This window comes from Malus sylvestris, chromosome 10 (genome assembly GCF_916048215.2).
Source record: "Malus sylvestris chromosome 10, drMalSylv7.2, whole genome shotgun sequence".
Classification (NCBI taxonomy): domain Eukaryota; kingdom Viridiplantae; phylum Streptophyta; class Magnoliopsida; order Rosales; family Rosaceae; genus Malus; species Malus sylvestris.
The window spans coordinates 4,021,959-4,083,450 of NC_062269.1; the positions used below are offsets into that span (position 1 = coordinate 4,021,959).

The following is a 61,492-nucleotide window of genomic DNA, read 5'->3' on the forward strand; positions in this document are numbered from 1 at the left end:
CTTTTAAGCATTCAAAATACACATACTTTTTTTTTTATTATACAACATGAAACTTTTTGGTTAAAAATAGAATTATTTAATATAAGAATTTTTTTTTTAATTTTTTTTCTTGAGTTAGATCTGTATACGTCTACCACTTAGTACTACAGTCTAGTGGTATTCCTCTTCACTTGTAAGTGAGAGGTTTTAGGTTCAATTCTCACCAGATGCAAATTTGAACCACATTGTTGCTAGCCCATTGTGAAGCTAAGCTTACCCCTTCCCCTTAGTTTAGATAATATCGTTCGGCTCCATAAAAAAATAAAAAATAAGAAAATAATAAAAAAAAATCCTCTTCGATCCGGACTTGATGCTTATCGAATATGGATCTACAAGTCAAATCAATATCCGAATTCAAATATGAATTAAGGCTTATCCTATTCGAATTAGACCCATTTATAAATATACATGCATGCAATTATGCCAAAATAGCTGTAGAAAAGAAAATAAAACTTTTACTATAAATGAATAAAGAGTATGAAATTTATGAGTTCATTGGCGTGCAAAACTGTGAAAAGACAAATTTTAATATTTAAGCTGTAAACAAACTTATAGAAGAGCCACATTTGTAGAATATATATTGACAATGTTGTGAGAATGCCTTTTCCCCCTATATCGTCGCAGTTTCTTTTTAAGAATTTTACCGGCCGGCGGTCGCATGTAAGAACTTTCGGGTTTCAACAGAGAATGTGCCGTCATTGGCCGTAAAGGACAGAGCATACGCTATATTGGCCGGAATACTAAATCAAGCCCCCTAAACACAAAACCCTAATCACAAATCATTGCATTATACACGAAACCAAAAATTCATGTTGGCAAATATTCAGTAGAGGGGAAAATGACTATAAGAAAAAGATATGGTGCAGCTCTATATGCTCATCAAATGGGGCCTAGTCATCACGAGCATAGAGTTCTAGCTCCCTTGGATTGAACCTTCTGAATTCTCTGTTGGATGCAGACCTGTTAATCTGATTGTCTTTTGTGGCTCGCGCTTTAGACTTGGGTAATGGAGGTAGGTTCTTGACGTTCTTAGTAACACTTGAAAGACCTTCGACTGGGGAGAGGGAGAAGATCGGGCTTTCCTTCCGGCCTTCCTGGTTTGCACTGGACGAGTTGCTACTAGTAGTGCTTCCTGGCTCACCTTCGAAATTTGAATCAACGGTTTTCTCCTGCTCCTGAAGGCCCTGTATACATATTACATAATCTTTAGTAATCACCCTGTAAACATATCTCTAATGTTTCACGATCAGAAAGGTGTGCCAAGCAGTATAGGTGAGAAGGGCTAAACGAGGTTCCTCGTCGATAAGGGCCGTATATTGTTCCTTCTTTTCTTTTTAATTGAACCTTTTCTTTTCCCTTCCTCGTACATGCATGACAGATTGGCTAGCCTAAGTTAATTATGTGATTGTTCATGCGCCATAAGAAAAAAAGGGTACACAACACGAGGGTCCCCTGAACTCCGAAAGCAAGGAATTATATTTACCCGGTTGGAAGATGCAGAAATTTCTTTTACTTTCTCAGCAGATACATCTTGTCTCTGGCGCTCACGTGTTCGAGACCGCCTTACTTTCCTAGACCTGAAAATAGCACAAAAATAATCAGTTACTCAAGCAACGAACTGGACATCAATTAAATCCTCGCATTCGGAAATCATTTTCCAAGAACATTAAAGCAATAATAATCGTTTAGAAAATAATAAGTAGCACCTATAACAAGGTACTACCTGACTCCAGACGGTAAAACTATGCGTAAATGGTTTCAAGGCTTTGATCCATATAGGTTAATACATATTCTTCCTTTGGAACTACCACTTGAATTTGTGCTAATTAGCAAATAGCCTCCTCCGTTCGCTCCAGCCGTCAACCATATAGGTTAGTACATACTGTATTCACATTCCTTCACATTCCACCATTTTCTATCCTTTTGAATGCAACGATCCCTTTACCAAACTAGATCAAAGGCCCTTTTTCTTGACCTTTATTTCCTTTGTGACCTTATCCTCCATGTCGACAGGGTTAAGGCACTCTAAATGAGAGTACTTTAATGTTGGTTGTTTAGGAGTTAGGGTTTTAACCATGGATCAAATAGTTTAAATCTTTAATTACATTTCATGGCATGCTTGTGTGCTTGTGTGTGTGCATTCATGGGTTTAGGACACAGGATCATGCATCCTTTAATCTGGTAACTCCCGAAATCACACACTGCCATACAATTGAAGGATATAGGTAGTGTGATCTCTAGATTCTCTACAGATTTGTGCATGAATACGTTCATGCACCTTCACATTTAATGCAAGCAGAATCCATCAGAGACGTTATTGGACGGAACAGGAAGAAAACCAAATTCACTTAGAAAGACATGGTTAATGACATTGAACCAATTAACAGGGTGTCTATGTCATGCTGTTAAATACCTTCCTAATCGATCTTAAAGAAAAGAAAACATCAACTTACTTTTTATGCTCATTGGCTAGTTTCAATTCATCATCCGCATTGTAGATTACAGGTAGACCAGAAAGTTCACATGCTAAGGGGCTTCTGAAAAAGAACTGTAAACAGAACTCCTTTTTAGTATATAACATTCACAAATTAACTCACGAGTCATACGTGCACTTGCAACACAAATTCAACACCAAAAGCAAGAATTCATACTATATGTCATGGATGCCTAAAAACAAGAATCATAAGGAACAGAAGCTACTGGAAAAACATGTAGTTGGTAAAAAACTTTTCATCTTTCAATTTGTACTGACTTCGTTTTTCAGAGCCGAATATGCAGAGCCACGGTAGGCAGGATCTAAAGCAAGGAGAGTGCTCAACAGACCCAATGAAGAAATAGGGAAATCCTTGAAAGCTTCTTGAAGATTGGGTTTGTACGAACGTGGAGGTCTAAAAGTTGTAGATAGCTTCAGTCTTTTCCAGTAGTCCTCTGATGGTGTGCCACAAAGCCTGAAAATCCTATGAAGTTGCTCAACCTGAAAGCAAGTAGAATGTTGTTGAGCAACTAGCCAGCAATAGTAAGATCATAAACCCGTTCTTCTCACCTGGAAAAACACACACGCACATGCTCAACATTGAATTACCTCTGTTCTACCAGGCAGAAGTGGTCTCCCTGTAAACATTTCAGCCAAGACACAACCAGCACTCCAAAGATCAATGCCAACTCCATAATCTGTAGAACCTAACAGTAGCTCAGGCGCTCTGTACCAAAGTGTCACAACTCGGTTTGTGAGAGAGCGCTTAGGGCTTTGCACATAATAGTTTGCAAGCCCAAAATCTGCAATTTTTAGCATTCCACTTTTATCTAACAATAGGTTTGATCCCTTGATGTCTCGATGTATAATTCCCCTCTCGTGACAGTGCTGCAGGCCTGAAAGCAATTGATGCATATAGCACTTGACCTGTGTCAATAATTCATGTTAGAAACTGAGAGTCCAACCAATCAAAGCATCCAAATTAAGAATCCACGAGTTAGGAGAAAACTTAGACCTGTGGTTCAGTAAGCCCTTCAGGGCTGGAAATAATTCTGGTCAAATCTGACACCATGAAATCAAAAACAAGATAAATGCTGTACTGCATTCTTGAGGTAGCCAATCCTTCAAGCTTGACTACATTGGGATGATCCAGTTTCCGTAAAAACATAATCTCTCGTGCCATAAATTTAACACTCTCGGGTTCCGATGTATCAAACCGGACCTTCTTCAAGGCAACGATTTTTCCAGTGTCCCTGTCTCGAGCCTTATACACATTGCTGTAGGTTCCTTCACCCACCTACAACAGCAAAACATTAGGGGGTAAAAAAAAAAAAAAATCCAAAGTTCGAACGCCAGCCTCTTCTCAACAATAATCCAGCCAACCCATGAATATATCTCCAAACTAAGAATTTATACCATAATTGATAAACTTCTAGTGATTTGTAAAGACGGGTAACCCCAAAATTGAAGTAACGAATATCCAAACGTTTCCAATAGTTCGGCATACTTCACTTTCAAGATTTTGTTTTTATTCATTCTTCTTGACCTCTTCCCCCCCTCTCGCATCACCCTTCTTAATCTTACGTTTTCCCCATGCACTTTTCTCATAGTCTAAGCACAAAAAGTGAAAACTAAAACAAAACGTTTATCAAACGGGACCCTGCACTTTTCGATTGAATCCACAAAACAAAACCACACAAGAATCTAGAAAACTATCAGAACAATACAACTTCCAATCACTAATAAAGGAAGAAACACATGCATATCACAGTTCTAATGAATTCAAGTTGAGAGTGACAGTAACATAACAGAATCAAACCTTATCGAGCTTGTCGTAAGAGTCAGCACTCTTGGGAACCAAGCCAGCCAAAATCTCCCTCGAAATATTATCAGTGAGCCACTTGGGCCATCCATCCACCAACTCCTCATCCACAGAAACTTTATAAGAAACTCTCTGACTCCCATCATCTTTCTCTCCCTTGCTACCACCGGTCAACGCCGCCCCCTCATCCGCCGCCGTCGCCTGTTCATTGCTGCTGCCGCCACTGCCATGCTCGACATTTGAAACTCTGGCCTCACCCCTCTGCTGCTGCTGCGGCTTAAAAGGGTCCCTATGGAACTGTCCAGTTGATCGCCTGTGACCATTAAGCGGCCCTTTTACGACGTGCCCATTATCCAGTTTGAGCTTCTCTAGCCCACCAGGTGCGGAATTGGTGAGAGGCTTGGCCTGAACTATTCCCATCGGCTTGTGGGTCGAGACCAGTCTGGGGTTTCTTTGAGTAAGAGGAGGGAGGAGGAGGAACGAGAGAGATGAGGAGGGAGAAGGAGGAACGAGAGAGATGAGGAGGGGTAGTAGGCGAATATGCGGGAATCTTGGCCGTCCATGGGCGGCAAATTGGAGGCATACTGTGCGGGAGAAAATAGAGGTGTTTTGTCCTTGATTGCTTCCTTTCTTGCCTTTCTCGCTCAATTGCCAAATCCGGAGGGGTAAAAGAGGAGGGAAGGATTAAATCGACATGTGTCAACCATGTGACAATTACATCCTTTCTATTTATTTATTTATTTTATTTTATTTTTTTGGTCAAAGACAATATTTCGTCCTTTTCTATGTATTATTTTACTTTCCTTCTTCTTGACATTTGTTTGCAGACTAGGATTCTTCTATGCAGGGGCGGATGTAGGCCTGGCAAACGGGTCGTGTCAGTCGTGTTCGTGTCGTTTTCGTGTAACACCTGTTATCTTAACGGGTCGTGTCGTGTCACACCCGTTATCTTAACGGGTCCTTAACAGGTCGTGTCACTTTACCCAACGGGTAAAGTGACCCGACCCGTTATGACCCGTTAAGAAAAATATATATTTTTTCTTAAATTTGCACATACCACACATTGCCACATAAATATTACTTCAAAACATTAAAACACATTTGTCGTTTAAGTACTACATCTACACTCGAAAATAAGAGCCTAATAAAAAAATAATACATACACTACTAATTTATTACAAATTTTAAATGTGCAAGGATATGCAAAATGAAACAGTTTTTGTTTTCATGGTTGTGAAATCTTTCTCAAAAGTTTAAACCTCAATTTACAAAATCCTCGATTTACATCGATCATCACGAAATTGCATTGGAACTTTGGCTTGATCTATTGCCTTCAAGAGTTATGTTGATGATGTTTTCAGTAAGGTTTTCCACGTCATAACTATCTTCTGCATAAACTAAGCATAAAAAAACCAAACATTAAAAATCATTCAAATTATGAGAAGTTTACCAAAATAATTATGAAAAAAAATAAAACAATAGTACTATACCATACTTTTATTAAATATAAACATAAGATTTTGTGGTATCCACTAGTGTAAATATTTTAAATTGAAGATCGAATTCAATCATTGTATTCATATAAGGTCAAGGAGTGTAGTTGTAAAAAATCATCAAAATCGGAGTTAAATTAACCGTTAAATCGTGATTTTTCGTTTATAACCGTCGAAAAGTTTTGTCCCGTTACGTGCTCTCTGAATGTTTGTTTTTTGCAATTTTTGGCGTATGCGATCTCGAAATATATACAAACATGTTTGACGGTTGGATCATTGAAACTAGTTTCGTAGAATGAGTATCCCATCAAAACAATAGATTCACTAATACTTAAGAGTTTATTCATACTTTTATTAAGTATAACATAAGATTTTGTGGTTTCCACTAGTGTAAATATTTTAAATTGAAGATCGAATTCAATCATTGTATTCATATAGGGTCAAGGAGTGTAGTTGTAAAAAATCATCAAAATTGGAGTTAAAATGACCGTTAAATCGTGATTTTTCGTTTATAACCGTCGAAAATTTTTGTCCCGTTACTTGATCTCTGAATGTTTGTTTTTTGCAATTTTTGGCGTATGCAATCTCGAAGTATATATAAACATGTTTGATGGTTGGATCATTGAAACTAGTTTCGTAGAATGAGTATCCCATCAAAACAATAGATTCACTAATACTTAATAGTTTATTCATACTTTTATTAAGTATAGTATAAGATTTTGTGGTATCCACTAGTGTCAATATTTTAAATTGAAGATCGAATTCAATCATTGTATTCATATAGGGTCAAGGAGTGTGGTTGTAAAAAAACATCAAAATCGGAGTTAAAATGACCGTTAAATCATGATTTTTCGTTTATAACCGTCAAAAAGTTTTGTCCCGTTACTTGATCTCTGAATGTTTGTTTTTTGTAATTTTTGACGTATGCGATCTTGAAGTATATACAAACATGTTTGACGGTTGGATCTTTGAAACTAGTTTCGTAGAATGAGTATCCCATCAAAACAATAGATTCACTAATACGTAATAGTTTATTCATACTTTTATTAAGTATAATATAAGATTTTGTGGTTTCCACTAGTGTAAATATTTTAAATTGAAGATCGAATTCAATCATTGTATTCATATAAGGTCAAGGAGTGTAGCTGCAAAAAATCATCAAAATCAGAGTTAAAATGACCGTTAAATCGTGATTTTTCTTTTTATAACCGTCGAAAAGTTTTGTCCCGTTAATTGATCTCTGAATGTTTGTTTTTTGTAATTTTTGACGTATGCGATCTCGAAGTATATACAAACATGTTTGATGGTTGGATCTTTGAAACTAGTTTCGTAGAATGAGTATCCCATCAAAACAATAGATTCACTAATACTTAATAGTTTATTCATACTTTTATTAAGTATAACATAAGATTTTGTGGTATCCACTAGTGTAAATATTTTAAATTGAAGATCGAATTCATTGCTTGTATTCATATAGGGTCAAGGAGTGTAGTTGTAAAAAATCATCAAAATCGGAGTTAAAATAACCGTTAAATCGTGATTTTTCGTTTATAACCGTCAAAAACTTTTGTCCCATTACTTGATCTCTGAATGTTTGTTTTTTGCAATTTTTGGCGTATGCGATCTCGAAGTATATACAAACATGTTTGACGGTTGGATCATTGAAACTAGTTTTGTAGAATGAGCATCCCATCAAAACAATAGATTCACTAATACTTAAGAGTTTATTCATACTTTTATTAAGTATAACATAAGATTTTGTGGTATCCACTAGTGTAAATATTTTAAATTGAAGATCGAATTCAATCATTGTATTCATATAGGGTCAAGGAGTGTGGTTGTAAAAAATCATCAAAATCGGAGTTAAAATGACCGTTAAATCGTGATTTTTCGTTTATAACCGTCAAAAAGTTTTGTCCCGTTACTTGCTCTCTGAATGTTTGTTTTTTGCAATTTTTGGCGTATGCGATCTCGAAGTATATACAAACATGTTTGACGGTTGGATCGTTGAAATTAGTTTCGTATAATTCATATCCCATGAAGTTCAATGGTGTGTGTGTGTGTATATATATATTTATTTATTAAGTAGATTTAAATCTATTTATTTTGTATGTATAATTATTATAGTTTTTAGGGGTATAAAATTTAATATATATATAATTATTATAGTTAATATTTTGGGTATAATTATTATAGTATATGTTGATGCACAAAACCGGAGCGGTCTTGGAACAACGTAAATCCGACCGTGAATCTGCACAAACGCTCAAGAACACGAAGAACACAAAGAACACAAGGATTTTATCGTGGTTCACCCCAAGGTTTGGGCTACGTCCACACTGATTGTATTATGTTTCTCTGTTGAAGAGGGAGAGAGAGAGCTTAGAGCTTAGGGGTGTGAGGAAGCTTTGAGAGGGATGAGGAGAGGCTTCAGAAATGGCCTCTGATGGTGAGAATGAGCCTCCCCTAGAATGAGGGTAGGAGTCCCCTTTTATAGAATAAGGGGCTCCTCCTCTTTTACAAAGTATGGGCTTTAGTGTGAGGCCCAAATACAAAGCCCAAGGCCCAAATATACGAGGCCCTAAATATGGTATAAACAGTAGTCCCCCAAGTCTTCAGTCAAGAGAGTCTTTTGGCTGGAGACTTGAAATTCAGTCCATGTGTGGGCCGAAGTAACTAGATGTCGTCTAGAACTGATGCTCGATATGAGGCGGTGCCCAATCTGAAATGATGTTCAACTAGAAGTAGCACATGTTGTGAGGCCGCTTTGCTTGTAGCTTATATTGCCTTGGTTGGCTCGGCTTGTGGTGTTGAAGGTGAGGGAGTCCCTTTTATAGAATAAGGGCTCGTTCCTCAATACATAAATGATGGGCTAGAGTTGATGCTCGCGACGAGGCGGTTGCTCAGCTGGCGGCGTTTCTCTCTAATGAAGGTGAGGGAGTCCCTTTTATAAAATAAGGGTTCACTCCTCAGTACATGAATAATGGGTGCTCTCTAATGAAAGTGAGGGATTCCCTTTTATAGAATAAGGGCTCACTCCTCAATACATAAGTGATGGGCTAGAGTCTCCCAAGTATTTTTCATGAGGCCCAGTTGAGGCCCAATATATGGTACATAATGTAGTCCCCCAAGTCTTCGGTCAATAGAGTCTGTTGGCTGGAGACTTCAAATTGAATCCATGTATGGGCCGAAGTGGTGGTTGTTCGGAGGCGGTGTTTGTATACCCTGCACTGAAGCTTTGTAGGTGAAGCTTTGCAAGTGAAGCTTGGAAGCTAGAGCTCTGTAAATGAAGCTTTCGAAGCTGGAGCTTTTATAAATGAAGCTTTTGAATCTAGAGCTCTGTAAATGAAGCTTTTGAAGCTAAAGCTCTGTAAATGAAGCTTTTTTGAAGCTGATTGACATGAGTGATGCTCATGAATGTTTATGTTGATTGACATGAGTGATGCTCATGGATGTTGTCATGAGTGATGCTCATGAATGTTAACATGAGTGATGCTCATGAATGTTGACATGAGTGATGCTCATGAATGTTGACATGAATGATGGTCATGAATGTTTATGTATGATTGTCATGAATGATGCTCATGAATGTTTATGTATGAATGACATGAGTAGTGCTCAAGTATAATTTGGAGTACTAGGCGTACTTTTGATGACCTGGTTGGTGCCATTTTAGGCCTATGGGCCTTTGCCCTCCACAACATGTCAGCCCATTTGTTTTGGGCTTTTCCTTTTTTTTTTTTTTTTTTTTTTGACCCTCTGATGGGGTTTATACATATTACCCTCTGATGGGGTTGATACAGATGTCTCCGAAAGATAATAAAAATAAATTACATCATTCGGGTGAGGTGTTTATTCCTTGTTTTTTTTTTTTTTTTTTTTTTTATGCTTTTTTTTTTTGCTTTAGCGTTCGCTTTCATGGAGGACCGCTCTTTTTAGGAATAATGGTGCTCGGTATCTTGTCAATCCAACGTCCCAAGGCACCGACACAATGAGATGTTGGGACCTTGTAGTGGGATGGCAACAACTTGGCATCATTAGATGTCTGAATTCCTTTATCATCGACCACTTTCCAGTTGTGTGCTTTTAAAGAAACCTGCTTTACCTTTACTCTTTTTGTTTTTGTTTCTTTTGACAAGCTGATGGATGGACAGGATGGCATGGGTCGGATTTAGCACATGCGTAGAGTTATTCCCTTTGTCCAAGTGGGTTGTTGAAGATAACCCATTACTGCATTATTCTTAGGGCTGTGATGATGATGCAGTTGAAGATTGTGCAGAGATATGGAAGACCATTAGAGAGCATCATTCATGAGGTAGGGCTTTCTGCTTTTCCTTTTTCTATTTTGCTTTGCTTTTGCTGTCTCTGTCTCTGTCCTGTTTGCCTACACCTCGCAGCTGCGTTGAACCCGGCTTGCTGTCATTGGGAACGAGCTCCTGCAGAGCCTTCATCCTCTCTGCAATTCTCTCTCTCCGTAATCTTTCGGCTATGTTGTGCGGGTCAGTGACTTGACCTCTTCTCCCCTTGATTCTGGACCTTGATTGAACTTAGTTGCTTATATCAGCTTCCATCAACATCACTCCCTTGCTCTGGTAATAATCATCTAGCGCTCACTGATATCTTGACTGATTTAATCCAAAATAGCGTGCCAATGGTCGTCCAAACTTGAATGAGCCTTCTGCGCTTTGGTGACCGCATTCTTAGAAAATCCTTGACATCGAGCCATCGGACGAGGAATCTGAAGATACGGCAATGGGCTTCAGCAATTGCTGAGGCGTCTGCTGGACCGGGGGCGGGGCCGCCTTTTTGGGGGACTCAAAGACCGGCGCGATCATTTTCCGGGAAGATTCAAAAACCGGTTCAGGCGGCGTCATAAAGACAGTGTAGGACCCAATCTTGCCAATCATTGGAAAGGAAGTGGAGTCCCTGTTGATGGCCATCTGGGTTGCATTTGGTTCGGAGGAAGATGGGAGAGAAAGTGAGGCTCTGCTGAGCAGCAAGAAGCGGAAACAGGTTTGGAAGACATAACCGGCGACGGGACTCTTTAGTGGGTGATCTCCTCAAACAGGTGTTGGGCGTGGAGATTTTGGCCCCGGAGAGATGAGAGAGTGAATAAACTGGGCAGCTACGGTGGTGTCGGCAACGGCGGAGTCGTGCGGCTGGCCCTGGAGAGACAATAGAATCTGGAAATTGGAAGGGAAGCACGATCTGGAAATTGGCCTGAACCTGGCGATCGAGCGGCTGGGTGGAGAGAGGCGAAGAAGGGTCTCCGAGCCTCCTCCCTCGTCGTTATCTGCCATCTTAAAGGACTTGAAGCTTCAGGAAAGCGTAAAGTGATTCGATCTAGAAGGTCCGATCAGGGATCAGGACAACGCCGTTTTGATATGGTTGAAGGTTGAAGATCGAAAACTGTCAAGAAGTGGGGATCTTGTATGCAGATATTTCATACTGCAAATATGCAAGAGGCCCAAATGCCAAATTCAAAGTCAGAATTGAAGTTGAAGAAACCATGGGGAGAGAGAAAGAGGCAGAGAGAGAGTGGTGTTCTTGGTGACCAACGACACCATCTCTCTCACTTCGTTTCTGCTATCTCTCTCTTTGCTGTTCTCTCGTTCTCGCCGCTTCTCCTGCAGCAGACGGGGTCAGCCACCGCAACAACCCCAAAAACCTTAATTTCCCCCACCAAAATCCCATCAACCCCAAAAACCCTGGCTTCACTCCTCCTCAGGTTTCGAGCTCTGCGGTCTTTTGGCCTCAGTTGTATGGATTTTCCTCCGTCGAGTCTCCGGAAGCAGTGGCAGCGTCTCTGGAGAAATACACTGGACAATGATCTATTTCTGATGTGAAGGTTTTTCCCCCGAAAGACAGAAAATCAAAAGTGTCTGCCATAGTGAGCATGGCGACGATGGATGTGGAGATCGGCGGCGATGGAGTCGGCCGCCACCCTCACTGTTCACGAATCAAGCTCACCCATTTGGAAGAATCAGGGGGCAGGGTCTCCACGAGGATTTTGTGGTGCGGAGCTTTGAGACCTTTTTTGGAATTCTGGGCAGATGGGTTTCTGAGGGATTGTGTTGCGGTTGTGTTGGACATGAGTATGGTACAAAATTGAGAAGAGGTAATTTGCAAATTTCTGCAAAGACCACAGAGATCCAATTTCAGGCTTTAAGCAGATGAATAGAAAGTTGGCCCATCTGAAATTTTGAGCAACAGCTTTGAGCTGCCACAGAGATCTGAAATTTTTATGATTATTGCAGATTCACGGTGGTGAAATTTGATGAAAAAATGAAAGAGAACCGACATAGTTTTTTGTGTCGATTCCCACAGACGGCGCCAAATGTTGATGCACAAAACCGGAGCGGTCTTGGAACAACGTAAATCCGACCGTGAATCTGCACAAACGCTCAAGAACACGAAGAACACAAAGAACACAAGGATTTTATCGTGGTTCACCCCAAGGTTTGGGCTACGTCCACACTGATTGTATTATGTTTCTCTGTTGAAGAGGGAGAGAGAGAGCTTAGAGCTTAGGGGGTGTGAGGAAGCTTTGAGAGGGATGAGGAGAGGCTTCAGAAATGGCCTCTGATGGTGAGAATGAGCCTCCCCTAGAATGAGGGTAGGAGTCCCCTTTTATAAAATAAGGGGCTCCTCCTCTTTTACAAAGTATGGGCTTTAGTGTGAGGCCCAAATACAAAGCCCAAGGCCCAAATATACGAGGCCCTAAATATGGTATAAACAGTATATATAATTATTATAATTATTATAGTTAATTTAATATATATATATATAATTATTATAGTTTTTAGGGGTATAAAATTGTTAAATTAATATATATATATAATTATTATAGTATTTTTTTAGGGTTATAAATTATTAAATTAATATTCTGCTTATCGTGTATCGTGTTACCCACGTGTATACCCGAACAAACCCGTTATCTTAACAGGTGCTTATCGGGTTACCCGATAACGACCCGTTTCGTTATCGTGTCGACCCGAACACCTGTTAATTTCGTGTCGTGTCGTGTCAGGTTATCGGGTCGTGTCAGGAATTGCCAGGCCTAGGCGGATGGAACTAGGACCAAGGCGGTCTTAGGATTATTTGAGTTCGAAAAATATAGGTATAAATGTTTTTTGAGGATCCTTCGATATGATTTGGTATGAATCATTTCTGTGTCTACTAGATATTTATGTAATACATGTTACGTATATCTCGATATGTTGCGTTAACAACACTCGACAAATTATCTTCATATCACTTATCAGATTGCTTCGGCATATGCCGATATTTATTGACATGTACATAACAAGCCCACCAAGTGAATAAACTAGTTTTTTAGAGTTTTGCGAGTTTGCGCTTTGTTCCTATTTAACATTAAGACCTTACATGATTCAAATTCTAAATCTATCACGGCTTTTATCCATTAATATTTTTCTTTTTTATTTAATTGTTGATGTCGTTTGACTTTTATCATCTCCACTGTTTAACATATAATTACATGTTGTACTGATATGCTTACAACAACAAAGATGTCCATCAACTCGACATTGTTGAGGATTCAGCAACATGTATAATCTGAAATCAAAATCAATCCAAACAAGACAAGAAGTCCGAGTCTTGTTTGAATCGATATAGAGATGGATAGTAGCCTAAATAGTAAATACCAATCTTTTGTATGAAAGTTAAATTATTGGATTCATATGAGTTTTCCTAAGGAATTCTAAAGGGTGCATGCATTTCATGATATAACAAGCACTAGCCAGAGAGAGAGAGAGAGTAATCAACCTTAATTGTGTAAGTGATTGAGTCAAAGGAAAAGACAATTCATATCAGATTTTAATTCAAGCAATTCAATTATATAAGCATACAATAATTAATCCTAAAGTAACGACTTTTGAGTTTCAGATGACAAAGTGAGATTGAAATCCAATTTTAGAGAGCAAAATGATGGCTTTTGAGTTTCAAGAAACAAAGTGGGATCAAAATTGAATTTCAGGAAGCAAAGTAATGACTTTTGAATTTTAGAGAATAAAATGAGATCAAAATCGAGTTCTAGAAAGTATAACTAAAAATAAACTGTTTTATACCAATTTAAAGAGAGACCAGTTTAGCTAAGCCATTAAATATATTAGTAATGGCTTAAAATGGTTTAAGGAGGAGCCCTTGAGGACTCGAGTCTTCCAATGCAGTAGACATTTATTTAGTTAGTCTTCTTCAATAATTAGTCACAATGATGTATATAATTATGGCTTAAAAAACTCAAGATTTAACAAGAAAATAAAACACCAAACAACCATGTAATTAAAACAAAAAATTGATACTTGACACGAAGGAAGTAGTCAATCAAATATATATATATATGTAATCATCCAAAGTGAGTCTTGTATAATGCTAATGTGAAAAATACTATGTTCTAGTTTATGGAGTCAAAAACTTTGAATCGTACAATTACTAAACGACAATCGAATTGAATGACTTTTTCTAGAACGGTCTTTAAATCATGATGGAGATAATAAACAATTTTGGTTATGACATTTGTATGGTAAAATAATGATATCACATAAATGGTGAATGAGGGCTTTCTTCTTATTTGGAAGGAGTGAAGTGTTATTTGAATAAATAATTTTGGCCTGATGTTGGCACGTCAACATCTAAGTCTGAATGGAAAGATTTTTCAATATATCCAGAATACGGAACTATATGCCATATATCATTCATTATACAAGCAAAAAAAAAAAATTTCTACTTATACAATAATATATGATATATGTGCTTGTGTTCGTAACAAATTGAAAAATCTTGATGAGTCCATTCTGGTGAGATAAGATGCGAGTGGCCCAGGGAGGGGCCAGGCCCCATGGCCTCAACCAATAACCTTGGTTTGGCTGCCCGACTGATGGGTGATCTCACAAGTCTCCCTCCCCGACCCGAAAAAGTAATAACCTTTCATCTGTGCTGTGTCTTGGGTTCGCCAGTTTCTCCCACGGCCAGACTTGAATCTTGATTGGTAAGAAACCCTCAAAGCCCTCGGCTCAGCCTCAAAACAAGAAAATTCAAGTTTCTCTTAAAAGGTATTTGCTTTAATCCATTTTTTATTTTGTTTTACTTGTATAAAATGTGGGTCTTTCGCAAATAATGGTGAAATTAGACAAAAAATCGAATCGCAGAGGTGAAAATATATGAAACCCAGAACGGAGATACCAGAAAAATGATAGAAAATGCAAACTAAAGTTGATTCGTAGTTTCAATTGTATTTTCTAATTTACATGTAAAATTAAAAACATTCAGATTTTAATGGTGGTTTATCTGCCCTGCACTTTCTGGTGTTGTCTAATTGGAGTTGTAGATTATTTCTATGATGCTCTATGGATATTGTGGAATTTACCAATCATACCACTACCGAAACGTCGTCTTGTAGATGTGAATTAGGCTAGTTGGCTAGGGTAGCGTCAACCTCCTCGCACCCAGTTTGTTCGCTCGTTGGCATATTAAAGTAGTTTAGAATATCGATGAGTGAGAGAAAGTCTTGTCGTGTTTAAGTTTTTTGTCCATTATTTATTGAAATCAAAATACGAATATTTAGTTTCAATCCATCAATAGCTACCTTGATTGCCAGAGACAGCTTTGAAAGTATGTAAATTGGAAAATGTTATGCTGTGATTCAGGAATTTTAGTCTGCTGAGATGTGTAACTATCAAGCTTGGGAAGACGATTCTCTGCAGGGTGAAGATTATGCACAGAGCACGGCAGATGGCGTAGATGTTGGGGAGACAAGGTGGGGAGCACGGCTGGCAATGTTGGAAGCGCGGATAGCTCGAGTGGAGGCCAGGGTGGAAAAACTGGAGGCAAAGATGCTGTATCTGCAAAAGGGAATGCGTGTTGTTTGCGCGCTGTTTCTGGTTACTCTTATCTATGCAGTTGTCAAGTAAATGTTAGGGGTGATTAGCTGGTTAGTTTCAGCTGTGTATTGCTCTTCTTTGTCTGTAAAATATGTAGTTAGGCATCTGAACTGATGATTCTCTCAACTGCATAATTTTCTTGCATCGAATCGCAGGTTTAGGAAAGTGGTGTCTTTGTTCTTATGATGCTTTAGAAGTACTTTTTAGTTTGAAATAGGCGAAAACGAATGGAGTTTAGCCTAGCAAGAAAAAAAACAAATAGGCGTTAACGAGTTCAACTCAAATCATCCTGCCATGATCTGCATAATCAACCTGCTTTTCGAGCTGCATTCATCTTGCGTGCTCCAAACATCACAAATCACTGCCGCGGACTCTCGCTCACCAATGCTAGAAAAAGAGTTATAGATAGTTTGTGGTTTCGGTTTCACCTCTGACCTGCCTCTCAACCTTCCACCCATTTTATTTTGGGAATTTTAACGAAAAGCACCTGGTACTGTTTACTTTAACGAAAAACCACATTTTTACACTAAAAAGTCAATCCTGGTACTATTCACTTTACCCTTTATTTTGTCCTTATCATTAAAACTCAAAGTTTTCAAACATTTTTCATTAGTTTTCCTTTTTATTTTGCCTTTCTTTCTGTTTACTTCAAAAGGAAACAAACCGAATACAAAAATGTTATCAAACGAGCTCTGGGGAACTTCTTCAATCGTTGAAATCCTGGTAAACATTGTAAGTAAAATACAGCAGCGTATGATAGCCGAGTATTTCTTGCAAATGAAATTTAAACAAATTACTCAACAAAGTTACAAGTGAAACAGTGAATGTATCTGCGGTAGCTCCAGAGACAAGAAGGTATTAAGGCTTTCAACATCCCACCGGGCCGGTGTATCATTCCAGATCCAGTATTCCGAAATTCGAAAGAAGTATCTTTACTTGATCAACAAAGTCCGAGCCAGTTGCATACTCCGTTAGCATTCCAACAGCAAAACCAAACATTGCCCATCTGTAAAGCCAAAATCACAAATACAAGAGAAAGAAGATCACAGATCAACAAACTAAACTATGCCACAAGCATACAGACCCAAATGGGAAGCAGAATTCCTTTCTTTCTTGCCGGAAATGCAAGTCGTTTGGTTGAGGGATCCAACAGAACTAACAAAATCGGGCACAGAATGTAACTTGATTCTAATTTTAGATTCTATTTTCTAATTTCTAAGTAGGGGTGTTGGCGCGTAATTAACATTCGGAGTTTAGGCAGAGGTTCCTTAGTAATGATTAAGCAAATCTTCAAAACCAAATTTTCAATTCTTTGGCTTAACTTGTTAAAAACCAAATGACCGAAAACTGATAAATCAAATACGCTTCCCAAACAATATTATCTAGGTAAACGCAAACCTTCCTACTATCCCCGAAAGAGAAGGCAAGAAGGCAAAAACCCCTCTGATATTAAAACTTTTGATGTCACAACGAATAAGTAAAACTATAGAAGTCGGGTGCTTTGAGACGAAGCCTCTCTATCTCATTTGTGAAGAACAAGCTGACTACAACATCAGTACTACAAGTAGAAGAGGCAAAGGCGAGATAGCAGGCTTGCTAATATTTAATCGAAAAACGGTGATTTAATGTCACAGGTTCAATCGAAGGAGGGTAGCCAAAGCTAAAAGAAGTAGGATGCAACTCCTTGAAAGAGCAAAATCCAAAGATATCATCGAAAGCCCGGTGAACTTATCATTTCGTTGGTTTCACACAAGTGAAGCTGCTTTTCTTTAGGTCTGATAGATACATGTGGATGCAGTTCTTAGGGTTTGCTATAAAAAATAAAAATAAAATTACTCATTTGATCAGCCATTTTTCCAGTAAGATTTTAGATTCATTTCAATTTTGATTAATCTTCACCTAATCCAATGATAATCCAGACAAACAAAACTGCATAAACCCAGATAAACAAATTTAAAAGCTTTTACCTGCCATTGCTAATCTCGTTCTTGCCAACAAAGCCAAAGAAAGGACCCTGGTTAGCAGCCTCAAGCTTCTTCTGCTTGAAGTACTCCTGAATCTCCTTAGCCTTCTGCCTCTGAAACTCCAAGGTCACCACATTCTTGTCCTCCACCATCGTCAGCCCGGAAACCTGGGCCGGATTCGAGGGCTGCTGAGGCGGTGGAGAAGGAGACGGAGGAGAAGGAGGCGTTGGTTTGAGAGGGGAAGACGGCTGGGAGGGTTCTCGGAGGGAAGGAGCAGCAGGTCTTCTGATAGGCCCTTCAGTCTGGGAGCTCTTTATGCTAATTTTTACATGGTAAGGCTTTGTTGAAGAGGAAGAAGACAGCATAAAAGAATGATTTGATGAACAAGAAGATGAATGTGAGGAGGAAGATGATGATGCAGGTGAGATTTTCATACAGGGAAAGGAAGATGCCACTGACATTTTTGTGTTCTTTTGCTTTCTGAGTAATTTGGGGTGTGTGATTTGTTTGTGTTATCCATTGAAGCAGATGGAGTTGGGAAGTGCTTTTTGTGGACAAGGTGTGGCCAAGTTTCTGTGTAAAAGGAGATGGCTGGCTTCCTTCGAATTCTAATTCTAGAGTCAGTTGGTCTTGTGCATGCAAGAGAAGTCAGGTTTGTTGGCTGGCTTGAGTTTGGCGCCTTACGGCTTTTCTAATCGAGAGGGACACGTGCCAGTTATCTGTCATTTTTGGAGAAAATAATAAGTGTTAATCTCAGTTTACTATTATGAAGTTTTGTGGTTTTTAACATTTAGTAAATGAAGTTTTTTTCATCCTAGAATCATACCTTAAGTCTTAATTTTGGGATAGTTTCGTACATCCGTTAAGTTGGCTGTTAAGTCATCCGTTAATTGATGATGTGGCACCCATGTGGACAATAACTGAGCGCCACGTGTCAATACAAGCCCACGTAGATATTAAAAAAAATTTTAAATTAAAAACTTAAAAAAAAATTAAAAATTAAAAAAGTTAAAAACTAAACCTAAATCTGAAATAGTGTTACTAGGCCCACACACCCCAATGTCTTATTTCTTCATCCACCTTTTTATAAAAAAAATTTAATGACATATTTACCCTTATTAAAAAGACTTTTAGACCCCTATTTATAAATTCATTATAATGTTCTTGTAGTTATAATAAAAAATAAAAATAAAAAAGTCCAGTAAACTTTTCCCATCCCCCTCCAACAACATGGATAAAAAAACACACACACACACACACACAATTCAACTCATGGAATTAGGGATCCTGGGAATTAGATCTCGGTGTGGCTGCGTCGCAATTTGGGCTGCAGAAAATTGAATTTTGATTTCCTCATCCCCAACGGGGCACTTCAATTTGAGGGCTTGGGGTTTGAAAATCACCAAGTAGAGACTTGGGTTTGTTCCACTAGAAACATTGGGTCATGGTGGTGGTCTGACATCGACGGAGAACAGCGGTGAAGCTGCCATCTGAGTCATCTAGGTGTGTTGGGAAAATCGTCGGAGAAGACAATGAACGGTGACAGCAACCACTGAGTTTAGGGCTGTGCTTCATTGAGATTGAGACTTTTAGAGAGAAAGGAAGGAGGGAGAGAGCGGAGGAAGCACTGAGGAAAGGGACGAAGGGTGGCGATGGTGAGGAAGAAATGGGGGAGAGGAAAGGGATAAAGGGGGATTTCAGATTTAGGTTTAGTTTTTTACTTTTTATTTTTTTATTTTTTTATTTTTATTTTTATTTTTTTTTATTTTTTTAATATCTACATGGGCTCATATTAACACGGGACGTCTAGTCATTGTCCAAATAAGCACCACGTCATCAATTAACGGCTGACTTAACAGCCAACTTAACGAATGTATGAAACTATCCCAAAATTAAGACTTGAGGTATGACTCTAGGATGAAAAAAATTTCATGTACCAAATGTTGAAAACCACGAAACTTTAGAGTAGTAAACTGAGATTAATCCAAATAATAATCATATATCATTTTTCGCTTGCTACACTACAGTGTACAAAATATTAATATAGGCAAAAATATTGATATGAAAATTTATGAAATATTGATTGATCTATCGATATAGATATTGGTTGTCTTAGACAGAAATTGTGACAATTTGTATTATAATGGATATATCAACTCATTCAGATTTAGTCAAAAGTAAAGAAAAATTCTCAAAAAAATTCAGAAGTTTGAAATCTTCGATAGGTTCCAACAAATTTTTTGCAATGAATCGATAAATATCATTAATATTTATTGATTTTCCTATTTATCGCCGATATAAGATAAAGTTTGAACTTCAACCCCTCCCTTCTATATCGATCCTTAATTTTTTGGATATTTTGACATAAATATCTACAGTTTTTTTAATATTTTAAACATTGTTTTTTTGTTTTTTTTTGGTAAACATATTTTAAACATTGTTACACACTTCTCTTCCTTTATGCTCATTAGAGTCAATAAACCAAGTGAAAACAAGAGAGCATGAAACAAGAGTTGCAGAGAGAGAGGAAAATGGTGAGTGATTATCATTTATCTATTTTGGTTTTGGAGTGGCAATGCACAGAGAACCGATAATACTATAAGAATACAGTAACCAGCGCGCATAGACGGTTGTCACCCAACATTTTTCTAATCAGATGCACCCGACACCCGTAGTACCAATAAATCTCTTCCAATTACGCTTCTAGCTCATGATACCCGACAAGGACTAATGCTAGGTTACAATCCGACACAAAAAGGGATCGTGGTGGCATTCGGATCACCTTATCTTGATACCATTGCAATTGTAAAGACTAAACCCAAAAGTTCGTGAGTGCCTTGGATTATTGGGCATGACATCAATCATTCTTCAAAGGTTTTAGGTCTAAAATTTGTATTAAACTCAAACCATAAGGACAAAAAATAATACATTAATTATGGCAAAATAATGAACAATGCAGTCACACAGAAGGAGAATAACAAACAAAAACATGTCCCCATACCTAAAATGGCAAAATTGAAACCCACAGCAACCTGATATACACATGAATGTTCATTCCGACAGGCATAGAGAGAAATAATACTCCTTGCTCCTTGCTACGGTGGTATTCTGCACGTACTCAAAAACCGCTTTCTTCCGGAAATAAGTAAATCAACCAAACAAGCTATGTTAGCGGTAAGTTACCTGATGCAGTATTTGCATCCAAAGAGCAGAAATGCCCAAATCATCATCAGGTAAATGCCAAACTACATAACCACACACGAGCAACTTTTTTCATTCCCATCGTCGAATCCATCATCTGATCCGTCCGTTTCACTGCCAATACAAACATGTTTTCATCTCAGCAAAAATTATATGTGGTACTAAAAAGAGAAATGAAAGAACGCGAATGCAAGAAAAACACCTTGCAGAAGAATATATGACATAAAAACGTATAAATGTGATGCTTTCGTTTTTTAGATCGCGGGAAATAGTAACTTTTTTCAAATGGGAAACCTGAACTTGTATTGGATAAAAGAAGATGTCCATCAAGCTCAGCTAAAAACCAGAAAAAACAACAGGCGAATCAGCTTGTAGCTCGAGAATAGAATGAATTAACAGAACTGAACGGCCCTAAAAAACAGAGATGTTAAAAATCAGCTCGAGAATAGAATGATTTTATTTTCATTCATTCATCTTTCTTCCCTCTATCCCACCACCCTTCATCACTCTCATATCTCAAGCACAAAAAGTGGAATCTTAAAACTAAAACCAAAATGATTATTAAACATACAGGTAAAGACCACCACCATGTACCTTACAAATTGACAAATACAAGGGGATGAAGGATTATGGGCTCTGATCACAGAAGCTCTTACAACAAGAGCTCTGATACCATATTAGGCAACCACTATAACTCAAAAGGTTTAAGTTGTTAAAGAACGGACCTTATCAAACCAACCATTTTTACCTAAATAATCTAAAAATAGACTAAAGCCACAAATCTTCTAAGGGTAACTGCCTTCTCATAAACCTAAACCACTAACATCAAGGAACTGAAATCTCTTGGCAAACTTGCAAAGTAAAAAGACAATGCCAAAAGGATATGATGAATACTCTCACCATCGCCTTTGAGCATAATGCACAAACGGGGTATAATAACAACCATACAACTTTTTCCTTTGGAGAAAATCACATGTACTAAGTTTCGTATGGGCCACCAACCATGCAAAAATCTTCACTTGAATAGGTGCACTAAGACCAACTCCAATGGTGGCTAAAAGCCAAATTACCCCCCAAAATTTCCCCCCAAACCCACTCCAACCCAAGGGGAAATTTTGGGCTAAATGCTAAATGCTAAACCAATGCCAGATTCCTCCCAAAATTTAGCCTAGAAATCTGAATTTAAATTTTTCAATATTTATCGGAATTTAAAATTTTTTAGATTAAAATGTTCATAAAATTAATTTACGATAGTCTACATATTTTTTTTTAAATTTAATTGAACAAAAAAGTTGGGAGCAGCCTCTCCATAAATGGGGGTAAGGCTAGCCGACATTCACCTCTCCCAGACCTTGCGTAAAGCGGGAGCCTTGTGCACTGGGTACGATCTTTTTTTTTTTATTTAATTGAACAAAAAAATAGCCTAAGTTCATTCTTTAATAATCCCGGGCTAAAATTTTAGGCTAGAACAGTTGGAGCAGAAAAGCTGTTTCTGGGCTAAAAGCTAAATTTTTCGGGCTAAAATATTTGACTTTTAGCCCAACCATTGGAGATGGTCTAAGGTTCCAAATTAAAGCTAAAAATGGGTCAGAAAAGTCTCTAACAAAATGAAAAACTAATTCACAAGCATGAAAATACCATCTTTTTTCCAGGATCAACTAGATTCCAAGAAACATACGAGAAGGTGAAAAGGAAGCAACAGAAGACATTAGCACATTATTGTACATATGAAGAAAGTGGAAAAATGATTCACAGTGCTAACTCTCTTCCCAAAACCAAATTTAACACCTACCAACAAAAAGGAGCATTGTGATTCAACAATCTTAACCAAATTAAGAAAACCTATTGTCCTCCCCCAAAGTACATGAGATACATCCACAAACTGTAACAAGATATTTGCATAGACCCCTTCCGATAAAAAAAGTCCCTCAATCCCATTACAAGGAAGTGAGGGAAACAAGCCACTCTACCTACCTAGAAGCTCTAAGTTTACCCTTCAACCTACCATAAAAAGTAAATGAGGAAAGAGCTGAACAAAATCTCAATTTAAACACCTGTGCTGAATTCCTATACAGGTTTGTAACCAACTTATAGGTTGGTAAGCTCTAACTTGCCAAGTTGGAGGTTCGTGGTAATTAAACAAATAGCCTTAGTTCAAACATTAACAACCCAACAAGCAGATAGCTCTAGTCATAAATCGACCTAGACTTCCCAACTATACAACAAAACTATCATTGAAAACCCATCTGACACTAGGGGTGTGTTTGGATGAGAAACTTCCAAATTACAAGGGATTTAGGCATAGTGATGAACAAATGGATCACAAAAAGTTTGAAAGGAGGGATTGGAAATGCACCACATGAGCATTAGAAAAAGCATGATCGAGCAATTTGAAAATTACTACAGGAAGGGTCATTTACAATTCTCTATCACATACCTTTGTAATGCTCATGAAGTGCATTTTCTAATTCTAAATTTTTGTGATCCATTTCTTCATTTTGCCAAAATGCCTTGGAATTTTGGAAGTCCCTCACCCAAACATACCTTGGAGATATATCCCTGCCATAATCAAACACATCTCGTCCATCCTTCTGAAAATCTAACCGTCTATATTTCTCGTCACTAATTGGACACCTACCTTGAATTTCACCATCTCAGATATATGTATCGTTATTTTAATGCATGTGAAAGGTCAACAACTTAAACATTAGACACGTAGAAGTCCATTAAGAGTGATTCTACTATTATATTCCAGTACTTCAGAGAAAACACCCAATTAAAACCCTAGAAATGAGGCTTAGTTTCTGGGAGCCTGCAGTTAGTTTACTCTAAGTTCAACTAATGGACTAAATAAAGAATTAGAGATGCGTTTAATAATATTGTGATATAAACTTTAATATACCTGGGTTCAAACTCCCTGATTTCAACAAGCTCACTCCCACAAACATCTGTCCACTGCACTTTCCTCCTTTCCACATGACCAGGAATATCACTACCTGGTTCACTCAATGCTTCACGTTCATTAGCACTCTCCACAGAAACTGGAGTTCTTTTGGAAGGTCTCTTCAAGCTACTTTTAAGGACAACCTTTCTAGCAATATGGTCATCATCAGCACCAGCAGTATGATCCTTGCCTTTGTCAGAAACAAGAGACCCAGGCAAAATATCCTGCTGTTGGGCAGGGCCCACTTTAAGAGGAGATGGAGTGTCGAGCCCGGCGGAAGCGCGACCAAAGCAGACAAAGGAGGCGCAGCCGCGGGAAAGTCGGTTCTTTGTGGAAGCCAGCTGGAGGTCAGTGTCAGATTCTTGATCCACCAACCGGTACTGATTCCACGGCGAAACTCTCATGGGTTTATCTTCGTTCTTCTGACCCAAGAGAAGAAGGGCCAGGCCCTTGCTATACCCAGCAGCTGAAGATGAGAAGAACCCTCCTCCTTCTACTGCAAATAACATCAGTTCTACTCATTTGATCACCAACATGTGTTTTCTATACAGTTGGCCTCTACTCAGATGAACCAAATCCACCTGACTTCCATCCACCAATAACTCACTGTAAGAATAGTGAAAGATAATCAGCATTTGCATCATTGTAAATCTACCAAGTTATCAACAGAAACTAATCCAGTTCCCCAATTTTTAAATGAAATGTGCATATATTGTAATATCGGGCCAAAGCAGGAGTGGAATTCCGCATTTAATCATGTTCCACATATGCACGTGCCTTTTCAAAGGTCTATTGTATTACACCTTTCCAAAGAAGGGATTCCTGTTTATGGGGATGTCATGTGAGCCTGACATGCAATCTGGTCCAATGATCTATATTACTCGTATTTCAAGTCACTTCAGAAACCATTGAGTTATGTAACTATGACCAGACAAATGGACGAACACTATGTTCTAGGTAAATACTGAAATAATCATGATGGTAATCAAATGGCTAAATGATTACAGGGTTTGAAATTTGGAATCAATAGAGCAGATTGCTACAGACAGTCCTTAATTTTTTCAAAATGAGGACATCCTTGTTAAAGAAAGACCATGTGCACGGTATTGTTGTCATGTAAGACAACTGACTTGTTTTCTTGCCATATTGCAGATCAGGACCATTGATCAAATACACTCATGTCTCAATGTGTCAGTCCAATTGACAATCGGATTAGCATGATTCAACAAAATGCAGACACGCACACACACAGATTGTCAGTTAGAACTGTTGATTGAGTAGAATCGTGCTTGAATTCATGGTCCTGATTTACAATTTGAAAATATAAGATACCAACATCTCAAAGGAGATCATAACTATATATGCAAATATGCATATTCGTAAGCACAAAACTCATTAAAACCGTAGTCTTGTAAGACATTCGAATTCACAACATCAATAGAACGTTAATATAAACCAATCTATCGGAAGGCAGAGAATTACCCAATAATTCTTAGTAAACTAAAATAGTAAAATTAGTGAGTTCTGCAAGAAACAGTTATACATTACCCATCACAGCATTCCAACAGTCACCCGTTAAATTAAACCAACAGTAACTAATTACTCTAATCTTAAACAGTATCATATATTTATGAACAGTCACACAATTTTACATTTTCTATTTTTGAAATTCCAAAAGAAATCAAAAGATTAATAGACCTCTTAATTTGAACTGAAATTCCACTTTTTCTTTCAAGAATCCCAAAGGGAGTAAAGCTTTATTCTTTTCAGTCCCATCATTTTCTCGGGAAACAAACAGAAAACCAGATCAAAGAGAAAGGGAGGAAAGTCAGCAGAAATACCAGAAGAAGTTGAATATCCAAGAAGCAGAGGGATCTCCAGACGTTTGGCGGCCGTCGAATCGGCGGCTATGACTTCTTCGATCGCGGCAAATACTAAAAAACCGGTGATGAATCGGGGGGAGAGAGAGAGAGAGAGAGAGGGGAATAAAAAAGAAAAAGGCAAAAAAAAAGGGAAAAAAGGAAAAGGAGTGGGTTTTCTTATTATGGTTGGTATTATTTAAAGGTGGATAGGATGGTGACTCCCAGGAAGAATGATAGCGACGGGCCCTCATTAATTTGTTTCTCCTTTTTACTTTTATTTATTTATTTATTTATTTTCCTTCTACTTTTGCTTCACCGACTTTTGTCTTTTGGTAAAATATATGAATTATGATCCATTGCTATGATGCTCCCAAAATTTGAAAGTATACGTGACTTACAATTATAGTTTAATGGTGTTTATTTTTATGAGATATTTTAAATTTGATTCTCGTTAAAGATAAATTTAAATCACATTATTGATAGTTTATTGTGAGATTTAGCCCACTTCTTCACTCCCTTAATGTAAATAATATCGTTTATTAAAAAAAATTGAAAATATTCCATTGACAATGTAAATAGAATAAAATATTCAAATTATATGATTGTTGATGCACTAATGTGATACATTATACATAGGCGTAAAATTGTGTGTCAAACAATGGGTCAGGATTAAAAGACACCTATTTTGTAGACCATTCCATAATTTTTTTCAAGGATCTAAACAGTCTATATTTCAATTCATCATTTATTGATCATTCTTATAAAAAAAATTAGACAAATCCAAAATCATTAAGACATTCATTTGAAGTAAAGAAAATAAACGAATACAGTTTTGCAAATAAAAAATACAATGGCTATCATTTAATCCAACGGTTATATAGTTTTAGACTTGAATGATTTTTACTAGACACAATATTTAAGGAAAGACCTAAGACAGTTCAGATTGTTGAAAGAAAATTACAAAGTGAACCTTATATGAAGGTGTCAAAACGTGTGTCACAAAATTGGGTGCCCCCAATCATAACCCTATATATGTATATGTGTGTGTATGTATTTTATTAGATCGTTGAAATATATTACATAGTAGGCTCTACAAAATATGTGTCAAGAAATGGGTGTCCCCCGACGCTAATTCATTAACCATGTTTATTTATAATAAGTAAAGAAAATAGTTATTAACACCAAAAAAATCTAATTATGCACTTCTTGTAAGAGTGTTTTTTTTCTTCTAAATATAGAAAGTTTGAAGAGCTAAAATAGGTATGTGGTCTAATATCTTGGTAGATAAGGTGTGAGGTTTCTACCCATGTATCCTAGGTTCAAAACTCCTCACTTTTCTAAATTAATGTAACAATTTCAAATCCTCCTCCCTCCCCTTAATATTAGCTAACAAGGAGTGCACAACTAAATTTTGAGAACCAATAATAGTTTTCTGAATAAAATACTAAAACATTATCTTTCACAATATTTTGTATCAAACTTATATTCGACGTGCTCCTAGGGCTTAATAATCAAGGTTGATACTAATTCGGCGCACCAATATTTTTACAAATATAGTTAAAGTTGCCGAACCATGTGCAAAAGATCCTGAACTCAGTAGTGAATTGTCTAACCTTATCTTCATGTTCTAGAACCCTAGGCTGAAAGTGTTCATTCCTCGACCAAAGTTGCTCGGTACAAAAGTTAGTAGCACGTTTCGCCACCACACCACCACACTCATCTAATTTGCCCGACCAAACTCAGTTGCAAAGCGGCACGCTTGCACCAACATACAGACGTAATTAGTTCAGTGATTACTTGGCATGGGCGCCACGTAGATCTTGTAATTTCTAAACATGAACATTTATAAATTTCTCCATAAATACTTGTCAGATTCTTTTATTGTTAAAACTCTGAAAGTGACCTTGAAGTTGGTAAAGGCTAGTTAGTAGTTACAAAATTACATACATAAACAACTTTGTTTTCTTGGGAAATTTTGAAATAAGTCTAATTTTATAGACCTACTTTTGAAATAGGTCCAATTTTTAGTGACTTTTGACTTTTGAAATAGATCCAATTTTTAGTTACTTTGGACTCATATCAAAATATCCCTTGTTTCTTTTCTTAAATCGTCTTTCCTGACTATGAGACATTGAGACTAATTCTTTGACTTATTCCTTTATACGTGGATATGGATTGACTCTTTCAGAGGATTGAAGGGCTTTGGTAAGAAAAATTTGCCACTAAAATGGTCATTGGATCAAGAGTTATGAATTTCATTTGGGAAATTTCAAAAAATCTGATGCCTCCTCTTATCTCTCCTCACCTATGAAGTACAGACACGGGTGGGGTACGGATCTCAACAACTTGTTCAGTACAACCAAAAGGCTTTGGTAAAGTCTTACGAGGGGCCGCCGAAGAAGAAGTCAAATCTTGTTAAAGAGAAACCAACTAGTGTATTTGTTAAAGCATCACAGTTGGGAGAGATTTTTCAATGTTCCTGTCACATGAAGTGGTACACCACATGTTTTTATATAAATGGTGGGTTATATGTGTTAAAAGGTTAATAACTTAAAAATTAAAACTTTTCATCACTTGCACAAAAACACGTAGTGTACCATCCGTGTTCCCGTCACAACTAAAAATTTTCCCATAGTTGGGTCGATGGGTCGATTGTATGAATCCTAAGATGCCAATGCGTCTAATACAAGGTTTTTTCATGTGTAGACTAGGAAATGGGTAATTTTGTGAAAAATCAATAATAAGTTACAATATTAACAATATATCAATAATATTTATGTTAATTATAAATAGGTCAATCATGTATTATGATACTTCAATGCATTTAAAATAAACAAAAATTACAAAATCTACCACTACAGCTGACACTCACTTCAACTAACACTCCATTTCTCATAGTTTTATATTTGAAATAAGTCATTATGGATTAGACACTACATTGCAATGTCTATTTCCTGATTCAATTTTTTACATTTGGATTCAAACACTGTGTTGCAGTGTCCATTTACTGATTTCATTTTTCCATTACTCACACGCCTCCTACATGTTCCTAATGCGGTGTCTGTTTTCTAGTTCTGTTTTTTACTTTTGGATTCAGACGCTGCGTTGCAATGTCCAATTCCTGGTTCTATTTTTTCCATCACTCACATGTCTCCTACACTTCACGCCTCACGGGACTCCTAATTTTTACATTTAGATTCAGACACTGTAATGCAGTGTCCGTTTCTAAGTTCTAATTTTTACATTTGGATTTTGACACTGCAATGGAGTGCTCGTTTCCTAGTTCTGTTTTTTACATTTGGATTCGAACACTACAATGCAGTGTCTGTTTCTTGGTTCCTTTTTTTTAGTTGAGCAGACTCCTCCACATAAACGAAGGGCGAGAGAAGGTGATAGAAGTTACATGTTCTAACTATTTATATGATTCAAATCCTCTCGAGACCAGTTCTATAGGAATAGAAATCCAACGGCCAAAACCTTTTCCTCTGCCTCTCTTCCCCCTAAAGTTCTCTTTCTCCCTCGCACCTCCCCACCCCATCGTTGTTAATAAATCCCAAATTCAATTGCAGGTCATCCATGCTCTAAAATCAATTTTTTCGCTATCCCTTACTATTTTAGTTTTTTATTTGTCATCTCTTTCTTCTTGTTCTTCTTCATGTTTGAGATTTCTCTCTCCATAATTCTTCCATAATTATGAAAAAGATCTCTGCAACCAAAAGACATTGGTTTGCACGACCTCTCTCTTTGTTGTTTCGTTAACATCGGCTAAGATTTTAAGGTTCAGGGACTTGTAATTGAGGGATGTAGCGGTGTTGACGCTAATTTTGGAAAGGGTAAGGTGAGTGACATACAATTGGTGGTTTTTGGTTGAGTAGGTTGTGGCGGTGTTGGGGCTAATTTTAAGGTGGGGTTGAATTTAATTTGGAATTTGGGGAGTTGGTGGTTCGAGGTTAAGAGCTTCGAAGTGAGGGAGAAAGAGAAGTTGAGGGGAAAAGAGGAAGGATAAGGGATTTTGGCTGTTGCATTTGAATCAATGGAAGAGATCCATCGGCCCAGAGAATCTCCACAAAATTGATCCGGAGAGGATCTAAATTCGTATTTATAATAGTTTAAGCTCATATGACATTCATAGAGAGAAAGAGAGAGAATGCTTGAAGAGTCAAATTCTAACTATTTATAATGACTTGTAGCCTATATTGAATTCATCATTGACTGAGGCCTAATTAATAAAAATATATCATTGCTCAAGTCCAAAACAAAAATATGTCATTGACATATGGCTTAACAGTAAAGTTTTTATTGACTTTTGGCTAAATTAGCTTTGGGAAATCATGATCTTAATTTATAAATTAATGACTGAAATCTTCAATTGTAATGTAAAGCAGAATCAATACATTTACAGAGATAATCTTTCAACATTAAAAGCAGTGACTAATCGAAACACAACGGTTTTTGTTAAAAACAAAATGAAACGAAAAGCAATACAAAAAAGATGCTTACAGAAGATGGAGAAGACCAAGCTATTCTCAAACAAGACAGCAAAAGTAAATTAAATTGATTGCATTACCGCTTCCATGTTGTGCCGTCTTCCCTTACGGAATTACACCAGAGAGGAGCTTTGTGTTGCCATGGTTCTTCCAAGACTTTTGACCGTCCCATGGGAAAGAATACTTGGATGAAGTAGCTGAGCATTTTCAGTAGGTAGAATCATGACCAGGACTATCTGCATGCATGTCCATCGAGGTATCATTGGAACTCGGAGGATTAGCATCCCGGTTTGGGTGGAGAAAGCTAGGTTCATTGTTTCGGGCTCCATTTCCAGATGGCAGACCTGAGCCTGGGTAATGTCCATCTTGAGAAATGTGATAATGCTGAAGACTTTGGCGAACAGGGCTTGACAGAGCATTTGAGAAGACTGAATTCTTAGATTGATGATCGCACGGCTCAGAACGAATTCCCTGCACAGTATTTGTTGGACCAGATGACCCAGAAGTAACTGGGAAACCTGAGCTTGAGAAATGCACAGTGGGCTGATGTTGGAGTGGCAATCTAGGGGACATTGATGGCTCCTCTCCACAACTGTCCAACTCATTCTGCATGGAGAAGAAAGATATTTGTAAGCTGTATAAAAGAGGTCTAAATTAGAATTTTCAAGATTGTAACAGCACGCTCGTTTTATTTCTTTATCACAGAACAAACATGCATCTATAAGCAAAAGAAATAAACTTATCAGTACGAAACCAAGGTAAAGAAACATTCCTCTATGATTGGTGATGGCAAAAACCACCAAGGAAAACCAGACTCTTAGGGCCCGTTTCATTTTGGTTTTTTTATTTTAGTTTTTACTTTTGTGCTCGAGATATGGAGGAAGTATGTAGTAGAAAGGAGAGATGAAGAAGAGTAGAGGAATGTATACTTTTGTTTCTTACACATTTCTCTACATCTCTCCCACCATCATTCCTCCACCCTTCATCACCCATCCTTCATCCTTTATATTTTCCCCATATCTCAAGCACAAAATGTGAAAACTAAAAACAAAATGGTTACCAAACGCTCCCTTAGTTTCTAGTTAATAAAGGGTATAAAAGTATTCCCTTGAAAAAAAAGAACCACATAGCTGCGCAATGTTTAAAGTTTCAAACAGGTTTGAAAGTTAAATTCTGGATTCAGGCCCAATTCCACAGCATATGCAAACCATAAAATTAATCCCTTCTGTTGGGTGAAAAAAGAAGGTTGGAATTCTTCAACTAAACCCTCACAAAAGTTCAGCTGAACCACAACAATGGTAATATGAAACGAAACCATAGGTCACAATATTGGACTTATAAAAGGTCTTAAATCTAGCCACACCTAACCCTATGCTCCCTGTAAGGCAAATACAATTGTACAAGAGATATATACTTAGCATGTACATTAGGTCTACAAAGAGAAAATGTCAAGTAATTAACATGAGATTCAACTTCAAGTAATGCATTAGAAACGTGTTACATGAGGAATGGATAGAATGCATGGAAGAGAGGAAGTGACATCATCCAAATAAGCTGCAAATTAAAGTTTAAAATATAATAACCCATCAAAAGTCGGAATGTTAGATACAAAGGGTGCATGCTTAATGGACTCTACCAAAATATTAACCCCGTCATTGATATATACTATCTCTGAAAGAAAGGCACACTTAAGTTTGAGAGAACCATTTTGTTTTACACAAACTTTGAGTGCCAAAGGAGTGACTTCATATGTCTGTTTGAGCACAACATCAATGTTTTTTTGTGTACTCTGGATGGTTTACCACACAATGATGGAATAATAGATCCTTTATGAAAATAAACAAAGAAAATAGTAAACAAACCTGAAGATAATCGACTATCTCGACTGTTGTAACTCGTGAGCCTCCTTCTTGCTGTCTGCAGATCCACTGATAAATTTTATCCTGAAAAGGCATTTGACACGGTTTCATCAATGAAATGTAGATAACAGATATGCCGTCCACCTTTAAAGCAATTTTAGATAATAATAGGGCATTTATGTGTGTAAAAAAAATTAAACAAGAATATGCAGGTATATTAAGAAAACTTGTAAACCAATTGCACCATTGGCTACCAGCGACAAAAAGTGCATTAAATTTTGAACAAGGAAGCATAAAGCAGCATGAGAGACCCCGCACCTTCAATCAACTAAAAGAAAACGATATACTTAACAAAATTTTAAATTCAGAAAAACGCCACAGACCACCCCGGCTGGTTTAGCCAGTTCACAAGAACCCTGATCATCACAGGAAGAAAATGTGAAAAGGCAAAACACTGTACCAAAAAGATGGCTATGGGAGAAAGGAAGAAGGAACCCACAAAGCTCTTACTCCAAAAATAATGGAGTCTAAGTCCTCAGAGAGTAGAGACTTGCACCGTCATTTGCAAGAGAACGGCAAATCAATCAGTTGGAGAAAGGAAATGGTACATATGTTTGTGTAACGAGCATTGAATACAAAACCCTTCCAAAATCAATCGTTCAGAAACATATCTCACTCAAAAGATTTATACCAAGCAACATCCAGCAGCAAGAATCATGCAAATTTACTGATTGTAAATCCGATTAACTTGTTCTCTGAGAGTAAAGGAATTATATTTTATTCCACATAGGGACACAAATTATTCATGTTATCTTATGTATAGGGTTTATTAAGATGCAAATATAACATCCAATTAAAACCGAAAATTCCACTCACAATTGATACTCCCCACCAATTTATCTCTCAGCACTTTCGACAAGTTTAACATTGATATTCATTACAATTCCCACAGATACTGAAAAGTTGGTGTCTTTCTCATCCAGCCTTACTGGCAATGGCATGACATGCTCACTCAAAACTACCATTCACCCAATTCACAATCAAACAAAATTAACCAAAATTTATAAGAAACCCCAATTTCTATCAATAATCGGAAACAAAAAAAAAATTGTGACTTTGGTTTGATCCTGATGAAGAATCAAAAACCCAATGAGGGAATCGACGATTAGATAAAAAATCAATAAATAAAGGAGGGAGGGAGAGAGAGAACATACAAGGGCGTGGCGTTCACCGGCCTGAAAGGAGAGTTTTTGGTGGTTCATGGCCTGAGTGTAAAGCTGAGAGAGGGAATTAGCGGCGCTGCAGAAGGAGGTATACATGCTTCGATCCACCTCGTCGAGGCTGGAGGCTATCGACTTCCTCTTCTTCCCCATGGCAGGCAGATTCTCTCTCTAACAATCTCCTTCTTCTACTGATATGATATTATCAGAAGAAACCAAGTTGTGGGTTTTGCGTGTGAGGCCAAACTGCTGCTCTGAAAATCGAAAACGATCGATTGGGAGAAGAAGAAGACGAGTGAATCGAGTTTATATGTAAATTTGGGGGAATTGGGGGAATCAGATGGAAATCCAATTGGGGTGTGGGTGTATTTTGGTTTGGGCCTTGTTTTTTTTGCTTTCCTTTTGCAACAATTATCATGTCGACATGGAGAACAAGAGGGTTTCAGAAGGGGGAGAGGGAAAAGGACACATGCTTTACCATCGTGGCCAATCGCGATTCGTCCCACGTGAACGTTGCTTCCATATCCCAACAGTTACGTGACCTCTAATCCTAGTTTACCCCTATTTCGTCTTCTTTTCTTCTTCTAAATCCACCATTTATAAGAGGTTTCGTAAGGTTTTGTTGAATTGTAAGGGAATCATTCTCGTTGTTCAAAATTGGACCAATAATTGGTCAATTTGTAATGTCTTTGAACAATAACTTTTGTAAGAGATATTTTGTTGAGTTGGTTGATAGTATTCATTTTGTGTGAAAAACACACATAAACTGGTAGATTTAGATAGTTTATTAAAATTTTTAGAAATTCGGATTTTTAATCAAGATTTTTAATGATTCTCTAAAATTCAATGTGTATTCAATTATAATTTTAAGATAATTTATTAAAATCTTTAGAAATCCGGGTGTATTCAATAGGGATTTAAAAAAGTTTAAAACATTTCAGGTGTATTCAATTAGAAATTGAATTTAAAGAATTTGAAAAAGTTGAGGAATTAGAGGAAATTTGAGAGATTTCGTAGTGTATTTTAAGCATCTACAAATCTCACCTCTTCCCATGAGATTTCGAGAGAATTGAATCAAAATTTTATATGGAATCTCTACAAATCAATTAAATTCCATAAAAATCCATGGATTTATAAATCTATTAAAGTTTCTTAAATTCTCAATTGAATACATCCCTCATAAGCCTTGAAAATTCGGTCCAAACCGGACCAAGTTGGTTTGATTTTCTTATTAATTTCTTGGTTTCAAAAATTGAACTGTATATGTCTTTAGTTCGGTTAAATTACTGAAAGTAAACTAGGCCAACTGAACCATGTCCACCCATACTTCATGCACTTAGATCGCGAGTTTAATTTGTTTATCTACAAATTATTGTTTATGACTTTCGCATTCAATTTAAATGCTTAAATAATAAGTCGAAGGGATCATGTAATAGAGAGAATGTAATCTGAAAGGTTACATCACGAGATGTTTCTCTCATACAATGGCATAGCCACACTAAAGACTACGGTGGGCTGTAGCCCAGGGAGGATTTTTAACAATATGTATATATACTTTAGTGTGTAGTCTATATAATAGACAAAAACATGTGTAAGAAGAATTATCTATATATATAAAGTGAGCACCCTAAAATGGTGAAACATTTAAAATACCATAAATTGCTCTTTAAGAATTTCATAAATTACAATTGAACCAAGAGAAGCTAAAGTATTTAACCATATTTTATTTTGAATGAATTTAATATTTTAAATTATAGAAAAAAAAAAAAAAACAAAACCTCCCACGTTAGTGGGTGGTTTCAAGTCATTAATTCATTTTTTTAATAGTTTTTTTAAAATATGTAAATTAATTATTTAAATAAAAAATTATAAAAATGCCAATTGCCACATGCGTATGCATGTGGCAAGAGGCTAGTTTTAATGAAACTAGCCCACTAAGTATTTAGCAGAACTAAAAATATAAAAATTACCACGAAAATTGTGATATCATTTTGTTCAAGATTATTTTGATTTGATATAGTGGGGTTTATATTAGTTTCAACCAATTTTGTTTAAGATTGTCTTTACTTCTACTTTCAGTGTTTTGCTTTGTGCTAGTTGTGTAGTTGTAATTGAGATATCAATTTTTCTATCTTCTTCTTGTGTTTAAATCTAAATATATGTGAAATTTGATGTATGAAACAAAAAAAAAACATTTCATTTTAGGGTAATTTTTTTAGCTAGCCCACCCATAAAATATTTTATGGCTCTGCCCTTGCTCTCATACACATCCTAAATGTTCATAAGCATAGGAATGCTAGCTAGGCTTGACAATCCTTAACGATTAGTACTTGCTATGTTTTCTCGCTTGAGAGAATGATTGGTCGTTAGGTCATTAGTGTGAAGGATATCAAGACAAATATGTAGATGTACAATAGAGAGTGAGTTCATTCAACACGATCAAACGAGAGTTCTTATATAGAAGTTTTTACTTATATGTCAAATAAGAAAATTTATAGTTGTTGGAAAATTAGTTATTATTTTATTATTGTTTATGGTTTTCTTGTGGGCCAATGATATTAGAGTTTCTTGTCCGTCAATGATTAGGATTTTGCTTTAGTTTTCACTATATATAGGAGTGATTGTATTAGTTTATTTCATTAAATCAATTAAGATGTAGTCTCTTCGTTTTCATGTAGCCTTCTTGGCGGTTCTGTTTATTAAAGTTTCATATTCAGTTAGTTCATTTGTTAATTGCGTACTCTGATATTCAACTTGGTATCAGAGCAGATTAGATCCTTCGGGGTTGATATGTTCTTGGTGGTATCAATTTGTTTTTCAGTCGCCGGATATCAGTTCGATTGTAGTTTGTTTTTTCTTTGTACCTAGATTAGGGTTATGTCGTTGAAAAAAAAAACACAAAAATTGAACTCGTTGTTGCACCAAGCCGTTTGAGCCTTAAACCGTTGTTTACTGTTGTATGATCCTATGGTTTCGAACTGTTGCTGCCTTGAACCTATGCATCAGCGTCCGCCCCCGCACCATATCTAACCCACACGTCCGCTGCCTTGTTTGCCTAACCGAATCATCCCTCCTGCATCATCCCGTCTCGAACCTTGCTTGCTTGAACCACCGCGCCACCATCTTCTCGAACCACCTGCATTCATTGTCTTCTACATCCACCACAGCTGCTACTCGACATCCATGAACCCATCACTTGTTTGACGAAGCCAAGACCCGAGAACCACAAACTCGGATTGAGTTCGTCTCCGCCTTGGATCACTGCCACTGTTTCTGACCTACCTGCACCACTGCTGCTGACCGCCTTCGACCCACGACTATCCTCGGACCCACATCAGTGTTGTTTGCTGCTGCGAACCCAGATTCCATGCTGCCACTATTAATGTTGTTTGAAGAAAAAAGAAGGAAAAAGAAATCAAAAAGAAAAAATGGGAATCTCATAAGTTGATGTTGTTGGATTGCAATTTATTAGGCCACTTGTTGGTTTTGAGTTCCACGTGGGTGATAAGAATAGTTGTTGTTGGGCTTGTATTAGGAAGTACGTTGTTTCCCACTTCAACGATTGCTCAAATGTTTGGACTGATGACCACTCGAGTGACGTTGTGTATCTGGTTATTAATTGGATCATCTGCCGAAATCTGGTTGCTTGCCAAATGGTTGAATGATGAAATTACTTGACTGCTTCCGCTTGCTTGTTTCGCTTGGATTGTTCATTTGCTTGCTTGAATTGCTTGTCTTATCGTGTTCGCCTAACGGAGCTTGCCTTGTCGTGCTCGTCTAACAGAGCTTGCATCCACATCTGCTTGTTGGCAAACTCATGACATGTACATCCATGCGTTTGACGGGGGTGTTGGAAAATTAGTTATTATTTTATTATTGTTTATGGTTTTCTTGTGGGCCAAGGATATTAGAGTTTCTTGTCCTTCAAGGATTAGGGTTTTGCTTTAGTTTTCACTATATATAGGAGTGATTGTATTAGTTTATTTCATTAAGTTAGTTAAGATGTAGTCTCTTTGTTTTCATGTAGCCTTTTTGGCAATTCTGTTTATTAAAGTTTCATATTCAGTTTGTTTGTTTGTTCGTTGCGCACTTTGATGTTCAACTATAGTTGCAATAAACAATTGTTTTATTGATACGTCTTTGATCATTTAATGATGCATCAGGACCCCTTGGTTTGTTCCACGCACCATTCAGGTCTTGGATGTATGACAAGAAATTTCTACGTTTAATAAGAAGAAGAGTACTTTAAGATATGTTTTTCTCTAGCCAAAGTGTTGAATATAATTAAGAGAGAGTTCTATATTATATTCAAATGAATCATATGAACATAGGAATTCGCATTAGGGGCCCATGTCCTAATAATGTAACAGTAATACCAAGTATTGAGTTAAAAAATAACTGTATTGCATTGTAATTCCAATTGAATTGGTCTTCCGTCTTTCCTACTTAATTTCGGTAGCCATGGCCCATGACGTAATATTAGTTGTCACTCATGGCTCGTTGAACCCCTAAGGATTAACAACAATTAATCTTCCTTAAAGGGAGAGTTAAAGGAGGGGTTTTTTAAAGAAATTTATTATTATTATTATTATTATCAATGGGTGGCGGAGGGTTTGAAACTATTACATTAACTTTGGAGATGATGAGTTTCAAATCCGGAACGCATGGTTAGGAAGGAACCCAATACTCTAGCTACTAGGATATTGAACCACATACAAAAAAAAATTTAATTCATAATCGATTTGTAAGAGTTATAATCTCTCATTGCCTAGTTAATTAGAACTTAATGGATTGCATACTGATATACTTGAGTTTTGAAAAAAAAAAAAAACTTATGAAGATGATGAGATCAATTAAGTTTGTTTATTGAGTAGGTTAAGATTAATTATACCAACATAGGACACCGTATTGGACTAAAATAAGTTTCGGGTTTGTAGAGACCCATTTGGCTTCTAACTTAAGTTGTGCATAACAACTTGAATGAAAGAGACCAAAAGGCCCAAGGAACCTATAAAGTCAGTTTTAGGGGTTTATTGGCTAGAGTTTCACACTTGTGTGACTCATCTATATGTGGTACTTCATAGCTTCATCCAACCTACAGGTTTTGTGGATCGGAAAGCAAAGGATGGGGAGCAACCATTCTCCTCATCTCTACAAAATCCAACCACCATACAGAGAGTGCTAACACTCCTCTCCCTCCACGGTTATCTCATCTTCTTGCCAACTCAAGCTCGGTGAAGAGAATTACAGGTCACCTCTGTTGGTGCCTTTCATATTAATTATCCCTAGGTTTTTAAGAAAAAGGTGAGTTATAAAGTGCCTTATTACTTTCCTTTTTCTCAAAGTCAACCAATCTGGGCACTTCTGACATTTTTTTATGATAAATCGGCTTTCCAAAGGAGTTTTGAGGCAACGCCAACTGTAGAAGGAATCTAATAGGTTCGTGGATGACGAATTCAGTACCAAATTAGGTTGCTCATTGTATGGCTTCGCCGAACTCCCCCTCCCTTTAGTGTAAAAATATTGATGTACTCCAAAAAAAAGGGATGAATATCATTTTGTATGTTGCAGGATAATTATGTTCGTCCACTAATTGGTGTAACCAATTGGCCCCAATTCCTTAATTCAATACGCCATTTATTGATTCCTCAATTGATTCTCCATATTCAATTAGGGATATTGTATAATTTGCCAGGGTAGTCATATCCCTATATAAGGGTGGCTACGCCTCACATTTTAATATACAATTCTCTAATAAGATCTCTCTCATTCTCTCTCAAATTATTTTTCCTCTACAATAGTGTCCAATTTTCATAATTTTCTATAAAGCCAATTGTTCCAATTTTGCAAGTTAATGCCTCAAAAATTGCATTCCCATAAAAAACTGCGTATCTGTGGGATAATGAAGATTTGGAGACTGTCCTGATTTTTCCTGTAGATGAGCGATATATGCTGAGAAATCTGAGACAGAGATCTACAAGTTTTCGATTTTTCAGAAATTTTCAAAAGGTGGAATGATCCCAAATCAAACGTGCAGATGACGTGTTCCCCAAGCCAAGAAGGATTTATTACTAGTTTGTTTCCATTATTGTTTAGGTCTTTGTTTTGTTTATGGAAAGTTTTATCAGACTTTTTAGGGTTTTTATAATATAAATATAGGGCGTCCTAAACTCTCCGTACCATACCATACACCACCACCTTATATACCCAATTCCGTTCGAGTTAGATTGAGAGCTTGGGATATACCTCGCTATGAATTCCGGATTCTATCTTTCTTTTATTTTTATTTGTAATTAAGATTTTTTTAAGATTTATTTAGAAGTCATGATATGAATATTTGCAAAGCACTTTTTTTAGTTATTATTTGATTACATGCCATGTTAAATTCTTAATCTTCGTTTAAATACAAATCTTGGTTTCAAATGATATTATGACAGGCCATCATGATGAAATGTGTTGTTAGATACTTAGATAAACTTAAGAGGATGACCAATTAATTATGTTTATTGGATCTGAGATTAAGTGGAGTAGACAAACTACTGGGGATGACCAATCAAGCTAGTCCTACAATTGGTTAACATAATTCGTTTATACTTAATGAGTTTTTAAGTGTTTAATTGTATGTCTAACCAATATAATTTTGTCGCAAGTCTAAGCGATGTCATCTTCAAGGATTGGTAAACAGAGGGTAAGTTTTTGTCCATAGGAGGCAAGGTTCAGCTAGTTCGGTCAGATTTTACAGAATTTGTTTATACACGACTTTTTTTAATCAATCAGTATTATGTCATGACTCATGAACGTATTTTGCCTATAAGTTTTTTGTTTTTAGCATTTTGGGACGACTCGAAACATAAAATTCAATCATTTGTAGTTGAAAAAGGTATTAAAATGACTTAATTAATACATAATTAATAATAAGCAGAAGCTGCACCACTTTGTTAAGACAAAGAAGGGTTTTTATATTAATAAAAAATCCCTTAAATTGACATCCCACCTCATTTTAGTCTCTTAAATTCAGAACGGCCAATGTAGTTCTTGAATTTTACTACAACACTTTAATGTATTCATTCTATCTTTTTATTTGTCATATTCATTCTATCTAGATTGGGTCAAATTTTTTGTTTAGTGAACTCACGTGTCATGCATGTGAGTTAGAACTCTCATAATACGATGACACGTGAATTATACAAAAAATAACAGTTTAAAAATAACAAAAGAACAATGTGTCAAATTGAGAAAGAGAATCGGTGCAAGTATGATGCGATCTTCAAATTACTGGTGCAACAGCAAGATGAATGGAGATGGAGGTCGAAATGGTGGTGAGTTTTTCAAACATCTTGAGTACATTCAAGCTTGCAGGCTACTTCGTCAATGACGATATCCGAATTAGCTTGATGAGAAAAATTGGGGATTATGGTAACATACAACCCGCACTTTGTAAACCATTCATCCCGCTTGAGGCACTCGAGGATTATAGCAAGAACCTCAAATGTCATGAAGAAGCTTCTACTTCTTTTTACATTAGCGTAGTTGTGATCGACAAACTTCGCATCTCTTTTCATCAGTATGCGGTCAAATTCCTCGACGTAAACATGGTTATACATGTTCTTCACGTCGTTGCAAGCGGAAGATGCAACTTTTGTGCTCACCTTTTTCAACGTTTTTCTTGATCGGAGCTAGGATTCGATTTTAGGGATTAAGACGTTACGAGAGATGTGTCACCTGAATGAACTCATCTGGATCAAACTCCTCTTGCGTTGGGGTTGGGGCGGGAGAGGTTGAGACGACAGAGCTCTTTCGCGTGACGGAACTGATGTCCACGGGTTCAATGTGCAGTGGGAATGGGATTATCGGGGAGGTCTATAATTTTGTCAAAAGATGTGAAGATGCGCTCATGATCCTATTGGTACATCAGCTTTTTCTCATTGGAAGGCATTGTCGAGGAGCTTCGGTTTCTGCCTTTGCCTTTCGTTTTGTAAATTTTGGAAGGCATTCTTTCTGGGAGAGCATCATTGGAAGGCATTGTCGAGGAGCTTCGGTTTCTGCCTTTGCCTTTCGTTTTGTAAATTTTGTAAGGCATTCTTTCTCGGAGAGCAATTAGGGGGCGTTTGTTTGCCCTCACTAAGTGGGACTGGACCGAACTGGACTATCTGTTAGTCCAATACCGTGTTTGTTCCATGCTGGGACTAACATTAATGAGACTAAAGGGGACTCGTATGGACAAAACCCTTCACTAAGAGGTCTTAGCGAGACCCCCCAATAACCATGGGACTAGCTGAGACTATCCCCTCTTTCTCGTCCTCGTCATGCTCAACGACCACTCCTGACAGACTCCTCATCATCTCCGGTCACCTAGATCTATCATTAACTTTCTGACTTTCTTTCAGATCCATTTCACAACCAACTTTCATATAAAATATACCAAATTGAAGTTGGGAGTGACAAGATTACGATTCTACCTGAATTGAGGCCAAAAGGTGGTCGAATGTGGCCGGAAAATGCCCTGGAGGTCTCGGCCTGTTTGGGCTTCTTCGAATCCATGACAGATTCGAGCATGCAAAGCTAAGATCTTGGTCCACGGATGGTGAGGAATTTTTTGGCGGTGCTAACTTCATCCAATTCAACGAGGATTGGCCGGAAAACACGTTGGGAAAAATGAAGCCGTGAGGTTCCGTTCGAACAACACATAGCTAGAGAGGGAGGGAGGACAGAGAAATAGAGACTGGAATCGATAAGGAGTTTGATCAGGAATGAGAGAGAGACAGGAATCGAGAGGCTGGGAGGAAAAAAAAAGGGAGAGGGTGGGACGAAGAACTAAGATAAGAGGGAGAGAGTGGGATGGAAATGGTAGGAAAAGATGGAGAAAAAGATAAGATCATAATAAAATATTAATAATTTATATATTAAATAATATAATATTTGAATTTGTTATTATCCAGTTTTTTAGTCCAACACTGCACCAAACGCTTCACTAAGTTAGTCCAGCTTAGTATAGTCTAAGCCAGTCCAGCTTAGTCCTTAAAGCTAGTTCAGTCCGAGATAGTCCGGTGCAACAAACGCCCCCTTAGTTTACTCTTCACCTTTTCTTCTTGATGGAGAACGCAACGCTGCAATTGTTGTATTTATAGAAGAAGAGTTTTTGTAGGCAGGCTTGGCCTTTTTGAAAATTGGCTTCTCATGAGGCCCTTTATAAAAAAAAAAAATCAATATAAGATGTTGACGTGATTTAACCGTAACTATTCAAGTAGGAGGGAAAGGAAGAGGAGAGAATCATCTTCCGATTCACATAATGTCATCCCCCGTTGTATTTAATGTTCAACATACAAGGGTTAAATGTTGGCAAAAACGCTATGGTCTTATCAGTTAAGCTCGCTCTAATACATGTGGTGTCCTCTATGAAACTGGTGAAAATTGGTTACCACAATCACCTGACCCTAATCTCTCAACTATTTACACAACCTCATTCCCTCGCTTAACTTGCAACCATTAACACATAGTAGATGTTCAATTTTCAAGGAAAATAATGAAATTTGAATCAAACAAACTAAATTGTATAAGAATGATTAGTCTTACCAAATTAGGTTTTAATTTTTATGCCTTTAACATTTCAGAAATTGATGTATAAATTGTCACCAAAAAATTTGGTGCATCAGGTGGCACCTACAAAATTAATTAGCCAAACACACACAACTAGTAATTGCAAAGCATAAATAAACTAACATTCGTGTTCCACTTATTAGCCTACTCTCTCTCTCTCTCTCTCTCCAAATCTGAGGGACTCGACTGGGTTGCTAAAACACAGAAACCAATCCCATAATCGTATTAAACTTCAAGCATCCAAACGAATACGCATCGCTCTCCCCAATCAAAATCCCAACTTTCTTTTCCATTGCAATTCTACAAGTACGTTTCTTGTTTCTGAACTGCTCGCTTACTTTTCCATGGCTTTTTTTTTTTCTTTTTCTGCTACTGTGTTTCTGTGATCGATGGCTTTTGCGACCAGATCTGCTGAATTGGGCTCAGTTTTTTCTTGGGATTTCTGGGATCTGATTGGGGGTTAGATCTGTCTTGGAATTTGATTGTTTTTTGTGTGTTTGATCTGGAATGTCAGTAGGTCTGTATGTGGTTGATTAGCAATTTTGTTGTGGATTTGAATCAATGTGAGTTCTTTTTGTGCATTTGTGTTTTTGAAAAAATGGGCTTTACCCAAAAGAACTGGTGCAGTGCTGTTATGGAAAGTCCTGGTAATTCCTTAGTTCAGTGAATTGTGAGTCAAAATGGTTTTCAGTTTCTTTCTCTTCCCCTCTCTCTCCCACTGAATTGTTGCACTAGCTGATAAGGAAATGAGGAAAATGTTAATGCACTAGATGATTTGACTGTATTTTCGAAACCGGGCACGAAAAGCAGCAGCACCCATCTCTGTTTTTCCTTTGAATTACTTAACTGCTCAGTCAGTTTTCACTCAAGGAGATGTAGGCAATATCTGATCGAATTACTGACTCCTTATCTTTGTGATCAGATTTTTTGTCTTTTTGCAAGGTGGACAGTGTTATTTTATTAGTTTGGAGCTTTTATACAAGAATGATTGTGATTTGAAGTTATAGTTGTTTTATGAAATTCATATGTATAACGGAATATATTGTTTATTTTTTAATTATTTTTTTAAAGAATCATGGCATCAATGTGTTGAATCATACTTGAGGTTTAAACAGTCTTAATTTATTGCGGAATTTCAGTTTTCTTATTTGTTTCAGTTTTCTCTTTTTAAAGTTTTTGGTTCCGAAAGCAGGTGAAACTGTCCGGCTTCATATGGATGTATATGGATGCCTTTCTGGAGGCTGAGAGGTAAAGACTCTACAGTGGCTGGTTGAACGGAGGAGATAACAAAATGGCTCCCACTAGCAAAGCTGATAAGAAGGCGGCAGATGCAGCCGCATGGATGTTCAATGTCGTAACTTCTGTTGGGATCATAATTGTCAATAAAGCTCTAATGGCTACATACGGCTTCAGTTTTGGTAAATTATTCTTCTTTCTTTTTAATGATTGATTTGATTTGAGTCGAGTTGTTTCTGATATGAGTTCAGGTTTTGGACCCCTATATCGTTTTAAAAAGTAAAGCTTAGGATTAAAGTAACACCTTTCTTGCATTTCTTCTGCAAACTTTATTAAATTTGTTTTTTTTTTTTTTTTTTTTTTTTATCCATTGGTATGGATTTAGAAATCTTCTATAACCTTAAAATTTCTTTATCAATTGGTTGTTTTTCTGTTTACTTGTTTATCGGAGATATGAATCTAGAAAATTTATATAGCCATAAACATGCTATTTATAACTTGTATTTATACACTTCTAAATTGAAACAATTTTCAGCTACAACATTAACCGGATTGCATTTTGCTACGACAACTTTGATGACGGTTGTTCTAAGGTGGCTGGGATACATTCAACCCTCGCATCTACCTGTCTCTGAGCTTCTAAAATTTATGGTCTTTGCTAACTTCTCTATTGTTGGAATGAACGTGAGTCTAATGTGGAACTCAGTGGGATTTTATCAGGTATAGCTGGGGTTTTGATGCATTTGGGTTTAGCTACTGAATAGTGCAATATATTTGGGAGTTACATTTTCTCTAATATAAATGATATAATTGACAGATAGCAAAGCTGAGTATGATCCCCGTGTCATGTTTACTGGAAGTTGTTCTTGATAAGATTCGTTACTCAAGAGACACAAAGTTGAGCATAGGAATTGTTCTCTTGGGAGTTGGTGTTTGCACTGTCACTGATGTGAGTGTCAATGCCAAGGGCTTCATTGCTGCCTTTATAGCTGTATGGAGCACTGCGCTACAACAATATGTAAGTTATCCATTCCTCGGCACATTGAGAGAGAGAGAGAGAGAGAGTAAATCCTCATCAATGGGTCTCCCCAAGCTGCAATTTTGTCAAGCTCTTAAATTTTCATATTGCCTTATCTAAAAGTTAAGTCAAATCTTTAATTGCAGTACGTGCACTTTCTTCAACGGAAATATTCACTTGGTTCTTTCAGTCTGTTGGGACATACTGCTCCGGCCCAGGCTGGATCTCTTCTGTTACTCGGCCCCTTCCTTGACTATTGGTTGACAAACAAGAGAGTTGATGCCTATGACTATAACTATGGATCTCTGGTAAGTATCATTTACACCAGTATGAACAGGATAGGTCCTTTTATAAAACGACGTCATTGTTATGCTAATGATTCACTCATGTTAATGATTTTAATTATTGGTTAGCGTATTATTATCTATTTTTACAGCTGAAATTGAGCATCAAGCTATACATTGACATTAGTAGTGTTTCCCTGTTTTCTTCTGTACCTCAATCATGCTCGGAATATGTGAATTTGTGACATGAAGCTTGAAAAACTTTTAGCGTATGATATTGTTAATATAGAGCTTTGCTACTTTAATCTGTACAATTTCAAAGTGATTAACTTCTTCATTTGTCTTCAAGTTTTATGATATTTTGATTTTACGGAAATGTCATTCAAATTCACTCTGAACCCTTGTGTCTGCAGATGTTTATAATTCTCTCATGCACAATTGCGGTAGGCACCAATCTCAGCCAGTTCATTTGTATTGGAAGATTTACCGCTGTGTCCTTCCAAGTACTGGGGCATATGAAGACAATTCTTGTTTTGATCATGGGGTTCTTTTTCTTTGGGAAGGAGGGTCTGAATCTGCATGTTGTTTTGGGAATGATCATAGCTGTGGTTGGGATGATTTGGTATGGAAATGCCTCGTCTAAGCCCGGTGGAAAGGAGCGTCGGAGCCACTCTCTCCCTACAAGCAGGCAACAAAAACACGGTGGTTTTCCTGAATCTACTGAACATGACGGAAAAGTTTAAATTCGTTCAGTTTAAGTAGAAATGGCTGATATCAGGAAATTCTTAAATGATTTGAGGTTACAAACCTAAAATTTTCTGATTATTTAGCCTCCGAATTTCGATTTCTTGTCCTGCTATTCAGTCCCTTTGGGGGAATGGATACATCAAAGATAGGGAAAACTCTTTATACCAATTTCAATTTTTTTTGTTTACATCATCATAATCGTAGTAATTATTTTTGTGTTTTTTTTGAGCTCTTGTATTTTTCAGCTTTCTTTTGAATCAGAAGTTACCTTGAGAGCGTATCGGATTTTTGTTTAATTCTTTACTATGTCATTAACTGTAACTTTTCACACTATCAGTGGTTGCCTTACGGACGTGCTTAAGAGCTTATCGGAAGTAGCCTGTAATTATTATTAAGGGCGGAGCACCGGCTACTTCTTGTGGCAGCGGCTTTAAAAAGCAGCGTCCGGGCTGCTTCTGAAATCCCTTTCCACACCGTAACCCCTAACGCAGCTTAAATGGCCAGAGGGAAGTAGCCTTTCCACCCCGTAAAACCTAACTTGGCTTAATGGCCACCGGAAAGCAACTTCCGATCAGCTCTTTTCAGCGATAGTAAGCTCTCAAGGGAACCAACATTGAAAAATACACTTCCACAGAATAATAATCCAATTATTTTCGGAACTGGCATTAATTAAGAGCATTCAGGGTTTAGGAGTGTTCGAGGTCCTGTCTGTTCAAATCCTCCTCCTGTAGTTTAGATGAGTTAGTGTAGATTATCCTATCATTCAACTCGCCCGACGCTCGAAATTAAAACTTTTAACATGAAGACTTGGACAACAATTAAACACAGGATAGGGCTCAAATCTCTTTCCATAAGGGATCATAACGTCTCTTCGGAAAAGAAAATTCTGACAATATATCCACCTTTATATCCACAAGAACAAAATGAATATCTACTTACCTGCAAACTCATCTCTTTCAAGGCAACAAAGATGCAAGTATCTACTGTGTGAGTCACGTGAAAAAAATTATACACCGGAAGAAGATAATCGATATCACAAGGAAATACCACAACCCAATTCCTTTGCGGCAGTATCAAGAAATTTAATCTGCATTCCAGTCGCAAGTCGGCTATGAGCTTCCCATGTCAAGCACTTTTCTATATCACCTTGCCAGTCAATGACATCTAAGTTAAAATACTTATAGGACGGACCATGGATACCATCTATCTCCACCGGATTAGGGTTAGGTCTAATTGAACTGGCTTGCAAGATATCGCGAAGAACTGATGTGCTCAGAGCACGCACATGTGCACTGGGATGAGAAAGGCATCGGATGGTGGCTGGCAGACGACACTGCATTCATTGGAGCAGATTTATCACATAACTTGCCGTTTCTCTTAAACACTAAAATGAAATAAAGCACTTCCTTCTTTCTTTCTGAAATGTCCTAGGGTCGTATCAGCGATTGTATCAATTAATTATGGCTATTTACCTTTAGCAGGTTTGAAAGGCCATCTGCGACTGCTAGCCCAGATTCTCCCCACTCTAGCATAGGCTGAATTGCTCTAGCTGTTGCTTCCAGTAGCTGCCAATTTATACACAGATTGATGCATTAACACATTGAAGGTCAACGAAATTGAAAATTTATATTTATATGTACTCACGCTATGCTATACGAAAAAAATTTTGTAAGGTAGCATCAGAGATAATTGTAAATGAGGATAAAAAATGGTTTGAGTAACAATATTAGGAAAGATGAAATAATGAATGACGATAGTGATATTAGAGGGGGAAAAAGGGGAATCAAATTAACCCCAAGTAAAGCTTAAGTGTAAAAGAATAAAAATAAAGATGATCCAGTAATGTGCCATATCTACGTGGTACAAAAAAGTGATTTGATTCTAGCATGAAGCCCAAAGATTTGAGGGCTGCCCAACATTGAAACGGATAGAAATGGGCAAAGACATAATTATCAACGATGAAAATGAGATTAGATGGGAGCAAAAGGTGAAAGAAATTCACTTGCCAACCCTGATTTATTTGGATATAGATTCACCAAGTTTAGATTATAAATTTGTTTCTATTTTAATGTTTTGAGCCTTCGGCAATCTTATGTGTATTGCTTATTTACGAATATACAATTCAAAAAGCTTATATGAAATAGGGACACTAGTTGAGGATGGTTTATGTTTTGAAATGGAAGTATGGCAGATCAAAAAGGGACTGCCCGGTGGTGAAATCCACCTTCAGTCCAGACATAGAAGGTCGACGGTGTTCATACAGTTGCTAAAAAGAGAAAAAGATACTAATATTCATGTCTCAGCTTAGTTAACAAAAGTCATAGGCCACAAACATTAACGTAGTCGTGTGTTTACCTCCAGTTGGGGCAAGGTGCAAGCTTCTCCATCAACAAGCATCCCATCGGTGGCACGCAAAAGTAGATCTGAGGCACTTGACAAAATTACCAATGACTCCGGGCTATCATGAATTCTCATTAACTCCACAATCAATTTCACAATTCGCTGGTTGATTCTCCACATCTTCTGACCTTGATCATCATCTTTGGCAATCCAAGGTTGCAGTTCCCTCTCCGCCTGACATGAGTACAAGGTCATGAAACCAACTAAACCAATGATGCAATTTAATAACGCTAAAATAACAAAGCCAATGTTTTGGGCACCATCCAAGAAACAACTCTTCCAAAATCAGGTATTGAAAACGAATTAAGAAGAAACAATACTTTTGGATTTGTTACTTTGCAATAAAAGATCTAGTTTTTCAGTATATATCAATGAAGGCCTACATGGTATCGCCTGAAAAAATAAATAACTAAAAAATCATGTAGTGTTCAAGCGAGACAAAATTCAGACCTGAAGAACGACTGCTGTGGCTGCTTTTTTTGGTGTTGCTGAGACAACATTGCATAATGCATCAACAACCTAAAGATTTAAAAATGACTTGTCAAACATTATACATAATGAAAAAAGGGGCAACAATATCTCAAATAAAGTGCAGTGCAAATGTATCCAATGAAATCACTGATCCAGAGCAGCATATAGAAACACAAAACCTGCTAATAAATTAATAATATTGGAAAAGACTGCCATGACAAGTCATGCAAAGTGACACAAGAAATATAATATTACCTGCCGCCATCCTTGTTGAGCAGAAGTGCTTTCTGCAGAAGGTTGGGTTTCAGGAGCTGCAATTAACTTGTACCACAACAGTGAGACAACTGAGAAACACAGCTCTTGTTTCTCTGTGAGTACGGATCTAAGAAGAACCTGTGCACTGCAACTAAATCCTATATGCCTGTCCTTAGTAAGAAAGTTGGCCAAATCCGAAGCATCTAATGGGAAACTTGCAACACCTTTACCAATAGTATTTCCGGACCCCTCATTTGAACATGATGCAATATCAGATTTGCGTTTAGATTCTGAATGTGAAGAATCCTCACATTGCAAGGCAGATGGCTGACCTACATTAGAGCATCTACTGTTTCCACCTTGACTGAGTTTTCTGCCTTCAAAACACACGAAGGAATCCCTCCAAATTGGAACTTGCATTAAGTGTGCTTCCAATGGTTCAGCCTTGTTAACTATAGATGCAACAGCCTTGCTGTGGAAATCAATAAGGTTGTATAGTGATGCTGCCCTGGAGGAAATTTCACTGTCCCACTTACAGCGCATCAAGACAGACAGCGCATGCATGCAAGCTTTCGACCATCTAAATAACTCAGAAACATGAGCGGCAACCATAGCTGCTGCAACTATCTCATTTGAACTGTAACTCCATGAAGTGCCAATAGTAGATGGCTTCAGCAAAAAAAGTGCCTCCAAGATCGATAATATTCTGCGTGTGTGACAAACTGCTGAGTCTACACTACTTTGAAACTCATTAGTGCATACATTTACTTTGGCAGGCTTCGCTACATTTTTTCCATTTTTAGAGTGAGCATGATTAGTCCCCTTTGAAATCAAAGGGAACAACTGAAGCTCACATGCAAGAGCACAAACAGCAGCCAGAACATAAGAATCAAATGCTGCTACTGGCCCTTGTTTTTTGGTCTTTTTAGTTCTGTCTCTCTGCTTATCAGACATCTTTTCTGATTCTTCAATGCTCTCATCTGGTGGGAAACTTTCATCAACTCTTGCTTTCTTGCTACCATTTGACTGTGCTTCATGACTGACACATACGGTTAACACAACAAAAAGTAAACGTGAAGCAAGCTCTACTGAGGCACAGGATTCTAAGAATAGTGAATGAACCATTGTACGCAGCTCTGCCACAGCCAGGTTTTTTGAGGCCGACCCCAAGCCAAAAAGGTACCTTGTTTTCCGGTTTTTCTCTCTAGAGGACTCAGACGGAAATGTTCTCTGAAGAATCGCTTCAACAGTGGCAACAAATATCTTCATAAGACATGCCTCAGAAGGACTTCCACGAGGAAGATACTCCAAGACCTTAAGGAGGGGTATATACAGATTCCACGATAAAATTGGAGGTTGTAATGGAGTGGCAACAATAATCTCAGGAAGGTCAACTGCAGAGGAACTTAAAGGAATGAGGCCATAGGCAGCTTCCCATATGGTACAAATTCGCCATTCAACCTCAGGCCCATGGGCACAAAGCATAGAAGCAATCCCTTGGGCAGTAGCTTCAATTGTTGCTTCCGCCGCAGGAAGTTCAATCTGGTCAATAGTTTTTTTTTGGGGTAGTATTTAGGCTCAATTAGTACTTATTCGTGGACAAAAAATTATGATTAAACAGTGCCAAAAAAAAAGAAATGAGATCAAAGTGCATTTTAGCAGCTGAAGCATAAAAACCTGAAATACTAAAAGTTATTAACGGGTACCTGTTTCTTGTAGCTTGAGATGTAACCACCCAAGGGCTCATGCTGAACTTCAACTCCATCAACTTGTCTTAGTGGAGGGAAAAGCAATGCAGGCTGTGAGAGTATTCGGAAAAGTAAAGCTGCTGCAGCATCAGCTGCTATACCTGCTCTCATGGACATTGCAGTCCCAATTGCCCGCAAGAAATGCAAATGCATCCAGTTCCTAGGAAGCTACATGAACAAAAGAAAAAAAATAAGAGCACCATTAAAGTGCTGCATCAATCAGTTTTCAGAGACGCTACAAATCAAATATTTTCCACTAAAGGAGCACGAGAGAGAGGGATGGCTTATGGGAACTTTCAGCTTATTAGTGGACTGCTGTTCTAGAAGCTTGGATATAATTACATTTGTCTACACAACATGGCATACATTAAAAGATTAAAAATTAATTAATGTGTGCAATCAACTGTATAGGTTACACAAGTACATCTAACTGTCTCTTGAAGTATGAAAATTGATAAAGATAATATCAGACAATGTAGTAATGGAATGGTTTCCCCCTATTTTCTGCCTTCTAAGGATCAGCATCAATCAAAATAATATGCTCTAACTTGATTAGGTTTCCGACAGTCCATACATATGATCAGAGGGCACACACTAGATCTTGCTTCTGCAGCATCAACCAGTTAAAAGGAAGGATGCCCTTGGCATCGTGACTTTGCAGAATGTTTCTGATGGTGATAGTCTGGGTAATTTAGATGTCAATAAGCTTGAAAAAGTTTGTTTCTTTATCAGAGCTTAAAAAAAACTGTTTTTTTTTTTTTAACACTTGCATAAAAATGACACACCAGTTGATTTAGGATAAGTCAGGCTCAATTTTCAGAATGTTGCAAGAAACAAAAGACTATGGTATATGTATAGTGGAATGGAGATTACTTCATAGAATGTACTCAAGAAGATACCACTGAAAAAAAATTCAAATAAAATAAGCAACTATTATGATACTCCTCTCCAGCCAATGCTAGTAGAGAGTAGATATATCTGAGATGAGAAAACCATTTTAAAAGATATTCTTGCAGATCAAACATTTACTAATCCATTCTAAAGCAGGCAATACATGAGATGCCAAAAAAAATTGTGGCCAGAAAGATGAAGTAATATATCTTCAAATCAAGCTTGATATTGATCACCAGCATAGCATCAGATTATATTAAACATTTGCAATCACTAGTGTCCAGCTTACCCTTATGCCAGATGCATAATCCTCGGCAGCACGAAGGAGTTCCACTAACTGTACAGCTGCATCAAGTGCATCAGGAGCCCAGGATGGTGGTGCTTCTAGAAGTCCAAGAAGAAGTCTTTGAGTGGCACTTGGAGTAGCAATGGCATAATACCTATTGCATGATGTAAGAAATTGATAAATATCAGGAAAACTCAGTCAGGTATACAGAATAACAAAGATTTATTTCCTTTTGTAGTGGCTCGGGAGAGGGAAGTTTGAAGATTTACCTATGAAATAAGCGTGCATATGGCTCAAGAGCTGGTAGCCCTGCCACTAGATGTTCATCCAAAGCTGTAGTTGGAGGAGGAAGAAGAAGTGCAGGGACAGCGACTGCTGTCAAAGTAGCAGTCTCATAGCGAGCAACTTCCTCATCGCAAACACTTAATATAACTCCAGCACCGTTTGCAACAGCCCACCTTGGAGTTGATGGCATGAGCTGCGGATGTTTTCCAGATCCACGAGAAGAAGCTAAGAGAGGAGAAAACAGAAAAAGAAAAAGAAAATCATTCATTGTGAATTCTATATAATATAAATAATTAAATATATAAGATTTTTAGGATATTTTTATGCTATTTTCCTTTACATTCCACCTGAATGTTATACATAAACTGCCGTACAGTCAGATTCTATGTTACATTTTAACTGATGCTTGCAGAAAAAAATTCATTTTATGCATGACACTAAAAAATAATCGCAGCAACATTGCATTCTATACTAGTGAAGGAATTTTTAACTAACCAGTTGATGGCGGCTTGAGCTCTCCAGCAGCATATTTTCCCATAACCCCACTGCACCTGTAAAGCATACATAGGTTTTTAAATTACATGAGATTGAATAAGAAGAGAGCAAGATGAAATGATTTGCTCAACATTTGATAGCATTTAAACTTTCTTTTGAAGTTGTGAACAATGAGTAACATGAAACTGCTATTGGACTAATGAAGAATTTATCTCCAACATAAAACATATTTACATAAATAGTGGACCACAAGGAATATTCCAACCTCCTTCAGAGTTTAATCTTCTATGGGTCTACCCTTGTATCATTTACATGCACAAAAACTAAATTAAAAAAAACAATAATTAAGAATGGAATACAGAAATATAGGTTATCAAAACAGACTTCCCTCTCCTGTTGTCATATTTTTCCTTTCATTTCAGGAATCAAATAGGATGTACTCATCACTTGATATATTTGTTTAATAACAAAACTTTCCATATTTCGTATTCATGAGTTGATGATATTACATTTCATCACATATGGCAGTGCAGAGAGTGCCAACAGTTGGCCGTGCTTACTAATAGTAGCAATAGCATGGTTGCCCAATACTTCACCATTATCTTGTGACATCATCGCTACACTCATTGCTCTTAATTATTTAAATCAAGTGGTGCAGGAGTTGAGTACTGCAAAGACATGTGAGAGGGATTTGCAAATCCCTCTTGCATACCTTTGTAATGCCCATGTTGTGCATTTCTAATCCCTCCTATCTAAAACTTCTTGTGATCCATGTCTTCCTTGGCCTAAATCCCTTGGAATTTAAAAAGTCCCTCACCCAAACATACCCTTAGTGAAAGTGACAAAAGCCCATGGTTCATGTTTGAACAGTAGATGCAATGCTAAGACAATAATAACAGAGGTTCACATGATGAACTTACTGAATGAATAAAAACATTAAATCTCATAATTGCCCTGAACCCTAATAACCCATTTCCTTTCTGTAAATTGTACTCGTCTAAAAAAATTTTATGAGACCAGTGTGAAGATTAAAGTCCAGAGCAAGATCCTAAAACATTCAAATTAAAGCTACAAAATATATTTCATATTGTTGTCAGGCAGTCGTTAGTGTTGTTCTAAGTTAGAAAATCAAATTAAGAGACCTTGGAAGCTTAAGCATCCTAAACTTTTCTATAACGGAGTTATCTATTTAAGAAAGTCCTGGTGGGATGAGAACAACGCAGGACCATGAAATTTGCTACAAACACCCACCAAACCACAGGAAGGAAAATGATTTTGAATAGTTGACATGTTTAATATGTTACTATCTCATTGGTCAATATATCATTTGGACAATCAAAAACACTTTCGGATGAACTGCTACTTAATAGTCTAACACGTACAAACAAAGCTCTGTAGTTTACTGTTTTACTTTTGATTGGAGTGGGTCCTGGTTTGCACATATGCATGTGACTTGAAATCAAAACCACAATGCTTATGACTTTCAACAAAAATAACAACAGACACTCAACCAAACTGTGCACTCACCAGCGGAAGTAATCACTTCTGATGCCAAGAGGTGCAGCAAGCAATATATCAGTGATCCAAGGAGACAAAGGCCTTATGGGTTTCTTCTCTTGTTGTACCAAAGGTATACGGCTGGATTCACCATCAACTGAGTCACTTGTTGTGGCATGGCTCCCACTACTGCTTCTTTCTGTTTCACAATTCTGTTGTTCCACCTTGTATATGGGCCGATTGTAATGAGTTAAAATTCGCAAAATCTCCCCACATGCCAGAGCCCACTGCTCAGAATACTCTTTCTGTGAAAAACGGGAAGATACAAATAAGTAAATAAATAATACTTTTGAATTTTCTGCTACATAGCAAACATTCCTGTTTTGTTAAAGAATAAGCAAGACAGAAACTTCTGTTGAAATGAAACTTAAGTGCGAGATACAGTTCATCAAGAAAGAAACAGTCTCGGTATTACATTGAACTGAAAAATGAAAATTCCAAATGGCAAGATTAATTCGATATGTTATCACCTCACTGCTTGGGCAGACTAATGATATGAACGAAGCAAACGGAGGGCTACTGCTCTTATACGCCAGGGTACCATCAATGATGCATGAAATAATTGGTAGGATAACAGCATGCCCATGCTCAGGGTGATGAAGGACAAACATAGCTGGAATATGTCCAAGTAGAAAAAGCAGTCATTACTCAACCACGAGACGACATAATATAAGCTGCAAGGTCTAATTAATCAGATAATAATTAACAAGGTAAAGTATGAATACCTAGAACATCATCAAAGAGACGCTTCACCTCTGATGGATAACGGTTGCGGATCAGCTGTCAGCAGACAATGTATTAGTACAAACATCTGATATAGACATCTGAACTATACAAGCAAGTTGAATTGCACAAAGACAATGCTCATGACATAAACTCAAAAGAGCTTACCTCAGCAATATCCTCAGGAAACTGTTCTGATGTAAACTGACCAAAGTAGTCCACATACGCAGTAATTTGTGCCTACAGGAAGGAAAAAGCGAAAAGGAAAGATTTATTTCAGTTCTTGTTGTGGAGGTTTAGAGGCAGAAAATAGCAACAAAAAATAAATCTCTGAAAGAGAAAGAAATTGATCTTTTCCAATCGCTGATTAGTTTTAATTAACAATAGAAATATAGACACCCACAGATATAATATAATTATGCACAAGATTAAGAATTATATTTGCGTTCACCTTCCGTCGTAGGGCGTCCTGCGGGGGCGGCCCAAACAATGAGGAGAACTGCAGCCGATCAAACCATCTTTCAGATGTAGCAGCCATAGAAGCTTAATCTCCCAGATAACTTTAATCCAGCGGCAAAACGGCGACTTTGCAACCACAATAAAACGACACACAAGAAATTCCACAAAGCTTTCCAACCCTCTGTTCTTCACAAATCCAAGTCTGTGCCTTTCACAAAATCTTCAAAACTTTCAAATCTTGATAACTTCATGCCAAATTACTGCAATCTGATTGCTGTGAAAGCAGTGTACAACATATAAATTTACAGGAAAAAAAATAAACAAATTCCAAAATTTCCAATCATTCAGATGAACATTAAATAATTAAAATAATCAGAAAAATTAGTGAAAATAAATATACAAGACCCATGTGAGTAGCTATGAACTAGCACCTAAAAATTCAACTGATGAGCTAATTTCCTTCTCAAAATCTGGCAAATGATTGAAAAATATCGAATTAATGAAAATGGGTAGCTTCAAAATCATATCTTTTTGTAATTTAAATGCAAAGACACGCACATCACAAAATTCAGAAAATCAAATAAATAACATGCCAAGAACTGTAAAAATCCGAAACTTCCCATAAAAATTTTGAAATAATACAAATACCTGGGGCTTCTCTGAGAGCTTTTTCTTGGAAATGTTTCGGATCTTAATGCTGGAAAGTGTTCACTGTAAAATCAGCTTCGTTATTTATTTTCCTTTTATCTTCCTTTATAGTTGGAATATTTTTAAGATGCTGTAGTTTTGGTAGAGAGCTATAGAGAGAGGAGAGAGAGAGAGGAGAGAGAGAGGAGATCTTTACAAGGCCTTAGGCTTGCTCTCTAGATTTGTGCATACGTGGCAATGATATTTTCCTCTCGCTAGGATGGCCGAATGGCACGTCATGTGACACATGCATGGATGTCCATCATGGACACATGACATAGACATACATACACTACATACAATACATATTATATCTCATATGACAAAAAACAAAAAATACCTCAACATCATGAAAAATATTAATATAGAAATATACGAGTGCGGATTCTCTTCAAATCATCTTGGTGAGGAACCTGGAAATCCTCAAATCATGTATGTTCATCATATATTGTGCGGTCGTAAATCATTTTAAATATTTTTATTTAAAATTAAACATGAACAATACCTAACAAAAATTAACTGCACGATGTATGATTAACGTACATGATTTGAGGATTCAGAGGGGATCCTCTTTCGAAATATATTGTCCCCAAATAATAATATAGAAATGTTTGTTTTAAATGTGTTCAATCGAGAATTCTTGCTATTTTTTAATGTATGAGCTATCTGACTTCTTATAACATTATCAGTACTACATGAGACAGCATCATACTTTTGGTGCCCAAGTTAAACATTACGTCAATATAAAGCCAGTGTCCCTAAAGAATGCTTCCATGAGGGTTTGAACTCATGTTGAGAGTTTCAAACATGTACTCACTTTCCACTAGACCAACCCCTTAAAATAGATTTACTACTATTTGAATAAACAGGAAGAATATTTCTATTTGGACTGAATACAAGGGAGAAGATGAAGTAAAAAATTGGTATCGAAACGAACTACAAGAAATTTGTGTGCATTTAGTATAGAGTAATGTGTTAATTTAGTCATTGAATTATTTCTAGAGTGAAATTAAATTCCTAAACTTTTTTTTTTTTTAGAAAATCAATAACTAAATTAATTAAAATCTGCCAATTACATCCTAATAGATTCAAATATATTCTATTCATTTTTTTGTCAATTTAAGTCGCGTGCATTGCATGTGATATACTTTAGAAGATTGATGTTAGTTTTTCATGAGTTTAAGGTTTAATTTTTTCTCAAAAAAAGAGTGTACAAGAATTAACTTTAGAGGGAAAATTATAACATATTCACAACCACTATGCAATGTTAAAGACTTATAGATGAGAAAATAATGATATTACCTTCTAAAATATGTCACGTGCAAGTCATTGGTGGCTTAAGTTGACAACAAATTAGATAGAATAGCTTTGAATATAATAGTAGAGATGAAATTGTCAGTTTTTAATGAATTTAAGAACTTATTTTACCGAAAAAATAGTTTCTGGCAATACTTTTCACTCTACTAAATCAGTCTCATGACGCCCCTCTTAAGGAGGTAGGGAATAGGCGGCACTTGGTAGCGTCATCATATGCTTTGCATTTTGAGAGCTTTAGTATCACTGCTCGTCGATTCATCGAGTAAGGCCTTGGGAAATCAGAATGGCCTTTTACGGATGTGTCATGCCCCAATCCCGACATACGTCCAAGATCGACACGTGACGTCACCAAATACTCGTATATCTCACATACCCATCTCCAGGATATGGCCAATCATAACTTGAGAATCAAATTGCAAAGTAATTTTTCGTTTACCTTATGGCTGCATCTAACCTCCTCGTTAGACTGCCTACGTACCCTCGATAGGGATCAAGTCATTTGTAGTTCACTTATCACAAAATCAGACGTTTATTCCACTAAGTTCAAGCAGAAAAGCATAGCATTCTTCAATCATTTATTATAACCAGTCAACATGTAATTCCTGGACTCAGGCTACATAACCAATCCCCACGAAAACATGATTTCTCTCCCATCCAACATATAAATTATTATGTCTCATCATGATATTGCAATTCACAACACACATTATATTTAAGAGCCAACGAAACACAAAGCCATTCTCTAGCCGCATTAATTAATTAATTAATTTGATCAAGTAATAACAATCATTCCCATATCTTCTAAATTCATACCTTATGAAATCATAATCAAATCATAGAAAATCTCGAAGGAGTCACTCAGACGTCCAACATCTTTTCTAACTCAATTCACAAGACTCTCGAAACCATCAACACAAATATATATATAAAACTAATGCTAGAGTGACACAGTTAGGCCAAGCCTACTTCTCCAAATAATGGGATTTTAGGCCACTTCACGAAATTCAACAACCTCGGGTTCTGGACTACTCAACGGAACTAACCAAATATGATCGCCTATAAAATGTACCAGGTACAACCAATCATCATCACCTCTAGAATGCGTATAGTCCCCCATCGCGGATATACCAAGCAAAACCATAGGCATAATCTCATCGTGTAGGCAGTGATCACCCATCGCGGATATACCAAGCATGATTACCTCTGAATACATATGGTCCCCTATCGCGGATATACCAAGCAGGACCACATCCTAGCTCTAGGTAGTGACCACCCATCGTGGATTAACCAAGCAGGGTCAAGATAACCAAGTAGGTAGTGACCCCCCAACGCAGATTAACCAAGCAAGACCATCCATGTACCACAGCTACATGGTGCAGTTAGATCAACACACAAACCACTTACCCTTATCTCATCCATTATGATTTACATTGTAATCACTTGCACTATCAACTTCTCATGACCACTATCTTATCATACAAACATAAAAGTTCTACATAAACTTTTCATAAGATTTTGGGTTCACATCGTCATAAAAACAATATTCACATCATACATATCTAACCACATTTCATAAACATTTCCAAGCTACAGTAGATTCACAATTACTAAACATAGATCGATGCTAAAAATAAAAATAACAATTCAATAGGAAGCACATTTAATCAACAAGTATAACTCAATATGGTGCCACTAATACATATATCGAGACACAACTAGGAACGACACGTCGTTGTGATTAGCCAACTAAGCTCTATCAAGCCTCAACAACATACTAGAGGTAAGCGACCTCAAGAGTAGAGCACGTTGACTAGAACGTCAACCGTCGATAAGGTAGATCTATTAAGGTCAACAACCTAAGGTTATTGAATCTGGAAGATCTGCACATCAGATTTCCTATCTATAAGTTCTCAAAGGTCCAACAACTGATAACTAGGGTGTTCACAAAATTGTATTACGAACCAACGATCGGATTGTCATTAATCACACAAACAAGTGGTGGTCCAATTTGATCACCACACCTAACAATTGAATTTCGGGAAACCGAGCTAGACATAGGTTCACAGGGTCACTAAAAGGTATTTGGTACTTAGACAACACTCGTGGACGGTCCCACGCACCGCCACACACGGTGGTAGCCAAGGTGGAAGGTTTAGAAACCCCGAATTTTCAACATTAACTAAATAAGCTCAAATTTACGTGGTAGCTAGAGCTCAACAAGAGAAACACTTTTCACAACTAGGCCGACGATAAATTCTGTCCAACTTCACCAGAGAAAATCGGATTTCTAGGGTTCTAAACACATAACTCTAAAATGAATACAAAAGCACGAACCAAGCATATCAACTTGAAGATTATGAAGAGTAGATGAAGTTTCATACCTCACTTGAAGGAAATGGTTGCCGGAATCACCGGAAAAATGACAAAATCGCCGGAAACCCATGAAACTTTATTGCCTCGAATTGGAAAAATGGATAAGAAAATGAAAAATCTAACACCACAGAGATGTAAGGCTCGTCAAAATTTTTCCATGGACACCAAGATCACCTAAAACGGAGCTCGGATGAAGAAGATATGAGCGGGTCAAGTTGGCGGGTTAAAAGGGTTGAAATTGCCCCAAAAAGGGGTCAAAATCAGACCCCTCCTTCTCCCCCTTTTATTTGATTGGTCATTCTCCTTCTAGCTAATTGGTCCTCTTATTTTTACTTAAATCTGATTAAGCTTCTTCCTTGTGGAAGTTTAATCGATTTAAAATATATAGTTTAGTAACACAACTTCAAATGTTCGTAATTATACCATTATAATCCGGACTTGTAAACGGCTTTCGCCAATACATTCGTGGTTTCGAGATCTATTTGAAAATGCTACTTGTGACCTCGAAAGGTCAACGAGTGAATAATAATTTTCCTAACTTCACTCTTCGTAACTAGTTTAATTGAAATCTAAATTCAAATAAATTAATATAAATTCTTGAAAAACAATATAAAATCTCAATAATACAAATATGTAGATTATAACAGTGGACATCTTCATCCTTAACTTCCTATGCCTAGTGGAAGGAAACCGACTAGCGTTGGGCCACCTAGGGGTTTCGCGCCTTGTTGATAAGTGTTTTCTATCCTCTCGTTAGTCTGGTGACCTGCTCCAAGAGGTCGACGTGAAGTCAATACCAACTGGCACGTCATGTCACATGTATGGACCAGGCTGAATGGCATGTCATGTCACACATGCATGGACCAGACCGGAGTGATCTATGAAAGTTAACTTCAGTTGCCACAAGCTTTGATTCCTTTACACACTTTGTCTTAGTAATCACGGAGCTTTTAGTACTTTCAACAGAACCAAGACCATTTTTATCACTATATGGCTTCCCAACACTCATCATTTTTTTCAACATTTTCAGCTACAGTAGTCATTTGAATGACCATGTTGTTAGCTTCATTCAAATCAGTTATCTATGTCAAGTTAGTCTTGTGGTACATTACATTGTTGGCCTTCAATACATGAACTTGATTTAGCATGTTTTCTTTTGATTTCTTTAAGTTTTGAACTTGAGCTTCAAGGGCAGCAACAACTTCATCATTTTCTTCTCTGTCATCACAAGCAGAGCCCTTCCATTTAGAAATTTGACTTGAGCCCTAAGAGAAACAACCTTTTCACCTAGTTCCATTCTGAAGTCGTAGTGACTTATTTTCTTCTTGCAGCTCATAGACTTTTCAGGACAACTCAACATTATCCACTTTAGCAACACAAGTCTTATCAAAAAGTGAGTC

The 61,492-nt window shown here is 37.2% G+C and overlaps 6 protein-coding genes and 3 long non-coding RNA genes across 10 annotated transcripts; 4 read left to right on the forward strand and 5 right to left on the reverse strand.

Annotated features, from left to right (window-relative positions):
• Nucleotides 1-548: 548 nt before the first annotated feature.
• Nucleotides 549-4,988, reverse strand: LOC126587733 (probable serine/threonine-protein kinase At1g54610). The gene is made up of 7 exons (XM_050252813.1): nt 4,332-4,988; nt 3,528-3,809; nt 3,122-3,439; nt 2,792-3,013; nt 2,493-2,587; nt 1,523-1,616; nt 549-1,223 (listed from the first exon to the last, which is right to left on the reverse strand). The coding sequence occupies exons 1-7, from the start codon at nt 4,752-4,754 to the stop codon at nt 930-932; spliced, it is 1,728 nt and encodes a 575-aa protein (XP_050108770.1). The 5' UTR covers nt 4,755-4,988; the 3' UTR covers nt 549-929.
• Nucleotides 4,989-14,572: 9,584 nt separating this feature from the next.
• Nucleotides 14,573-15,891, forward strand: LOC126586191 (uncharacterized). The gene is made up of 2 exons (XR_007610764.1): nt 14,573-14,898; nt 15,493-15,891. It is a non-coding gene; the product is annotated as an uncharacterized LOC126586191 (long non-coding RNA).
• A 513-nt stretch (nt 15,892-16,404) lies between these two features.
• On the reverse strand, nt 16,405-18,312 carry LOC126586190 (light-harvesting complex-like protein OHP2, chloroplastic). The gene is made up of 2 exons (XM_050250905.1): nt 17,694-18,312; nt 16,405-16,732 (listed from the first exon to the last, which is right to left on the reverse strand). The coding sequence occupies exons 1-2, from the start codon at nt 18,149-18,151 to the stop codon at nt 16,618-16,620; spliced, it is 573 nt and encodes a 190-aa protein (XP_050106862.1). The 5' UTR covers nt 18,152-18,312; the 3' UTR covers nt 16,405-16,617.
• A 2,287-nt stretch (nt 18,313-20,599) lies between these two features.
• Nucleotides 20,600-25,864, reverse strand: LOC126586189 (uncharacterized). Its single transcript, XM_050250904.1, has 3 exons — nt 25,677-25,864; nt 23,794-24,441; nt 20,600-21,005 (listed from the first exon to the last, which is right to left on the reverse strand). The coding sequence occupies exons 2-3, from the start codon at nt 24,342-24,344 to the stop codon at nt 20,936-20,938; spliced, it is 621 nt and encodes a 206-aa protein (XP_050106861.1). The 5' UTR covers nt 24,345-24,441; nt 25,677-25,864; the 3' UTR covers nt 20,600-20,935.
• Nucleotides 25,865-30,017: 4,153 nt separating this feature from the next.
• On the reverse strand, nt 30,018-33,876 carry LOC126587051 (uncharacterized). Its single transcript, XM_050252030.1, has 3 exons — nt 33,258-33,876; nt 32,047-32,127; nt 30,018-30,790 (listed from the first exon to the last, which is right to left on the reverse strand). Exons 1-3 carry the CDS (start codon nt 33,414-33,416, stop codon nt 30,392-30,394), a joined length of 639 nt encoding a protein of 212 aa, XP_050107987.1. The 5' UTR covers nt 33,417-33,876; the 3' UTR covers nt 30,018-30,391.
• A 1,892-nt stretch (nt 33,877-35,768) lies between these two features.
• On the forward strand, nt 35,769-37,331 carry LOC126587829 (uncharacterized). Its single transcript, XR_007611230.1, has 2 exons — nt 35,769-35,861; nt 37,212-37,331. It is a non-coding gene; the product is annotated as an uncharacterized LOC126587829 (long non-coding RNA).
• Nucleotides 37,332-38,328: 997 nt separating this feature from the next.
• Nucleotides 38,329-39,021, forward strand: LOC126587527 (uncharacterized). The gene is made up of 2 exons (XR_007611115.1): nt 38,329-38,567; nt 38,663-39,021. It is a non-coding gene; the product is annotated as an uncharacterized LOC126587527 (long non-coding RNA).
• A 3,939-nt stretch (nt 39,022-42,960) lies between these two features.
• LOC126585679 (UDP-rhamnose/UDP-galactose transporter 6) lies at nt 42,961-46,425 on the forward strand. Of its 2 annotated transcripts, none has more exons than XM_050250151.1 (6): nt 42,961-43,166; nt 44,034-44,278; nt 44,632-44,816; nt 44,914-45,114; nt 45,261-45,422; nt 45,812-46,425. In XM_050250151.1, exons 2-6 carry the CDS (start codon nt 44,152-44,154, stop codon nt 46,139-46,141), a joined length of 1,005 nt encoding a protein of 334 aa, XP_050106108.1. In that variant the 5' UTR covers nt 42,961-43,166; nt 44,034-44,151; the 3' UTR covers nt 46,142-46,425. The 2 variants fall into 2 exon arrangements, with proteins under 2 accessions (XP_050106108.1, XP_050106109.1); XM_050250152.1 differs by having other exon boundaries at nt 44,053-44,278.
• A 550-nt stretch (nt 46,426-46,975) lies between these two features.
• Nucleotides 46,976-56,535, reverse strand: LOC126585678 (protein GIGANTEA-like). The gene is made up of 15 exons (XM_050250150.1): nt 56,364-56,535; nt 55,708-55,989; nt 55,425-55,496; nt 55,259-55,313; nt 55,004-55,146; nt 54,504-54,778; nt 52,977-53,032; nt 52,466-52,706; nt 52,200-52,350; nt 50,978-51,187; nt 49,272-50,813; nt 48,996-49,064; nt 48,501-48,719; nt 47,618-47,710; nt 46,976-47,478 (listed from the first exon to the last, which is right to left on the reverse strand). The coding sequence occupies exons 2-15, from the start codon at nt 55,792-55,794 to the stop codon at nt 47,179-47,181; spliced, it is 3,513 nt and encodes a 1,170-aa protein (XP_050106107.1). The 5' UTR covers nt 55,795-55,989; nt 56,364-56,535; the 3' UTR covers nt 46,976-47,178.
• Nucleotides 56,536-61,492: the final 4,957 nt, after the last annotated feature.

Bases quoted from the DNA above. Each gene is read 5' to 3' on its own strand.
- LOC126587733 (XM_050252813.1), bottom strand. From the start codon at position 4,754: ATGGGAATAGTTCAGGCCAAGCCTCTCACCAATTCCGCACCTGGTGGG. The intron at 3,014-3,121 runs GTAATTCAATGT...ACTTGCTTTCAG, and splicing joins TTCTGCCTGGTAGAACAGAG to GTTGAGCAACTTCATAGGAT. The intron at 1,224-1,522 runs GTAAATATAATT...ATATGTATACAG, and splicing joins TTTCTGCATCTTCCAACCGG to GGCCTTCAGGAGCAGGAGAA.
- LOC126586190 (XM_050250905.1), bottom strand. From the start codon at position 18,151: ATGTCAGTGGCATCTTCCTTTCCCTGTATGAAAATCTCACCTGCATCA. The intron at 16,733-17,693 runs GTAAAAGCTTTT...TTGGCTTTACAG, and splicing joins AACGAGATTAGCAATGGCAG to ATGGGCAATGTTTGGTTTTG.
- LOC126586189 (XM_050250904.1), bottom strand. From the start codon at position 24,344: ATGTTATTTGCAGTAGAAGGAGGAGGGTTCTTCTCATCTTCAGCTGCT. The intron at 21,006-23,793 runs GTATATTAAAGT...TTGTATTGGCAG, and splicing joins ATCAGGGAGTTTGAACCCAG to TGAAACGGACGGATCAGATG.
- LOC126587051 (XM_050252030.1), bottom strand. From the start codon at position 33,416: ATGGGGAAGAAGAGGAAGTCGATAGCCTCCAGCCTCGACGAGGTGGAT. The intron at 32,128-33,257 runs GTATGTTCTCTC...ATGCCTTTTCAG, and splicing joins CCGGTGAACGCCACGCCCTT to GATAAAATTTATCAGTGGAT. The intron at 30,791-32,046 runs GTTTGTTTACTA...TTCTCCATGCAG, and splicing joins AGATAGTCGATTATCTTCAG to AATGAGTTGGACAGTTGTGG.
- LOC126585679 (XM_050250151.1), top strand. From the start codon at position 44,152: ATGGCTCCCACTAGCAAAGCTGATAAGAAGGCGGCAGATGCAGCCGCA. The intron at 44,279-44,631 runs GTAAATTATTCT...AACAATTTTCAG, and splicing joins TACATACGGCTTCAGTTTTG to CTACAACATTAACCGGATTG. The intron at 45,423-45,811 runs GTAAGTATCATT...TTGTGTCTGCAG, and splicing joins ACTATAACTATGGATCTCTG to ATGTTTATAATTCTCTCATG.
- LOC126585678 (XM_050250150.1), bottom strand. From the start codon at position 55,794: ATGGCTGCTACATCTGAAAGATGGTTTGATCGGCTGCAGTTCTCCTCA. The intron at 52,707-52,976 runs GTTAGTTAAAAA...CTCCTCTCTTAG, and splicing joins GCTCAAGCCGCCATCAACTG to CTTCTTCTCGTGGATCTGGA. The intron at 50,814-50,977 runs GTACCCGTTAAT...ACTATTGACCAG, and splicing joins TCTCAAGCTACAAGAAACAG to ATTGAACTTCCTGCGGCGGA.